The 71692-nt window shown below is 43.1% G+C and overlaps 1 protein-coding gene and 1 long non-coding RNA gene across 8 annotated transcripts; one reads left to right on the top strand and one right to left on the bottom strand.

Annotated features, from left to right (window-relative positions):
• The first annotated feature begins 33334 nt into the window (after nt 1-33334).
• On the top strand, nt 33335-55099 carry SLC28A2 (solute carrier family 28 member 2). Of its 7 annotated transcripts, XM_063640726.1 has the most exons (18): nt 33341-33427; nt 33564-33652; nt 36383-36392; nt 42176-42257; nt 43209-43392; nt 44021-44162; nt 44791-44904; nt 45225-45302; nt 45740-45820; nt 46237-46317; nt 47606-47731; nt 47817-47947; nt 48361-48529; nt 48736-48933; nt 49588-49669; nt 51633-51728; nt 52008-52122; nt 54765-55099. In XM_063640726.1, exons 1-18 carry the CDS (start codon nt 33347-33349, stop codon nt 54880-54882), a joined length of 1977 nt encoding a protein of 658 aa, XP_063496796.1. In that variant the 5' UTR covers nt 33341-33346; the 3' UTR covers nt 54883-55099. The 7 variants fall into 7 exon arrangements, with proteins under 7 accessions (XP_063496798.1, XP_063496796.1, XP_063496795.1 ...); XM_063640725.1 differs by lacking the exon at nt 36383-36392 and having other exon boundaries at nt 42166-42257; XM_063640727.1 differs by lacking the exons at nt 36383-36392; nt 51633-51728; nt 52008-52122 and having other exon boundaries at nt 42166-42257; nt 54765-54855.
• Nucleotides 33434-57625, bottom strand: LOC129482728 (uncharacterized). Its single transcript, XR_008657800.2, has 3 exons — nt 57590-57625; nt 35463-35500; nt 33434-33556 (listed from the first exon to the last, which is right to left on the bottom strand). It is a non-coding gene; the product is annotated as an uncharacterized lncRNA (long non-coding RNA).
• Between the last annotated feature and the right edge of the window lie 14067 nt (nt 57626-71692).

The raw sequence follows: 71692 nt of genomic DNA, 5'->3' as shown, positions 1-71692 counted from the left end.
CCCTTCACTTGCTCACTGATTCTTAAAAGTTCTTTAATACGGGGGTCCCCAAACCGTAGGCCATGGACCAGTACTGGTTAGGAATCGGCCACACAGCAGGTGGTGAGGGGCAGGTGAGTGAGTGAAGCTACATCCTTTTTGCTTGCTTTACCACCTGAGCTAAGCCTCTGGTCAGATCAGCAGCAGCATTAGATTTTCACAGGAGTGTGAACCCTATTGTGAACTGCACGTGAGAGGGATCTAGATCACGAGCTCCTTATGAGAATCTAATGCCTGATGATCTGTCACTGTCTCCCATCACCCCTAGATGGGATTGTTTAGTTCCAGGAAAACAAGCTTAGGGCTCCCAGTGATTCTACATTATGGTGAATTGTATAATTATTTCATTATATATGACAATGTGATAATAGAAATAAAGTGCACAATAAATATAATGTGCTTGAATCACCCCAAAACCATGCAAAAAAATTGTCTTCCAAAAAACCAACCTCTGGTGCCAAAAAGGTTGGGGACTGCTGCTTTTAACAGAGTACAGGACCCACATGGGCTACTTTCTGTTTTTTGTTGTTGTTGTTGTTGTTGTTCATTTTTGTTTGTTTGTTTTTTAAATGGAGGAGTCTTGCTCTGTTGCCCAGGCTGGAGTGCCGTGGCACAATCTCTGCTCACTGCAACCTCCACCTCCCAGGTTCAAGCAATTCTCCTGTCTCAGCCTCCTGAGTAGCTGGGACTACAGGTGCACACCACTACGCCCGGCTAATTTTTGTATTTTTAGTAGAGATGGGATTTCACCATGTTGGCCAGGCTGGTCTCGAACTCCTGACCTCAGGCGATCCGCCTGCCTTGGCCTCCCAAAGTACTGGTATTACAGGTGTGAGCCACCATGTCTGGCCCCCATGTGGGCTACTTTCCGACTTTAGTTTACAGTGAGGCAGCCGATTCAATTCTTATTTTTTTATTTTTTGGTGCTCCAGGTGAGGCTTGAATTAGGTTTCTTAAGGATAGGTTTTGATCAGGCTGGAGAGAGGAAAACTGGAGGACAGAGCCAAGGGAAAAGAGGTAGGGCTTTGGCTCTGAAGACGCTCTCTGTTGCCTTCCTATTCATCTGTGCTGTTCTCCCTCAGGACAGAGCCTGCCTCTATCATGGCCCCTCCTCCCCATGCCCCCATTTCACCAGGTTGGGCCCCATTCCCTCGTTCACTCTGGACAGTGATTTCCTGTGGAAAGGTTTGGGTTGAAACTGCTTGCTGAGGTGGAGGGGAAAAGAGTGAAGCAAGGAGGTGACTGTACCATTGCATTCCATCTTGCAGGCCGCCTTCCAGTTTTTAATGCCACAGTCAGCAGACCCGCCACTTGGAAAGGTTCTTGAGAACTCAGCCCGTGGACTGAATCCTGGGCGGATTCGGTAACTTCAAAGCTGGCGCCAGCCTGGCGGCCCTTCCCTGCTATTAGAGTTATCTTAATTTATTTCAGGAGAACTTCGAATTACAATACACTTGTCTTCATTGCAGCACTGTTAATGGAAGACATTTTCAGGAACTGGAGCAGCCTCTTGAGATGTGACTTTGGGGACTGACTCAGTCCCGCAGTTGCAATGCCTCTGCCAGTGTCTTCTGGGGTTTTAGGAGGGCCTGGGGCAAGTCTAGAACCTACCTACTTTATTGTGACCCTAATTGAGAAAATACCTGTCTGGATTCACATTAAGATTTCTACTCAACAGCAGTTGGGCAAGTTGCTTTACGTCTCTACGGCCCCATTTTTGTAAATAAGGTTTTTAAAAAGCCGTAACTACTTCACAGAGGTTTGAGAGGACTCAGTGAGATAATTCATGGAAGGCCCTTGGCTCAGAGATTGGCACTTAGTAAACTCTCAATAAAGGTTAACTGATATTAATAAAAACTGAGGCCAGGCATGGTAGCTCATGCCTGTAATCTCAGCACTTTGGGAGATCGAGGCAAGGAGGACCACTTCAGGCCAGGAGTTCGAGACCAGCCTGGCCAACATAGTGAGACCTTGTCTCTATTTGTTTATTTATTAACATTTTTTTTTGAGATGGGGTCTCACTCTGTCACCTAGGCTGGAGTGCAGTGGCATGATCTCAGCTCACTGCAACCTCTGCCTCCTGAGTTCAAACAATTCTCCCACTTCGGTCTCTCGAGTAGCTGGAACTACAAGTGTGCACCACCATGGATAATGTTTGTATTTTTAGTAGGGGTGGGGTTTCGCCATGTTGGCCAGGCTGGTCTCGAGCTCCTGAGCTCAAGTGACCCTCCTGCCTCAGCCACCCAAGTGCGGGGATTACAGGTGTGAGCCACCACTCCCAGCTGACCCCATCTCTATTAAAAGAAAAAAAAATTACCTGGGCATAGTGGTATGCACCTGTATTCCTAGCTACTCAGGAGGCTGAGGTGGGAGGATCGCTTGAGCCCAGGAGTTTGAGGCTGCAGTGAGCTATGATTGCACCACTGCACTCCAGCCTGGGTGACAGAGCAAGACCTTGTCTCAAAAAATAGTAATAATAATTGAGTTTTCTGATATTAGAGCATAGAGCGTATTAGAGCACAGTTTCTATGAGCATTTTCTCTCTCCCCTGTAAACCTTTGTCAAATTCCACTGACCCTATTCAGTGCTCTGACACAGAGCTTGACACCATCTCACTGATGCATCAGCATTCTTGGCTGGGCTCCATGGTGCCATGTTCCTGTGCTGGCCTCTCAGGCAGGTAGCATCCAGCTGGCCATGCACATATTTACAAAAATATTACTCCTCAGAGTACTATTTGTTTTTATTAATTTAATTTTATTTTAGATTCAGGGGGTACCTGTGCATGTTTGTTACATGGGTGTATTGCATACTAGTGGTGACTGGGCTTCTAGCATACCTATTGCCCAAATAGCGAACATAGTACCCAACAGGTAATTTTTCAACCCTCTTTCCCCTTCAGCCCTCCCCTCCAGAGTGCTATTCTTTGTCTAGTATTTCTTTCTTATCTCCAGCAGTGTTCCTAAAAGATGATAATAATAATAGTAGTAATAATATCTAACACTTATTAAGAGCTCCTACGTGCTGCAGACCTTTCTGAAGATAAGGGATACTGAAGTAGGGTGTGGTGGCTCACACCTATAATCCCAGCACTTTGGGAGGCGGAAGTAAGAGGATTACTTGAGGCCAAGAGTTTGAAACCAGTCTGGGCAACATAGTGAAATTTCCATCTCTACAAAAAATTTAAAAAATTAGCAAAGTGTGGCAGTGCGTGCCTGACTCCCAGCTACTCAGGAGGCTGAGGCAGGAGAATCGGTTGAGCCCAGGAGTTCAAGCCTGCAGTAAACTATGATCATGCCCCTGCACTCCAGTCTGGGCAACAGAGTAAGACCCTGTCTATAAAATAAATAAGTTAATTAATTAATTAAATATAGGTAAGAGATATTTAGAAGATCAATTAAAAAAAAGATAATACCTTAAATGGAGAAAATGTATTTATCATTTAATTTGGCTATATAATTATTAATGAATAAATTAATAATTTTTTTGTTGGGAGGCCAAGGCAGGCGGATCACAAGGTCAGGAGATTGAGACCATCTTGGCTAACACAGTGAAACCCCGTCTATACTAAAAATACAAAAATTAACCCCGGCGCGGTGGCAGGTGCCTGTAGTCCCCGCTACTCTGGAGGCTGAGGCAGGAGAATGGCGTGAATCCGGGAGGAGGAGCTTGCAGTGAGCCGAGATAGCGCCACTGCAGTCCGGCCTGGGCGAGAGAGCCAGACTCCATCTCAAAAATAAATAAATAAATAAAATAATTTTTTTGGTTTGAACTGTAGTTATTTGGCAAAAAGGCTTACTTACCTACTTATAGTCAGTAAATTTGCCTCCAACGACCCCTATTAACTTATTATGTAATATATAACTTATTGTATGCAATATACATATAACGTATTATATGCAATAGACCTGAACAGCAATTTTCCTTGGAAAATGGGCTATATCATCCTGTGAGTTTTGTTAATCACAAAGAGATCTCCTTTTGACAAAAAATTCAAACTTGGGACTTTTCATTTGGGAAAAGGGGCTCCTTCTAATTTCTCTTTATAAGACAATCAATGTCACAGACATCATGTTCATTTCCCTTGAGGAAAAAACAGCTCTTGACAAGAAGAAATATGGTATCAGCAAAGAACCTGCTGCTCCAAATTTGTTAAAAACCAGACTAAATATTCTGTTTCAATTTCTAAATCAAATACATAGGATACACTGGAATCTATAAATTCATGAGTCAAGTATCCTTGAGCCTTGTCTCAAGTAAATTTTGTGTTTTTTGTGAAGTATACATATATTTCACTTGCTTAGAAACAAAGTTGAGTTTCTAAAAGATCTTTCCTTTTTTTAACTTTTATTTTATTTTTTTTTAGACAAGGTACAACTCTGTTACCCAAGCTGGAGTGCAGCGATGTGATCTCAGCTCACTGCAACCTCCGCCTCCTGGGTTCAAGCGATTCTCATGCCTCAGTCTCCCGAGTAACTGGGATTACAGGTGCGCGCCACTATGCCTGGTTCATTTTTTAAAAATTTTTATTTTTAGTAGAGATGGTGTTTCACCATGTTGACCAGGCTGGTCTTGAACTCCTGACCTCAAATGATCCACCCGCCTAGGCCTCCCAAAATGCTGGGATTATAGGGGTGAGCCACCCTGCCCAGCCTTCCTTTTTTTAAATTTTATTTTAAGGTCAGGAGAACATGTGCAGGTTTGTTACATTAGTTATTTTTCGTGATCCTCTCCCTCCTCCCACCCTCCTACAGGCCCCAGTGTGTGTTGTTCTCCTCTATGTATCTATGTGTTTTCATCAGTTAGCTCCCATTTATAAGTGAGAACATGTGGTATTTAGTTTTCTGTTTCTGCCTTAGTTTGTTAAGGATAATGAATGGTCTCCAGCTCCATCCATGTCCCTGCAAAGGACATAATCTCATTCTTTTATTTATGACTGCATAGTATTCCATGGTGTATATGTACCACCTGATCTTTATCCAATCTGTCATTGATTCCATGTCTTTGCTATTGTGAGTAGTGCTGCAATGAACATACACATGCATGTGTCTTTTTTGTGTGTGTGTGAAACAGAGTTTTGCTCTGTCGCCCAGGCTGGAGTGCAGTGGCGTGGTCTTGGCTCACTGCAACCTCCATCCCCTGGGTTCAAGCAATTCTCCTGCCTCAACCTCCCTAGTAGCTGGGATTTACAGGGGTGCGCCATCATGCCCCGTTAATTTTTGTATTTTTAGTAGAGACAGAGTTTTGCTATGTTGGCCAGGCTGATCTCGACCTCCTGACCTCAAGTAATCCACCTGCCTCAGCCTCTCAAAATGCTGGGATTATAGGCGTGAGCCACCATGCCCTCGTGCATGTGTCTTTATTATAGAATGATTCATATTCCTTTGGTTACACACCCAGTAATGGGATTGCTGGTTCGAATGGTATTTTTGTCTTCAGATCTTGGAGGAATTGCCACACTGTCTTCCACAATGTTTGCACTAATTTACACTCCCACCAACAGTGTATAAGCATTCCTTTTTCTCCACAGACTCATCAGCTTCTGCTATTTTTTGACCTTTTAATAATAGCCATTCTGACTGGGGTAATATGGTAAAAAGATCTTTTTTTAATGGTCAAATTTGCACAGATTAAAGTAAAATAAAAACTGTGTTGTAGTTGCGAATTAAGTACTGAATATTTGCATCCCGTCAAAATACATATTTTGGAGCCCTAACCCCCAGTGTGATGGTATTTGGAGATGGGGGCCTTTCGGGGGTAATTAGGTTTAGATGAGGTCACCAGGGTGAGGTGTTAATGATGGGATTCTATGACCTTACCATATGGCTGGGCACCATGGCTCACACCTGTAATCCCAGCACTTTGGGAGGCTGAGGCAAGAGGATCAAGGCCAGGAGTTTGAGAACAGCCTGGCCAACATAGTGAGACTCCATTTCTATAAAAAAAATAAAAAAAGAAGAGAGATACCAGAAAGCTTACTCTTCCTCTCCACCATATGAGGACAGAGAGGAAGCACTGTCTAAAACCCAAAGAGAGCCCTTACCAGAACCTAACCATGGTGGCAGCCTGATCTTGGATTTCCAGCCTCCAGAACTGTGAGAAAAAATGTTTTGTTGTTTAAACCATTCAGTCTATGGTCTTTTGTTATGGCAGCTAATATACCAATAAACTTTCCAAACCAGGTTTCTCTTTTGTTGGATGTTTTCACATGCAATTAGTGTTCATGCTGAAACTCTATGACCTGGCTGCCCATTTGTTTCTGGCCTCTAGGACCTGAGAACAGATTTGACTTCACCAGTCTGGACCTCTGTTCTCATGCCTTAAATATGGCCTCGGGCAGGGGTGTCTAATTTTTTGGCTTCCCTGGGCCACATTACAAGAAGAATTGTCTTAGGCCATGTATAAAACACACTAACACTAATGACAGCTGATGAGCTAAAAAAAAAAAAAAAAAAAAAAAAAAATCACAAAAAAATCTCTTAATGTTTTAAGAAAATTTAGGAATTTGTGTTGGGCCACATTCAAAGCCGTCCTGGGCTGCAGGTGGCCTGTGGACACAGGTTGGATAAGCTTTGCCTAGGGGTTCCTGTCTGGCTCCCTCAGCCCAAACTCAACCCCAGCCAGCCCCTGGTCCCACCCTGATGAGCTTACCTCTGGCCTCCAGGTAAAGGATCAGAAGATGAGATTGCATCAGGAACCTAGAAGTTACAAAGAAACAAGGAACACGGCATGGTAGGATAAACATTGAATCTAAATTTAGGAAAAGAAAAAGAGGGGAGAGCCACAGGAAGGAGGAGAGACAAGAGAGAAAGAATATTTATTTATTTATTTATTTATTTATTTATTTATTTTTCCGAGACAGACTCCCAGGCTGGAGTGCTGTGGTGTGATCTCGGCTCACTGCAACCTCCGCCTCCCAGGTTCAAGTGATTCTTCTGCTTCAGCCTCCCAAGTAGGGGTGATTACAGGCACCCACCACCATGCCCGGATAATTTTTGTATTTTTAGTAGACACGGGGTTTCACCATGTTGGCTAGGCTGGTCTCGAACTCCCGACCTTGTGATCCACCCACCTCGACCTCCCAAAGTGCTGGGATTACAGGCTTGAGCTACCATGCCCTGCCAGAAAGAACTTTTATTAAACATGCACCAGACAGTGTGTCAAAGGCTTTCATTTAATTATTTTATTTAATGAATGACTTAATTTCATTTAGTTCCACAGCTCTGTGAAAATGCCATTGTCATTTTCCTTTTAAATGTTAAACAGTTTGTCCAAAGGTTTTGCCCTAGGTGGTAAATTTGAGATTCCTTGGGGTAAAACAAACACCTCCGTGGGGCTACAGAAGACGTGGACATGGCAAGCTAGATTTCACCTTGATGATGAAGAACTTGTGTATCCAGGTTCTTTCCACTGCCCCAGGCTGCCGTGGCTCATCGTTAGCTCTGCAGCCTGGGGAACAGGACTTCACCACCCTGAGGCTGCATTTCTATATCTTGAAAATGAGGGAATTGCTGGATATTGTGGCTCATGCCTGTAATCTCAGCACTTTTGGAGGCTGAGGTGGGAGGATTGCTTGAGCCCAGGAGTTTGAGACCAGCCTGGGCAGCAAAGTGGGATCCTGCCTCTACAAAAGCGATAAAAAGTCTGTCAAGTGTGGTGGCACATGCCTGTAGTCCCAGCTACACAGAGGCTGATATGGGAGAATCCCTTGAGCCAGAGAGGTTGAGGTTGCAGTGAGCTGAGATTGTGCCACTGCACTCCAGCCTGGGCAACAAAATGAGACCTTGTCTCAAAAAAAAAAAAAAAAAGAAAAGAAAAGAAGAAAGAAGGCTGGGCGTGGTGGCTCCCACCTGTAATCCTAGCACTTTGGGAGGCCAAGGCGGGCGGATCACGAGGTCAAGAGATCGAGACCATCCTGGCCAACATAGTGAAACCCCGTCTCAACTAAAAATACAAAAATTAGCTGGGTGTGGTGGCACACGCCTGTAGTCCCAGCTACTCAGGAGGCTGAGGCAGGAGAATCACTTGAACTCGGGAGGCGGAGGTTGCAGTGAGCTGAGATTGTGCCACTGCACTCTAGCCTTGCAACAGAGTGAGACTTTGTCAAAAAAAAAAACAAAGAAAGAAAAGAAAATGGAGGAACACAAAAATATTTGCCACACTACTTCAGAAGGCTAGTGTGAAGATCTGCTGTGTCAGTGTAAAGGAATGAAATGCATGGGAGGCAAAAAAAACCCATACAGATTCACTTCAACATCTGGTCATACTTTCCATTCCAGCGAGGTTGCCGTACAGCTTGGGGAACATAACATAAATCAAGTGATAAGAATACATATGTGACTGAGGTATTAGCCATCTGGATGTGACCAAATTCCTCTGGCCTTCTGGGGGTACCTCATCCTTCAATATTTAAATAAAATCATTTTGAACTCACATATCCTGTATGAGAAAAATCACCATCACTCCCAGTATTTCTGAGAATTCTTTATCTTTTCAGTAAATAACCTTTACACACTTTTGGTGTGCTAGGTCCTAGGGTCTCTGCTGTCATGGAGCTTCATAGCCAAAGAACCAATCAAGGTAATTTGCTAAACACAATTCTCGATGAGGAATTCTACTGTCACTTTTTTTTTTTTTTTTTGAGACGGAGTTTGGCTCTTGTTGCCCAGGCTGGAGTGCAATGGCTCAATCTTGACTCACTGCAACCTCTGCCTCCCAGGTTCAAGTGATTCTCCTGCCTCAGCCTCCCAAGTAGCTGGGATTACGGGTGTGTGCCGCCACACCCGGCTAATTTTGTGTTTTTAGTAGAGACCACATTTCGCCATGTTGGCTAGGCTGGTCTCGAACTCCTGACCTCAGGGGATCCACCCGCCTTGGCCTCCCAAAGTGCTGGGATTACAGGCGTGAGCCACTGCGCCTGGCCCTCTACTGTCACCTTTATACACACTTCCCCCACACCAGGCTACTTTAAAAGACAGCAGTATGACAAACAGTAATATTAGAGAGGAATACAGAAGATGCCATATCATTGACACATGAATAGCTCAAGCAATAAAAGAGGACAGTGAGTTCACAGGGGGGTTGAACTGGAGTCCAGAGGCTTTCAGGAAAAGGAAGGTCCTGAGTTGAATTTTAAAGGATGAGTGGTACAGAAACAGGAATAGAGGGGGAAGGCACAGGAGGCTGGGGGAGGAGTAGTAAAGAGTCATGATTAACAGCAAGGACTTTGGACACAAACCCAGCTCTGTCACTTGCTCACTTGGTATTTTAGCAAATCACTTCATTTCTCTAAGCCTGACTTTCCTTATCTGGAAAACAGACAGTAATGGTACCTACCTTAAAAGTTTGTGGTCAAAGTTAAATGAGAAAATGCATGTAAAAGTGCCTGAAATAGAAGAGAACAATCTAGCTTAAGGGAAAATAAGAAGTGAAGGATCTATATTAGGATCATTACACTTTAATTAGTAATATATATATATATATATTTCTTTGAGACAGGGTCTCGCTCCATCACCCAAGCTGGAGTGCAGTGGCAGGATTTCGGCTTACTGCAACCTCTGCCCCCGGGCTTAAGCAATCCTCCTACCTCAGCCTCCCGAGTAGCTGGGACTACAGACATGCACCAACACACCCAGCTATTTTTTTGTATTTTTAGTAGAGATAGGGTCTTACCATGTTGCTCAGGCTGGTCTCGAACTCCTGAGCTCAAGTGATCTGCCCGCCTCAGCCTCCCAAGGTGCTGAGATTACAGGCATGAGCCACCATGCCCAGCCATTAGCTAATTATTAAAATAATACTTTTGGATCACCTGATACAAGCTACTTTTTCCCTGTACTTTTGTTCTAGTTTAACGTTTCCACCAATATTGTAGGCAGATATGATGATCATAAATAAAATCATTTTGAATGCACGTCTTCTGTATAATGAGAAAAATCATTCTCACCCCTAATATTTCTGAGAATTTTTTTTTTTTTTTTGAGACGGAGTTGCTGCTCTTGTTGCCCAGGCTGGGGTGCAATGGTGCCTCTCAGCTCACGGCAACTTCTGCCTCCCAGGTTCAAGTGATTTTCCTGTCTCGGCCTCCTGAGTACCTGCGATTACAGGCACCTGCCACCACACCCAGCTAATTTTTGTATTTTTAATAGAGATGGGGTTTCACCATGTTGGCCAGGCTGGTCTTGAACTCCTGACCTCAAGTGATCCACCCACCTCGGCCTCCCAAAGTGCTAGGATTACAGGCCTGAGCCACTGCGCCCGGCCGCTCTAGAATTCTTTATCTTTTCCACTTACCATCTTGCCTTCTTATACCTTGCAGGGCCCTCCCTGACAAGCTGTGCCACAGGGACCTCTGGGAGGAAAGACCGCCTCCAGAACACCTGTAAGGCCACCTCAGTCCTTGCTGAGCTAAACTGGTGACCCAGACAGCACTATGGGCAGAGAGCACTGGTCATGTGCTCAGTTCTAGAGCTTCAGTATCAACAACAAACTCCTACAATTGTAGCCTTACCAGTCTGTGGAGCTGAATCTTCATTCTCTATTTACTGAACTTCCTGGGAGGCTTCTGCGAAAGGCAGATGACAACTCCTTTTGCAGAAGTGAAAATTGAGGCTCAAGGGAACTAAGTACTTCCCCAAAGTCTCTAGGTCCCTTTGCCCACAGAACCTCTGACTCCAAGTTTTTCCACTCCTTCTGTAAAACTAAAACAAAACAAAACAAAAAACTCCAAGAGGGATTAAACCCTGAAATGCTTAATAACAAATAGTTTGGTGGTGGGTTACTTCCTTATAACTTGTTTTCCAAACAAGGGTAGACCTTCACCAGTGGGATAGAATGAGAGTGTCTAGAGGGAGGATCAGGAGTGGGAGACCAACACCAGCTTCCTTAGACTTTGTCCACTTCACATTTAGCCGTGGAAAATAATTAGCCAACTATAAATCAATAAAGAATACTAGATGCCAGACTTTTCTAATCAGAACCCAACCCAAAAGTCTCCGAGGAAGTTCAGCAAATAGAGAATGAAGAGTCAGCTCCACAGACTGATAAGGCTATAATTGTAGGAGGTCATTGTTGATACTGAAGCTCTAGAACTGAGGACATGACCAGTGCTCTCTGCCCTTAGTGCTGTCTGGGTCATCAGTTCAGCTCAGCGAGGACTGAGGTGGCCTCACAGGTGTTCTGGAGGTGGTCTCTCCTCCCAGAGATCCCTGTGGCACAGCTTGTCAGGGAGGGTTCTGCAAGGTATAAGAAAGAGAGATGGTAAGTAGAAAGAGATGAAGGAAGGCCAGGTGCGGTGGCTCACGCCTGTAATCCCAGCACTTTGGGAGGCCAAGGCAGGTGGATTACCTGAGGTCAGGAGTTTGAGACCAGCCTGGCCAACATGATGAAACCTCGTCTCTACTAAAAATACAAAAATTAGCTGGGCATGGTGGCAGGCGCCTGTAATGCCAGCTACTTGGGAGACTAAGGCAGGAGAATCACTTGAACCTGGGAGGTGGAGGTTGCAGTGAGTCGAGATCGCACCATCGCACTCCAGCCTGGGCAACAAGAGCAAAACTCAGTCTCAAAAAAAAAAAGAAAAGAAAAGAAAGAGAAGAAGTAGAGTGAGGGAGAGACAGAGAGGAGAGAGGGAAGGAAGGAGGTGGAGAAAAGGAGAATCAGATAGAGAAAGAAATTAGTAGCAGGATACAAAAGCAAAGGACAGGGCTGATGTGGTAGCATGCCCCTGTAATCCCAGCGAATCAGGAGGCTAAAGTGGGAGGATATGGAGGATGGCTTGAGCTTGAGAGTTTAAGGCTGCAGTGAGCTATGGTTCTACCGCTGCACTCCAGCCTGAGCAACAGAACAAGATCCTATCTCTAATAAATAAATAAATAAATAAATAAATAAATAACAATAAAAAAGTAAACAGAGGGCAGGAAAGAAAATAGAATCCCCAATACCAGGACAGAGCACTTGTAGCTCCTTAGGATTTGCCATATTCTCTCTCATTTTGCTTTCTGTGGCTAGATAAATTATATTTAGTTGATCTTTCAGTGAGGTGTCTACAAATGCTTTGCTGAAAAAGCAGGCTCTCTAGCACCTGATGGTGGAATTGGCCAAGACCAGTGCTGCAGTGTTGCGGGCTATTTATAACTTCCCTCCTCTGTTTCCAGACCCTTCATTCAGTGTCATCTCTCGGAAAGGAGCCTGCTATGGGAGACAAAGCTAGAGAGAAAAATATCTTACTTTTCTTTTTTTTTTTTTTTGAGACGGAGTCTCACTTTTTCACCCACGCCAGACTGCAGTGGCGCAGTCTTGGCTCACTGCAAGCTCCGCCTCCCGGGTTCACGCCATTCTCCTGCCTCAGCCTCTCCGAGTAGCTGGGACTACAGGCGCCCACCACCACGCCCGGCTAATTTTTTGTATTTTTAGTAGAGACGGGGTTTCACCGTGGTCTCGATCTCCTGACCTCGTGATCCGCCTGCCTCGGCCTCCCAAAGTGCTGGGATTACAAGCGTGAACCACCACGCCCAGCCAATATCTTACTTTTCACAGGCAAATGTCAAAAAGCACAGAATTCCATGAGAAATGAGAAGCATTTCAAAAAAATAAACTATAATTGGAAATATGACATTAATATAAAAATAAATAATAGGGTCCCTTGGAAAACACTTGTTATCACCATCCCTTTAAACCTACTGTTTTAACTGCCCCCAGTAATTCAGATGGCCTGGTATTCAAGGCCACCTCTATCCAAAATTGTGAAGTTGAAGAAATGTGTTTTTTTTTTTTTTTTTTTTGACAGGGTCTTGCTCTGTTGCCCAGGCTGGAGCCTGATGGCACAATCAGAGCTCACTGCAGCCTTGACCTCCCGGGCTCAAACAATCCTTCCACCTCAGCCTCTGTAGTAGCTGGGACCACAGGTGTGTGCCACTATGCCCAGCTGATTTTTCCTTTTTTGTAGAGACAGGGTCTCACTATGTTGCCCAGCCTACACAGTTGAATCTTGAACTCCTGGACTCAAGTGATCCTCTTGCCTTGGCCTCCCAAAGTGCTAGAAGGATTACAGATATGACCCACTGCAGGGGGCAGAAATGTGTCTGAAAATGCTTCCTGTCACATGCTACTCCATGCTTCTTTCTTTCCTTCACAAGCTCCTCCCTGAAGGAACCTCCTCTCTGGTGAGAGGGCACAAAGGCTCAATACCTAGCTAACACAAGAACAGAGAATGAAAGGGTTAGTAGGAAACAGAAGTGTAGGGAATGCTTTACTCAGCCTGGAGGTGAAGGAAGGGGATTTGGGCAGAGGTGACCTCTGAGATGGCCTCTGAGAAGATAATAGTAGTTTGAGTTTAGGACAAATTGACTCTGAGATATCAGTGGATCCTCCAGGCAGAAATAACCTTCAGGTTTTTGCAGACAGGAGTGTGGGTGAGAGGTTAGGATTGGAGAGAGGGACTGGGTGTCCTCTCCATGAAGTGGGAAGTGTGTGATGGGCTGTCATCTTCACTGAAGCCCGAGTGCATGACAAGCCGAGCAGAGGGTCCCCATTATGACATGCCCCCCAGGCAGTTCCTGCAGCTTCATGCAGCCAATGCAGTTGGGGTTAGTGGGGAGATCCTAAGGTCCGTTGTGCTATAAGAATCTAAATGATTTGAAGAGGTAACCTTCTCCACACCTCTAGATAACAGCTATTTTTTTACCCTGGCTGGCTCCAAGGCCAGATGGAACTGAACAAGGAAGGGGCAGGTGGACCTCCAAGTAACTCCTTCATTCTTTGATTTCTTCAATCATCCTCTTGGAAGCAGGACAATTTCCAAGTCTATTCTCTTCCTTAGCTGATAACAAAATAATTCATCCTCTTAACAGTAGCTCAATGAAAAGAAACTTGGAATTTTCAATTCGTTGGTTCTCTCCCTTTCCTCTAAATATAATTCCTCCATTTTAAATAAATTTTCTGGATTTTCTCCAAAGGTCACTAAATGACAGTATAGCAGTGCATTAACGTGGGCTGACCTAAACTTAGAGATAAAGAAGGGGTCACCCATGTGGGACAATCTCAGGGGTACTAGGAAGGTCCTGATGTTCAAAGCTATCTATCTAGCTCCTTTCCTTAGGTTACAGCATTATTCCTTCTGTTTTATTATTTATTATCCAACAAGTATTTATTAATAGTTGCTATGCCTGCTTTGAAGGAGCCTAGGAAGGACTGTACACTTGAGCTGTTGGCGATGAGTTTTTTAATTGGTTGGTTTGTTGTTGGTAGAAACTTTTTTTTTTTTTTAGACACGAAGTCTCACTTTGCTGTTGTTGTTGTTGTTGTTTGTTTTTTGAGATGGAGTCTTGCTCTGTCACCCAGGCTGGAGTGCAGTAGTGTGATCTCAGCTCACTGCAATCTCTGCCTCCCAGGTTCAAGCAATCCTCCTGCCTCAGCCTCCTCAGTAGCTGGGATTACAAGCACCCGCCACCATGCCTGGCTAATTTTTGTATTTTTAGTAGAAACGGGGGTTTCACCATATTGGTCAGGCTGGTCTCTGTTGGGGAAACCAGCCCCACACCACTCAGTGGGTAGCCCAAGTCTGGCAGAGACAAAGGAGTCAGAAAGAGACAGAATAAGCGTTTAAAAGGCGGGTCCAGGGAACCGGAGCATCGGAGGCTTGCTCACGGCCCAGAGCTCTTGGGCTTCACCCAATTTATTGGTTTACAAGCCCTTTGTTCTTAGGGTAGATGGGAGGGGGAGGAAGGGATGAGGAAAAGGATTAATTAGTGAAGGAGAACTCATGAGTCATTCGATAAGATGTATAGCAGTGGTGGTTTCTGTGAATTTCCTTGAACAAAGGTGTGTGTCTAAACTACTTAAGATCTTGAACTTACTGGGACTGAAACAGGTGGTAGCAGGTTTCAGGAGGAGCCAAGATGTTTGATACTCTACTGCTTCAAGGGAGTGTTACCTCCCTGAGCAACCTGTGGAATGCTGCTGAGCGGTTATACTCTCAGGGCATAAAGATGTGAAGGCAATAAGGAGACTTTTCTCCTCAGAGGCCACCCATGGCTTCCCATGGGAGTCACACACAGGGGAGACCAACTCAACTGGCACCCCACAAACTCTCTTTCCCACATGTCCCCCTTTTTGTCTTTATTAATTTTTTTTTTTATTAATAACCACCATTGCTATCATGGCTCATTCACGGTGTCTGGCTTCTCTCCCAAGGTGCTGTCCACATCTGTAGACTAAAAACAAACAGCATAAACAGACACAAACCAAAATAAAATCTGCAATTGTTGATCCACCTATGGTTTTAATCCACTTTAAAGGATTGGTATTAGAAAGGCCATCAGCAGCTCCAGCAAGAATATCAGCTCCAGGCAACATGGTGAGCTGAGCCTGAGATGACTCAAAAACTTGTTTTTTCAGTTTAATTTAATATTGTCTTCTTTTCCTTGTGGGTGCCATCTAATCATCTCCCAATGGTGTTCAGTGGCATTATAAGAGCTAGGAGTAATATAAAAATCAGCAGTATTCCAATCACGTTGCATATGAATTCTATGCTCCAAGCTTATAATCTGATCTCCCATCCAAATTGCTGTTTGATGGAGATCATTAATTTGATTTGCCAGTTTTTGATCTACTTGGCTTTGGGAATTCCAAAGCTTAGAAGAATTTTCCTGCCAATTATCCACAAAGCCCACAGTTTGAATAGAAAAGTACAAAGCAACACCAGCAGGAGCAGCAGTAGCTATGACAGCTATAAGTCCCATGATCACAGCTATTGAAGTATGAATCTCTTTGATTTATTAAGTATTCCTTTTAGTACTTCAGTGATAATACGTATGGAGGGAGAGGCCTCCCAAGGTCTATTGAGGGAAACAGGTATCCAAACTCCTTCTTGGGCCCTAACCAGTAAAACACTATTATCTTTATTAAAGGTAGAATTAATGCAGGTAAAAAGATGAGAGTTGAGGCATGATATGATTTAAGAGTCGGGTAGGATATTAATTTTTCCCACTGCCAACATAAAAGGAGGTCTAACACAACTCTGCAATGGGACCGACTGATTAGAGGTCATGGCTACAACAAATCGAAGTTTTTTACTGTGGGTCTCTGTTTTATATTCTCCTTTCCAAATCCAAATTGGGGTTTGAGCCATCATTAATTTCTACAATTCTAGATGTTCTGGACTTATAATTGGATCAATCATGTTTGGGCTTGGAGGAGCCATACCGTTTTCCTTCCACTTAATAGGGTAATTTGTTTCAATTATTCTATATAATTTTGGTGCATTATCTGGGTAGTCGTTTGCAAAAGGAGTCTCTCTACAACCTTCATGCTGTCCAGTACAATTTACTGCAAAGTGTCCCCTAGGGGCCCAATCAATGATGATTCCATAGGAATTATTCTGCAGTACAGCAGCGCTGTTTGCAATACAATCTTCCCAGGTTAGCACCTTTAGCTTTCCAGACCATTTAGTGGCCTGCCTAGGGCAGAGCTTCTTATTAGGTTTAAATTTATTAATCTGGTGATGTGTCAAAACATAGCCATGCTCAAGGTATTTAATAGTGTCCAAAGATTGAAATGTTCTTCCACTGATTGCATGAATAGAGGCTTTTGATCCATTATGTGCAGGCACATAAACCATCCAAATTTGTTTATCATAATTTAAACATCCTGCTGCCGGCCCCAGGCAGATGGGAGGAAAGTGATAACCAATGGAAATGTTCATTAACTTTCCTTCCTCCTCTGGATGAGTAGGAACTCAGTTATCTGTTGGTCCACGCATCCAGACACTTCATTAATATAAATCTCCACCAGGGGGTCTAAACATGTAACAGGCCTAATCAGTGGGGGAATGGAATGTAGGCCCAATAAATGTAATTTTGATCTGCCTCAGCTACGGGGAGACTCACCACCATGGAGATTACTGCCATCATAGCTACCATTATGTTACTGGTGGTCAGCAGCTTGTTCTGAGACCTCAGGTTCTCGTCTGCAATGTGAGCTAGTCTCTTCATCTGCTCCCAGGTCCGTGGAGTTGCTTGGCGAGTTTTACTGGTTTCCATCTGCTCAACAGAGATGTTCATCTGAGACATCTGATGAACTAGGGGTGCAGGGACGTTCCGAGGTCTTTTCCTCTTCCTTGGATTTTGGCTCATGGCACAGCTTAAGATGTCTTGTGGGTACCCAGACAGGAAGCTGATTCTCTCCTGGTGAGATACAAGCAAACCCTCGACCCCATGTAATGATTTTGCCCTTTTCCCAAGTTTGGTTCTGACGTCCTTCCACTACACGTTTTCCTTCATGAGGATTTATTTTTGCCCTGTCAAATGCTGCTCTGCTGCTGTTGTAACCTGATCTCTAGACAAATTCAAAAAAATTTAAAGTGATAAGAGCCAATCATAGCTGCATATGCGGAGTAGAGTATTCTCTGGTTCCCCCCTCTGTCTTTTGTTTTTGTAAGTGAGATTTTAAGGTTCGATTAGCCTGTTCAACAATGTCTTGGCCTTCAGAATTATAGGGTATTCCAGTACTGTGCTCAATGTGCCATTGTTGAAGAAATGCTTGTGAAGATTTACTACAGTAGCCTGGGCCACTGTCTGTTTTAATCTTTTGTGGGATGTCCATGGCAGTGAAACAAGAAAGTAAATGTCTTTTAATATGAGCAGCTGCCTCACCTGTTTGGCAAGCTGCCCATACAAAATGAGAAAAGGTATCTATAGTAACATGGACGTATGAAAGTTTCCTGAATGAAGGGACATGGGTTATGTCCATTTGCCACAACGTATTGGGGGTTAATCCCCATGGGTTAACACCAGTCCCTTCATGTGGCAGTTGTAGTACCTGGCACTGAGGGCAATGTTGCACAATGTCCTTTGCCTGTCTCCAAGTAATCTGATATTTTTGTTTAAGTCCTGCTGCATTAACACGTGTTAGGGAGTGAAAATCTTGGGCATTAGTAAGCACAGTGGAAACTAGCAAATCAGCTTGATAGTTAGCCCTTACAAGTGGCCCTGGAAGATTAAAGTGTCCTCGAATGTGCGTAATACAGAAAGGAAAACAGCAATCATGCACGGCCTTTTGTAAAGAAGAAAACAGCTGATAGAGTTGTTCATCCACAAGATATTTAATGAGCACAGTTTCTACGTATTGAGTGGCTTGAACAACATAAGCTGAATCAGAGACAATATTTACAGGTTGCTTAAAGTCTTCTAACACAGCTATAACTGCCTGTAATTCAGTCCTCTTTGCTGATTGAAAGTCAGTTTGAATAATTCTGTTTTTAGGTCCAACATAAGCTGCTTTTCCATTGCTAGAGCCATCTGTAAAAACAGTCACTGCTCCTTTCAATGGAGCACTACGGGTACTTTTTGGAAGGACCCATGTTGTTAGCTTTAAAAACTGACAAACTTTGTTTTTTGGATAATGATTGTCAAGAACTTCAGTGAAGCCAGCTAAATTTATTTGCCAATTGACTGAATTAACAAAGGCTTGCCAAATCTGATTTTTATTCATTGAAACTACATAATCTTATCTGGATCTGAGCCACAAAGTTTAACAATTCTAAGGCAAGCTTGCCCAATCAAGATTGCAATCTGGTCCAAGTATACTGTGAGTGTTCTAACAGTATTGTGAGGCAGAAAAGAACATTCAACTAAGTCCTCACTCTGAACTATAACCCCTGTAGGAGAATGGAGAGTAGGGAACACAATGAACTGTAATGGTAAACTTGAGTCTATTCTATTAACCTGGGCCTGTTGTATTTTTTCTTCAATCATTTGTAATTCTTTGGCAGCCTCAGGAGTCAGTTCTTGTTTACTATTGAGAGCAGGGTCTCCTCTTAAAATAGAGAACAGATTAGACATAGCATAGGTAGGGATTCCCAAAGTAGGTCGAATCCAATTGATATCCCCTAATAATTTTTGAAAATCATTTAAAGTCTTCAGAGAGTCTTTTCGAATTTGAACCTTTTGGGGTTTAATTGCCCTTTCCTGAACCTGCATTCCCAAATATTGGAAAGGAGTGACCATTTGAATTTTATCTGGTGCTATGAACAATCCAGCATTGGCTACCACCTCCTGTAAATATGAATAACACTGGATAAGTTGGTCTTGATTTTCAGCTGCACACAATATGTCATCCATATAATGAATGATATGCAAATCAGGAAACTGATCTCTCACAGGTTGAACAGCCTTCCCCACAAAAGTTTGACAAATAGTAGGACTATTCAACATACCCTGCAGCAGGACTTTCCAATGATATCTGGCTGCTGGTTCCTTGTTGTTTGTTCATAGCAGGAATAGTAAAAGCAAATTTCTTAAAATTAGACTCTGCTAGAGGAATATTAAAAAAGCAATACTTCAAATCTATAATTATTAATGGCCAGTCTCTAGGAATCATGGTGAAGGATGGAAGCCCTGGCTGCAGGGCCCCCATTGGCTAGATGACTGCACTGACCACTTGTAAGTCGGTTAGCATGTGGCATCTGCTGGATTTTTTTCTTTATAACAAACACTGGTGAATTCCATGGAGAAAATGTGGGCTCAATGTTTCCTTTGTTTAATTGCTCTTTGACTAATTCCTGTAAGGCCCCCAATTCTTCCTGAGAAAGCAGCCACTGCTCGACCCAAACAGGATTTTGGGTCTTCCATTTTAAGGGAATATGATTTGGAGGCTCAACAGTGACTGCCCCTAAAAATGGTAACCTAATCCTGTTCAGTCATTTTTTACAGTAACCTGTATGGGTTCAATAATGCCCATCTCCTGTTTTCCTAGGCCTTTTCTGGGAACACAGCCCATGTTTGACATTATTTTTTGACTAGCTTGACCATACTGGGGAGAAGGGATTGAAATTTCTTTGCCCCATTTGTGAAGCAGATCTCTCCCCTATAAGTTAACAGGAATGGATGTAATTAGAGGTTGTATTGTGCCTTCCTGTTCTTCTGGACCAAGACATAGTAAGATAAAAGTACTCTGGAAAACTTCTGAAGCAGTTCTGACTCCAACAAGACCCACTGGGGCCTTTTGTTTGGGCCAGCTTTTTGGCCATTAATAAAGAGCTATGATCGACACATCTGCTCCTGTGTCGACCAGACCCTCAAATTGTTTTCCTTGAATAGTGACCATACAAATAGGACTATTGTCAGAGACTTGATTTACCCAATAGGCAGCCTTGCCTGCTGAATTTGTGCTTCCAAATCCTCCTGTTCTTTTTTTCTGAGCTTTCTCCTAACTTAATATATGGTAAAAGCAACAGTTGAGCTATTCTGTCACCTGGATTAGCACTCCAGGGAACAGTGGAGGAGATGATAATTTGAATTTCTCCCTGGCAATCAGAGTCCACTACCCCAATATGTACTTGAATTCCCTTTAAGCTGGAGCTTCCCAGTATAAGTCCCACTGTGCCATTTGGCGATGGGCCATAAACTCCTGTTGAGACCTTCCTAGGAGGCTCCCCAGGAAGGAGGGATACAGCTTCAGTACAGCATAAATCTACTGCCCTGCTTTTAGCTGTGGAGGGGGACAATTGCTGTACATTTGTACAGGGATAGACTGGGCCAGGAACACTCTGTTTGGAGTCAGGGATGTCCCATCCTGAATTGGGAATGCCCCATTTTGAATCGGGGCCCGGGGCTGGCCCCTCTTGTCTGTTTCCTGGCAAGGGCTGTCCTCTGTTATCAAACTTTGAATGACATTGATTAGCCCAGTTTTCCTTTTTACATCTAGGACAGGTACCTGGTTCCCTGCTTTTTCCTCCTGAGTTTTGCCTTTTTTGGCTCTTTGTACATTCTCTTTTTGTATGTCCTATCTGTCCACAATTATAGCAAGATCCAGGGAACACTCATGTGTTTTTTGTTACCCTTAGTCCAGCCATTGCCTGAGCAAGGAGGATGGCCTTATATAAGTGCTCCCTAATGCCACTGCAGGCTTTAATGTATTCACTTAAAGTTTTTTCCTCATTTAGATCTGCCTTTCCCTTAATAGGTCTAATTGCTGCCTGACATTCTGTATTAGCATTTTCATAAGCAAGCAGTTGAACTTTCCTGGCATGAGAATCCAAAACAGCCTTTGAGCTGTGTCTTGCAAACAGGTGATAAAATCTGGATAAGGCTCCCTTGGACCCTGTTGAACTGAGTTAAAAGAAGGATAAGTAGTACCAGGGTCATGAATTTCTTCCCAGGCTCTTAGGCATATACTTTTGAGCTGATCAACAGCCTCATCACCCATTACCATCTGTTGATTTATAGTACCTCATGCCTGTCCCATTCCAAGCAATTGATCAGATGTGATATTAACGGGAGGTTGAGCTTAAGCATTTCTGCATGCCTGATTTGTTGCTTCATCTGTCCACCGGGGTTTAAATTGGAGAAATTGAGAGGGGGACAGGGTGGATTGGACTAATGACTCCCAATCCATAGGTATTAAACACCTGTTATAAGCCACAGATTGTAAAAAGGAATGAACATAAGGAGAATTTGGTCCATATTGTCCTAATGCTTGCTTTAAGTCTTTTAATATTTTAAAAGGAAATGGCTCCTAGGATGCTTGAGCATGTTCTCTGGGCCCCTCAGCTGGCGAAATAATTACCGGAAACTGCCAAGCATCCAAATCCCCGATTTCTTATGCCTGGCGAATGGATGCCTGGATTGTCCCTGTGCCATAATTTGTATTTGGGCTGGCTTGCAGCATTCCTCTACTATAATTAACAGGTGGACAAGCCTGGATCATTCCCTCACTATAATTGGCTGTTGGGCCAGCCTGAAGCTTCCCTTTGCCATAGTTAATGGTGAGGCATCCAACAATGGGAGCGGCAAGCCACGTCTCAGGCTCTCATTTCAAAAATTCATAAGGCTGAGGCGGGAGTGGCCATTCCAGACCTTCCCCTAAAGGCGCAGTAGGTGGCACTATTTCTGCAGTAGGTGGAACTGTTTCTTTCGTAAGTTTTTGGAGGTTAGCATATATAGCTTCCCGTTTCTCCTCCTTTTTAAAACTACACTGTGATGGTTCACTTTGCTGATCATCAGACTCCTGATTATTAAACTTTTCTATGTCATCCTGAAACTCCTCCTCCTCCTCCTCAATGTGGACGGGCTCTAGTGCTGTTTTAATTGCTGACCACACAGACCAAGCGAAGAAAGGAATATGGTGGCCCTCTTGTTGTGCTCGTTTTAAGTCTGATCCGACCTTGTCCCAATCTTTTACATTCATGGTTCCATATTCCAGGAACCAAGGAGAAAACTTTTCTACGAGATGGAATAAAGATGTGAGATGTTGGGTACTCACAATTACCCCCCACCGCAGCGCAATAACTGCCGCACCAGGCTTAAGTAATTAACAAACTTACCTTCAGCCTGACCCATATTTTCCTGAGGTTACCCTGGAATTCTCCAAGTGCCCTACTTACCCATAGAGCCCGAAGTAAAAACGTACTCAGGCATCCTTCATCAGTCGTCCCCCACTTTCCACACTCTGGCGTTTCTTCACTGGATTATTTGTAGAGATTATGGGGAGCCCCACATTGGGTGCCAGATGTTGGGGAAACCAGCCCCACACCACCCAGCAGGTACCCCAAGTCTGGAGGAAACAAAGGAGTTATAAAGAGACAGAATAAGCGTTTAAAAGGTGGGTCCAGGGGACCGGAGCATCGGAGGCTTGCTCACAGACCAGAGCTTTCGGGCTCTGCCCCAATTTATTGGTTTACAAGCTCTTTGTTCTTAGGGCAGATGGGAAGGGGAGGAAGGGATGAGGAAAAGGATTAATCAGTGAAGGAGAACTCATGAGTCATTCAATAAGATGTATAGCAGTGGCAGTTTCCTTAAGATCTTTAACTTATCGGGACTGAAATGGGTTGGAGCGGGTTTCAGGAGGAGCCAAGATGTTTGATTATACTCCACTGCTTCAAGGGAGTGTTATCTCCCTGAGCAACCTGTGGAATGCCACTGAGCAGTTATGCTCTTGGGACATAAAGACATGAAGGCAATAAGGAGACTTTTCTCCTCAGAGGCCGCCCATGGCTTCCAATGGGTGTCTCACACAGGGGAGACCAACTCAACTGGCACCCCAGAAACTCTCTTTCTCACAGGTCTCAAACTCTTGACCTCAGGTGATCCACCTTCCTTGGCCTCCCAAAGTGTTGGGATTACAGGCGTGAGCCACCGCGCCCAGCTAAAACAGGTATTTTAATACATCCCTTATACATTAAATTATGTTAAAGAAGGTAGAGGAAGTAATGAGCTTGATGCAGAGATAAATGAAAGACATAAAAAGAGATTTGAAATAGAACTCTGGGCCGGGCGTGGTGGCTCACACCTACAATTCTAGCACTTTGAGAGGCTGAGGTGCATGGATTGTCTCAGCTCAGGAGTCCGAGTCCAGCCTGGGCAACAGAGTGAAACCCCATCTCTAAAAATACAAAAAATTAGCTGGTCGTGGCAGTGTGTGCCTGTAATCCTAGCTACTTGGGAGGCTGAGACAAGAGAATCACTTGAATCCGCGGGCAAAGGTTGCAGTGAGCCGAGATCATGCCATTACACTCTAGCCTGGCCAATAGAGTGAGACTCCACCTCAAAAAGAAAGAAAGGAAAGAAAGAAAGAAAGAAAGAGAGAGAAAGAGAGAGAGAGAGAGAAAGAAAGAAAGAAAGAAAGAAAGAAAGAAAGAAAGAAAGAAAGAAAGAAATAGAACCTCTGAATATGAAAAATACAACATCTGAAATGAAAAGTACACTGGATAGGATTAATAGCAGCTTAGACACTGTAGAAGAAAAGATTAGTGAACTTGAAGACATAGCAATAGAAACTATCAAACTGAAAGATACAGAGAAAAAAAGACTGGAAGAAAAAGAGAGAACACCATATTAGAGATTCATGAAATATCATTAAGTGGCCTGGTGTACATTTACTTTGAGTCCCAGAAAGAAGAGATAAAAGGGGAAGATAGAACTCCTAGGGTCAAGCAATCCTCCCACCTCAGCCTCCCAAGTAGCTGAGAATATAGATGTGCACCATGACACTAGGATTTGACTTGTTTTTAAGTTCACTGATTCTCTTCTTAGTTAAACTGAGTCTACCAATGAGCCTGTCAGAGCCATTCTTCATATCTGTTACCATGTTTTTTTATTTTTAGCACTTTCATTTGGTCCTTTCTTATAGTTTTCTTCTCTCCTGACAGTCTTTTTTTTTTTTTTTTTTGAGATGGAGTCTCACTGTGTTGCCCAGGCTGGAGTGCAGTGGCACAATCCCGACTCACTGCAACCTCCACCTCCCAGGTTCAAGTGATTCTCCTGCCTCAGCCTCTTGAGTAGCTGAGGCTATAGGTACATGCCACCATGCCTGGCTAATTTTTGTGTAGTTTTAGTAGAGGTGAGCTTTCACCATGTTGGCCAGGCTGATCTCAAACTCCTGACCTCTAGTGATCTGCCTGCCTCAGCCTCCTAAAGTATTGGGATTACAGGCATGAGCCATGTCACCCAGTCAGTTCTCATCTCTTTATGCACGTTTTCCTCCTTTTCCACTAGAGCCTTTAACATGTTAATTTTAATTATTTTAAATTCTCCATATAATAAGTGGATTATTTTAAAGGTCTTCATCCTCACTGTCTTCATATCAAATAGGCTGAGGAGGAGAAGGAAGGGGAGGGGTTGGTCTTGCTATCTGAGGAGCGGCAAAGGCAGAAGAAAAACTGCATGTAAGCAGACCCACACAATTCAAATCTGTGCTGTTTAAGGGTCAACTGTAGTTGGAAGCTATGATGATGGTTTTAGTGTATACTTTTAGTAGAATCATGTAGTTAATTTTGTATAATTAACTGCATTTGTGAGTCTTTAAACTTAAAAATGATAAGGAAAACTATCTCCTTAGTTCTAAAGTTGCCTTAACAGGCGGGGCAAGGTGGCTTACACCTGCAATCCCAGCACTTTGGGAGGCCAAGGTGGGTGTTCAGGAGTTCAAGACCAGCCTTGAGGTCAGGAGTTCAAGAGCAGCCTGGCCAACATGGCGAAACCCCATCTCTACTAAAAATACAAAAATTAGCTGGGTGTGGTGGTGGGTGCCTATAATCCCAGCTACTGGGAGGCTGAGGCAGGAGAATCACTTGAACCTGGGAGGCAGAGGTTGCAGTGAGCCAAGGCTGCACCACTGCATTCCAGCCTGGATGAGAGAGCGAGATGCCATCTCAAAATAAATAAATAAAAATAAATAAATAAAGTTGCTTTAACAGTTTATAAAAATAAAAAACACCTACTTTTTCAGTTAAAAATAAATAATCATAACATATGGATTATATCTGATTCTGGTTGGTCATTGCATTATCTCTTGATAGTGTGGTTTTTTGTTTGTTTTTCCTTTTTTGTCATAAGTATTTTGGTTGTAGGCCAGACATCTTGTGTAGAACAGTACAGACTGGGATAAATTGCTTTTATGCCTGAAAATGGGCATGTGCTTTTGTGTTAGTCCATTCTTGCATTGCTATGGAGAAATACGAGAGTGGGTAATTTATAAAGAGAAGAGGTTTAATTGGCTTATGGTTCCAAAGCTTGTACAGGAAGCATGATGTTAGCCATCTGCTCAGCTTCTAAGGAGGCCTCAGGAAACTTACAATCATGGCAGAAGGCAAAGGGGAAGCAGGCTCATCTTACATGGCCAGAGCAGGAGAAAGAGAGAGAGGGGGAGGTGCCACATACCAGATCGCATGAGAATTCACTCACATACAGTACCAAGGGAAGATGGTGCTAAACCATTCATGAGAACTCTGTCCTCACGAGCCAATCACCCCCAACCAGGCCCCACCTCTAGCTTTGAGGATTATATATATATTTTTTGAGACAGAGTTTCACTCTGTCACCCAGGCTGGAGTTCAGTGGCTCAATCTTGGCTTACTGCAACCTCTGCCTCCTGGGTTCAAGCAATTCTCCTGCCTCAGCCACCATGCCCAGCTAATTTTTGTATTTTTAGTAGAGATGGGTTTTGCTATGTTGGCCAGACTGGTCTCGAACTCCTGACCTCAAGTGATCCTCCCACCTCAGCCTCCCAAAGTGTTGGGATTACAGGTGTGAGCCACTGAGCCTGGCCTGGGGATAACATTTCCACGTGAGATTTGGGTGGGGACACAGATCGAAATCATATCTTTTTTTTTTTTTTTTTAGACAGGGTCTTGCTCTGTCACCCAGTCTGGAATGCAGTGGTACAATCCTGGCTCACTGCAGCCTGGAATTCCTGGGCTCAAAGGATCTTCCTGCTTCAACCTCCTGAGTAGCTAGTACTACAGGCATATGGCACCATGCCTGGCAAATGTTAGCTTTTTTTTTTTTTTTTTTTTTTTTTTTTGTAGAAACAGGGTCTCACTATATTGCCCAGGTTGGTCTCAAACTCCTGCCCTCGAGTGATACTCCTGCCTCAGTTTCCCAAAGCACTAAGATCACAGGTTTGAGCTACCATGCTCAGCTAGGCGTGTGCTTTCTTTAGCTAAATCCTTAGTGTTTGGGATTGAGTCGATCTAGTGAAAAGTTGAGCTGGATTTGTTGAATTGAGTTGGTGGCTTGTATGAAGATTTTTCTCAATAACTGCTTGAGCTTCAGCTTTAAGTCTTTTCTTTGCACCTATGCCTTAGAGAAGGCCCTCTCCACACATTCCCCCGCCTGCTTTACAGAAATAAATGCCTGTTACTTTCCACTCAACTCTTGCTATCCTGGTGTGGAGAAGGAGAGTGCCCTCTGTTTTACAGGCTCATCCTCAATCTTACACAGGTATTATGTCCCTGGGTCTTGAAGGTGGGGCATTATCAGCAATCTTCCCTCCATCAGCAATAGGAAATCTCTAATGGCCTTGGTCCAGGACAGTTTTCTGCCTCTCTTTCAGAGGTAGAAATTGTTTTTCTGGTCACTTCTCTCAGCAATGAGTCTTCACCTGTGGCCCAAGGGTGGCAAGTTTTTTCCCCTCTCCCAGTGATTCAAGGCAGTTTTGCAGGGGAGATAGATGAGAACAATCCAGGTAGAGCTTTGTGTCTTTCCTGCAGTGATAGCTGCTCACCTTTCCCAGGCCTGCACCATGAGGGGAACTTTCCCAAGTCTCATATTTTGCCCATGGTCTTTCTTCTTCTTTTCTTTTTTTTTTTCAACTTGCATTGTCTCTGACCCAAGTCAGTAGCAACCTTTATTACTTATAATGATTTTTAAACATTTCCATTGTATTTATAACACAAATTTCAGGCAACACACTCCTATGAGTGTGATGGTTTTAATGGTTAATACCTATCCAAGTAAAAAAATTATGCTTTAATGTGGAAAGAATTTTAGCCTGGGCAACAAACATAGTGAGACCCCATCTCTGCTAAAAAAAAAAAAAATTAAAAAATTAGCCAGGCATGGTGGCACACACCTGTAGTCTCACCTACTTGGGAGGCTGAGGTGGGAGGATTGCTTGAGCCCAGAAGATCGAGGCTGCAGTGAGCCAAGATTGTGCACTGTACTCCAGCCTGGGCAACAGAGTGAGACCCTGTCTCAAAAAAAAAAACAAAGAATAAGGTAGAGGGATTTGAGAGGTGTGTATTTCTGTATTCTGGCTTTTTTTTTTTATTTTTGAGACAAGGTCTCACTCTGTCACCCATGCTGGAGTGCAGTGGCACAGTTTTGGCTCACTGCAACCTCCACCTCCTGGGTTCAAGTGATTCTCCTGCCTCAGCCTCCCGAGTAGCTGGGATTACAAGCATGCACCACTGTGCCCAGCTAATTTTGTATTTTTAGTAGAGACAAGGTTTTGCCATGTTGGCCAGGCTGGTCTTTAACCCCTGACCTCAGGTGATCCGCCTGCCTCGGCCTCCCAAAGTGCTGGGATTATAGGCATGAGCCACTGCGCCTGGCCCGTCTTTTGTTGTTGTTGTTGTTTTTAATTCTTTTTTTTTTTTTTTTTGGAGACAGAGTCTCGCTCTGTTGCCCAGGCTGGAGTGCAGTGGCATGATCTCAACTCACTGCAACCTCTGCCTCCCGGGTTCAAGTGATCCTCCCACCCCAGCCTCCCAAGTAGTTGGGACTACAGGTGTGCATCACCACAGCTGGCTAATTTTTTTGTATTTTTAGTAGAGGTGGGGTTTCACCATGTTGGCCAGGCTGGTCTTGAACTCCTGACCTCAGGTGATCCACCCACCTCGGCCTCTCAAACTTCTGGGAGTACAGGCATGAGCCACCACACCCAGCTCGTGGGTCTTTTCTTTTTATTATTCTCCCAAAAAGTGCAGCCATTTTGGCTGTCCCAAATATTATTTGTCTGCATTCTGATTTGAAAAATAAAATGTCCTCCAAATAGGAGCTAGGATGAATGTGGAGCTGGAGCACAGATCCTTTTTTTTTTTTTTTTGACAGGGTCTCCCTCTGTTGCCAAGGCTGGAGTGCAGTGGCATGATCACAACTCACTGCAGCCTTGAACTCCTGGGCTCAAGCGAGCCTCCTGCCTCAGCCTCCTGAGTAGCTGGGACTACAGGCATGCACCACCACCCCCAGCCATGTTTCCCAGGCTGGTCTCAAATTCCTGGACTCAAGAAATCCTTGTGCCTCGGCCTCCCAAAATGCTGGGGTTACAGGCTTGAGCCAACCCTACCAGAGCTCAACTCTCTTGGCCTTCTCTCAAGGATTGTAGACTTCTCAAGTCCTGCTGCTATTGGTTGCTCTGCAATGCCTTCAAACTGTTATTTTGTATATTTTGTCCAGTCTTTTTAGTTGTTTTCAACAGGAGGGTGAGTTAAATGCCAGCTACTCTATTAAGACCAAAATTTTAAGTCCCTATACTCTCCCTAGTTCTGCCTGCTTCTACCAGTAATTGAAGGAGATATAAAAGCAGAAAGGATAAAACCATCTATTACTTACATCGTATTTATTTCCCAGATGGCTTTTGGCAGGCCACCTCGTTTTCCAGGAGTAACCTCTAGGCTTTAGGAGAGTTACAACCTTTAGGACAGTTATAAGTTTCAACTTCCACAGAAATGACCAGAGCTAGCCCCTCATCCTGGCTCTCCCCTAACTAACTGTATGACTTTAGGCAAATTCCTCATCTTCTTTGAGTCTATTTTTTTTTCTTTTGATCTAAAATAGGATTAGCAGCTGACTTGCTTACCTTACAGGAATATTACAAGGATAGTGAAAGTATAGAAAAATCTTTTGAAAGACTATAAAATGCTGTAGAAACAGAGGATCTCTTATTTATGTTTAATCCTGCAGCCCAGAAATAGCTTAGAACTGGGAGTAAGGGACTCAGGATATAGAATTGGCTTAGTCACTAACTAGCTTTTGACTCTGGGTAAATCACTTTATTCTTCCTGATCTGTAATATGAGAAAGTTTATCCATCAAACTATATGTGATAAGGCAAAAAACAAACAATGGGGCCCAAGTCAGTTAATCAAGGGGAGGTACCTGCTAGGTTAAATCTCTTCCTCTTGGCAGTTGGGTTATGCCAATATCTGTGTTTAAAAGAAATGTGGATCCCTCGGGAAAGTGAGAGGAGTACTATGGCCTGCGCTTAGAAGATGAAGACATGGGTTTTTACATCTTCTATAAGGAAAGAAAAAGGGAAGAGAGAGGGTGAGAGAAGACAGAGGTGTGATCGCTGGCATCATTTCACCTGAACAGAATACCAGGATCTGTGCCTATCATTATGCTTGGACTTAGCCCTGGAAGTGGCAATTATTTAAGGTAAAAACTGTTGGGGCGTGGTGGCTGGAGCCTGTATCCCAACACTTTGGGAGGCCAAGGTGGGAAGATTGCTTGAGGCCAGGAGTTCGAAACCAGCCTGGGCAACATAGTGAGAATCCTGGGTCTACTGAATAAAAATTTAAAAATTAGCTGGACGTGGTGGCACACACCTATAGTCCTAGCTCCTCAGGAGGCTGAGGCGGAAGGATCACTTGAGCCCAGGAGGTTAAGGCTGCAGTAAGCTATGATCTCACCACTGAACTCCGGCCTGGATGACAAAGCAAGACTCTGTCTTTAAAATAAATACATACATATGTACACAAATAAGGTAAAAATAAGAAAAGATATAAGATATATATCCTTTTGTAATCTTATGTATTTTTGTATACATTCTATCTTATACATATATCTTATATATATAAGATTTACATGTATATATGTATTTAAAATATACAAAAAGATAAAGATATATGTATAAGATAGAATGAGCAAGAGACACTTCACGGTCATATTGACATATAGGAGAATAGCTTGAAAATATCTATAAGCAGGTTTACTTTCAACACTGGCGTCTTATTTTCCTGAATTAATATAAGATCTTACAACAGTGCTCCACAATTGCAAAGTCATGTAATATTTTTCCAAGTTCTTTCTTCTGTATTAAATTACTTAATTTTCATGATAATCTTATGAGATAGGATTAGGCAGGGTGGGAAAGACTGAAGAGGCCCAGAGAGGTAAAGTGAGTTGCTTTCGATCCAGAATACAACACATATCTACTCTGTGAGGGATTCTGTGTACGTGTGTGCACACATACACACGCAGAACTGGGGAAATAGAAATGTGTCCTTACTTTAGTGACTGGAATCCGCATCTACATACCAAATAATCTAAGCCAGAATCTGTGGTGGTGATGTTGTTTTCACATATTTTACAAATATTTATTGATTGCCTAATAATATTGTGGCGGGCCTTGAGCCTGGGGATACAGTGAAGAACAAGATAGAGAACCTGGCCAGCAGCAGTGGCTCACACCCATAATCCCAGTACTTTGGGAGGCCAAGGCAGGAGGATGGCTTGAGCCCAGGAGTTTGAGACCAGACTGGGCAACATATTGAGACCTCTATCCCCACAGAAAATTTAAAAAAGGCTTAGCCAGGTGTGGTGGTACACACCTGTGGTCCCAGCTACTCCAGAGGCTGAGATGGGAGGATCACTTGAGCCCAGAAGTTAGAGGCTGCAATGAGCCATGATAGTGCCATTGCACTCTAGTCTGGGTGACAGAGCAAGACCTTGTCTAAGGAAAAAAAAAAAAAAGAGAGCTTGTGCTTGAGGAGATCACCGTCTAGTAGGAGATGGTATGTGCTCTACAGGGTTCAGCAACAACATGGTGCAATCAGAGTGCAGGGAGGGGTCCTAAGTCTTATCCAGAGGAGGTCATAGAAAGCTTTCTTTCTTCCTTTCTTTCCAGGCCAGGATAAGTGTTACCGGCTCTGCAAAGCCTTTCTCTCCCTCTCTCTCTCTTTTTTTTTTTTTTTTTTGAGATGGAATCTCGCTTACCCAGGCTGGAGTGCAGTGGCATGATCATGGCTCACTGCAACCTCTGCCTCCTGGGTTCAAATGATTCTCCTGCCTCAGCCTCCTGAGTAGCTGAGATTACAAGCCTGCACCACCATGCCCGGATAATTTTTGTATTTTTAGTAGAGATGGAGTTTCGCCATGTTGGCCAGGGTGGTCTCGAACTCCTGACCTCAAGTTATCTGCCCGCCTTGGCCTCCCAGTGTGCTGGGATTACAAGCGTGATCCACCGCACTCGGCCTGCAAAGCCTTTCTTGACACATCTGTCTTTCCTCACTGATCTGTTCGTTTTTTGATGGCAGAGACCTTGTCTCACTCATTTTTGTGTCTTCACATGGAAAACTGTGGCTGGCTAATAGTGGTTACTCAATAAATATTTGTTGAATGGATTAATAAAATAATTCCTAGCGGTCATTTGGCATCCAATCATGTACAGTCGTGCTGTCTATTGTTTTCTAGGGCATGTCTTTCCAGCACAAAATGATAGTAAATTTTCTGGGTGCAGAGACGGCTCTTACTGTATTTTACAGGCTACCCAGTGCCTAGTCCAGTGGTGGATAATGCTTACAGGGATGTACCTGTTAGGTGTTCTTGCAGAATTCTTTTGTTTTGTTTTGTTTTCTGACAGGGTCTCACTCTGTCGCCCACGCTGGAGTGCAGTGGCGCAATCACAGCTCACTGCAACCTCTATCTCCAGAGGCTCAAGGGATCCTTCCACCTCCGCCTCCTGAGTAACTGGGACCACAGTCGTGTGCCACCGCGCCCAGCTAATTTTTGTATTTGTTGTAGAGATGGGGTTTCGCCATGTTGCCCTGGCTGGTCTCAAACTCCTGGGCTCAAGCGATCCGCCCGTCTCGGCCTCCCGAAGTGCTGGGATTACGGGCGGGCGCCACCTCTGCAGAAGTCTTAGGCCTGCAAAACAGTCTTAAAAACATATAATATTTAACTTGAGAGGTGCAGTCCTCCTCTACAGTGAGGGCAGGCTCAGCGAAGGAGGGCCCAAGACATAAAACTAACCAATGGCAGGAAAGCCCCCATGCCCCACCCAAGCTGCCCCTCCTCCCTCGCAGCTGAGCTTTTCTTTCAGTCCTTCACTGAGGAGCCAGAGGGTATCAGTTCCACAAGCTGGGGTAAGCAAAGGTGTTTGGGGAGGGCAGGTGCCTAATTTACAAATTTTAAAAGAGATCATATTTAAACTAAATGCAGGTGGTTTTGTGCCTAGTCAGGAAGGCCCTAATTTACACAATATAAGTTGGTTATGTGTGTTTAATGTGTGTTTAATGAAATTATACTTCAAATGCTTGAAGAGATCACATTTTTAAAAGCAATTCCATGGGGAAGGGAATTTTCTGCAAAGTAAAGAAATATCTCAGGATGAACTTATATTCTAATTGTGAATGTCCATGTATTAAATTTGCTTATTTTGAGGCCCAAATGTTTGCATATTTTGTTTAAAAACTTTACTTGAGATCATTAACATTCATACTAATTATTTTAAATGTAAGTTTTGTTAACTTCACTGATGAGGCGTTCTCTCTGGGGCATAAAAAACAATTCTTATGCTACATTATAGTCAGGAATTTGAAGGCTTGTTAATTGTTGTCTGTTCAGCAATACTTTAGGGTCTGGGTCTTCCCAACTGCCTTCCTACCTGTTTCCTTCTTACTCAGCAAGCTCAGTGGGGCCTCCCCAGGGCTAAAAGGAGTAGTTACCCTATGACTCTTCCTTTGAGGGTCCAAGTAGGAACTTTTACAGCCCAGATCCTGGGGCCCTGGGCGGCCCACTGATTCATTTCAATTCCACTGCCTTTCATTTCTCTTCTCCTATCTTACTGCCCCTTCTTTGGCTATTCACAAGAGGAAATAGGATTTTATTTTTCATTATTTATTATATAAAAATTACACATCCAATCTTCTCAATTCTCAGTTCTTAAAGAAATCAACTAAGCCTTCAAAGACTTTTAGTTTTGCGTTTTCCATGGGTAACTGGTCCTAAAAATTCTCCCCATCCCCACAGGACAGAATAACCAATCTTTTAGGCTTGGCCCTGAATTTGTTTTTCAGTTGAGGAGAACAGGAGATGGAGAAAGCAAGTGGAAGACAGTCCATTGCTCTGTCAACAGTGGAGACTGGCACAGAGAACCCGGGGCTGGAGCTCACGGTAATTCACCAGTTTAGTTTCTCTCTGCAGAGCTGTGGGCTGCTGCATGGCCTCCTGTAGGGTATTTGGCTGCTCTCAATCCCCATCATCCCTGGCAGGGCTCCGTGACTGATCCCAACGCTCCCTGTGCTTGTAGGAAAAAGAAGTAGAGCCTGAGGGAAGCAAGAGGACTGACGCACAAGGACACAGCCTGGGGGATGGACTGGGCCCTTCCCCTCACCAGAGGTACTGGTGTTTTGGAATCTTGTTCAGTTAGGAAAGGACCTAGGGTGGGCTGCCCCTTCAGGCAGCTTGTGGTCTTATCACAACCGCTCCACCTTACCATGTGTACATATATGTATGTATCTTACATAATTAATTAACTTAAACATGTGCCATAAACAACAGGAGTTCAGCAGTATCACTGTTGGTTGGACTGAAAATAAAAATAATAACAATGATAATAATAATGGCTAACAGATTTTGAGTGTATACTTACTATTTTGCAGATTGCTTTATGTTATACATTTATTTTCATAACAATAGGTAGGTATTCATTTTAATCCCTTTAGAAATTAATTTACCATATCACTATAAAAAAAATAGCTCTTCTGGAATACTCAGATTTGGGAATGGTGGAGAGGAAGGGAAACCTGGGGGAGAAAACACAGAAGGACTTATTATAAGGATAATAAAGAAAGTAAAAAAGGTCTTAGAAGTCAAAAGAGAAGAGTCTCAAGAATGAAGAAGGTACAGTCCACAGTGCTATGTGTACAAGGGTCTAGGAAGGAGGAGTGAGAAAAATCTTTGAATTTGTTCATGGATCTGGTCCCAGAAGTAATGTCAAAGAAAATTGTTTGAGTAAAATGGATCATATGGAAGGAAGCAATGTTCCATGGTCTGGAAGAGAGTGGGTATTTATAAAAGAGTGCAGAAGTCATACACTAAAAGCTGAGAAGAGGATATTGGATAGCTTCTAAAGGGAATATGGTCATGAGCCACATAACAATATTTCAGTCAATGATGAACCACATTATACAATGGTGTATAATCATGTATATCAACAGTGTATATCATTACACAATGGTGGTCCCATAAAATTATAATACTGTATTTTTACTGTACCTTTTCTATGTTTAGATATGTTTAGATACACAAATACTTACCATTGTGCTATAGTTGCCTACAGTATTAAGTACAGAAACATGATGAACAGATTTGCAGCCTAAGAATAATAGGATCCACCATGTAGCCTGGATGTGTCGTAAGCTATACCATCGAGGTTTGCATAAGTACACTCTAAAATGTTTGCATAGTTATGAAATTGACTAATGGTGAATTTATCAGAATGTATCCCTGTTGTTAAGTAACACTTGACTATATATGGAGATGATTCAGAGCAGCTTCCAAACAAAAGGTTATTTTTATTTGTTTTCTTCTCTTTATTTTTCAAAGTTACCTCAGTGACTTCTTAAAATTTTTAATTGTTTTATTCACAATTTGCTTCTAAAAATTTTTATATTATCATGTTTTATATATACTGAATTGACAGTAAACTCTTTGTAAGTTTTTCATGCTTACATGATATTTCATATTTTACGTAGCAGTGTGGTCGTTAATCATGTGAGTCACACTGCTTGGGTCTATATTTGAACAGTGGTATGCTAGTAAATGTTTAAGAATTGACTCTCCACCAGGCTAGTGGCTCATGCCTGTAATCCCAGCACTTCGTGAGGCTGAGGTGAGAGGATCACTTGGGCCCAGGAATTCAAGACCAGCCTGAGCAACATAGTTAGACCTGCCTCTACAAAAATTTTAAAAAATTAGCAGGGCGTGGTGGTGCATGCCTGTAGTCCCAGCTACTCCAGGAGGCTGAGGTGGGAGGCTCACTTGAGCCCAGGAGGTTAAGGCTGCAGTGAGCCATGATCGTGCCACTGTACTCCAGCCTAGGGTACAGAGTGAGACCCTGTCTTGAAAAAAAAAACAAAAAAAAGAAGAAAGAACCGGCTCTCCAGGTGTAGCTTTGCAATGAATGTTGGTTAACATTTTTGCTCACCTTAATGATGAGTAAGATCAGGGGGTGGCAAACTTTTCCTGTAAAAGACAAGGTAGTAAATATTATTGGTTTTGTGGTTGATGTGGTCTCTGTTGCAATTATTAAACTCTACCATTTTCATAGGAAAGCAGCCACAGGTGATACTAAACAAATGAGCATGGCTGTGTTTTGATAAAACTTAATTTTTAAAAAGAAGGTGAGATGAACTTGGCCCACAGACCACAGCTTGCTAATCTTTAGTCTAGATGAAATAATAAATTAAGACCTTATTTATAGTATTTGCCTATAATGTAAAAACTCTCAACATGGCTGATTTCAAGTAACCAACGGGTTACTTGAACAAGGAGTTGGGAAGAGATGTATCAGAGCACATCATTATATAAAATTTCTACCATACACATACAGCAGACATGAATAACTTCATGAGCTCACATAACAGAAAAATGTAGCAAAATAATTAGAAAATGATGAGTTTTTAGTGTTTATTATCTTTGTCTTTAATGTAATTTAATTATACGTTTTTATAGTTTTAATTTTTAGTAATGGCTTGCATAATTCCTGAAAATGTTAACAATCACTTCTCTCAAGCCAGCGCAGGCCAGCTTCCCCTGCACCACTGACTCTAGCAGTTACCAGATTTTGGGCAAGTTATTTACCCTCTCTAAGCCTCAGTTTTCACCCTGTAAAACAAGAATAATATTAGTACTTAGCTGAAAGGATCTTGGTATTTTTTTTTTTTTTTTGCCAGACTGTTGCTGGCACCTTAAACTGCTCTGATACATAACATGTCCAGTTCCCTTCAAGTCTCATCGACTTTATATTTATATTTTCTCATATAAACCATGTTAACTAGTTACATAGATATAAAATCATGCCTTAAAGTTCTAACTTGCAATTATTTTTATTTTTTGAGAAATGAGGTCTTACTTCGTTACCCAGGCTGGTCTTGAATTCCTGGACCCAAACAATCCTCACATCTCAGCCTCCCAAAGTGCTGAGATTACCGGTGTGAACCAGGTGCCTGACCTTAACTTGCATTTCTTTAAATTCTTGTAAAGCTACACATTCTCCTCCATTTGCCTTACTTTCCATATTTCTATGTGTGATTTTCTTTTCTTTTGGAAGCAGAGTCTCACTCTGTCATCCAGGCTGGAGTGCAGTGGTGTGATCACTGCAACCTCCACCTCCCGGGTTCAAGCGATTCTCCTGTCTCAGCCTCCCGAGTAGCTGGGATTACACGTGCTACCACACCCAGCTAATTTTTTTTTATATTTTTAGTAGAGATGGTGTTTCACCATGTTGGCCAGGCTGGTCTTGAACTCTTGACCTCAGGTGATCTGCCCACCTTGGCCTCCCAAAGTGCTGGGATTATAGGTGTGAACCACTGTGGCCGGCCTACTTTTCTTTATCAACTAAGGTAAGTTCTGGATTTTGAACCTCATTTCTTTTCTCCTGACCAACTCTAATAGAAGTACACAGATTTCTTGTTTCCAGTTCTCCCCACCTCCTGCCAATCTATCCTATATAGCTTCTACCAAAACTACCTAAAGTATGTCTGAACTCCCTTATATCACAACCCTCTGTAGCTCCCCAGTTGCTCCTGAACAAAGCCAAACTCCACAGCCTAGTATTCAATTCTCCCCAAAACCTCTTCCCCACAACCAGGATCTGTATCCAACTTGACTTTCCAACATTAACTCTTGCAATTCCCTTTCTAATACCACCCTATGCTCTAGTGAAAGTCAACTATCAACCGTCCCTTATATGTAATCCCCAATTTCCTGCCTCCATGTCATGCATGTCATTACATCATTGCTTCTGAGTGTACTGTCTTCATTTTATGTCTTTGTGCCCAAATACAACACATATTTTAAGGCTCAACTCAAGAGCAATGATGTCCATGAAACTTTCCCTGATGCTGCCTCTCCTCACCTCAACCTCACTGGCCCCAGTCCTAACAGGTCCCTTCTTTCTCCAAACTTCCATAACATTCTATCTGACCCTCTCTTATAACACTTTAAGCTTTTGACATTTCGTTATAGACTTACATGTACATTATATCCCCTATACTGGACTGTAAATACATTGAGGGCAAGATCAATGTCTATTTCATCCTTTTGTCTCCTATAACACTGGGAACAATGCTTTACCCATAGTTTATACTTAAAATTCCAAAACATTCAAAATTCAATAAATATATGTCAATAAGTTATGTATATAATCTAGATAATAGACTTTGTAATTTCTTCATGTGTACATTTTTCAATTCTGTTTTGTTTCTGTATTGATTTTTAAGTATTTATTTCTTTTTCTTCTTGTTCTTTTGTTTAATTAACTCTGATGATCTGGGATTCTTTGTAGGTAGCCATCTGGCATGCAGCTTTAAGTTGATGCTTTTCCATACTGATACCCACTTTTCCAGCAATAGTTATTAAATTGTGAGTTCTTTCTCTATTCTGATGTTGCTTCGACTTTATTAAGTTAATGTGATGATTTGGATTTGTTTTTAAATCTTTTGTTTCATTGACACAGTTCTGAGTACTTAATACAATATCATTGTTTACAATGTACATTAAAACTTGATGGCTCATGTATTTGCATTAGTTTTTCCTTTAAAAAGTATTCCTTGGGGCTGGGCATGGTGGCTCATGCCTGTAATCCCAGCATTTTGGGAGGCCAAGGCAGGCGGATCACTTGAGGTCAGGAGTTTGAGACCAGCCTGGACAACATGGTGAAACCCAGTCTCTACTAAAAATACAAAAATCATGGTGGTGGGCACCTGTTCTCCCAGCTACTCGGGAGGCTGAGGCAGGAGAATTTCTTGAACCTGGGAGGCGGAGGTTGCAATGAGCCAAGATCATGTCATTGCACTCCAGCCTGGGCAACAGTGAGACTCCGTCTCAAAAATATATATACTATATATATATTTTTTGTCAAGTTTTATTTTATTATTATTATTAATTTATTTTTTGGGGACTGCATGCCATAGTTTAACTGGTACAGTTTTTTTTTTTGCCTTTTTAGTGTAATGTTTAATAAAGCATAGCATGCATACAGAAAAATAAACATAAGCCTTAATGAATTTTCACAAAGTGAATACACCCATATGACCATCATCCAGATGAAGAACCAAAACATTATCAGTACCCAAAGAACCATTTTATGTTTCCTTTCAGTCAGCGTCCCTAAGGGTAATCATTATCCTGACTTTTAGCATCATAGATTAATTTTGCCTGTGTTTAGACTTTATATGGGAAGTCTAATTTATACTTTAAATGAAAATATACCATATATATACTCTTGTGTTTGGCTTCTTTTGCTTTACATTGTGTTTTGGAGATTCTTCCATATTATTGCATATATTGTACTTTGTACATTTTTAATTGCTGTATAGTATTTCATTGTAAGAATCTACCACAGTTTATCTGCTCATTTTACTGTGGGTCTGAATTTTAGTAGTTTCTATGCTTTTGCTATTATAGTGCAGCTGTGAACATTTTTGTGCATGTCTTTTAGTAAAGATAAATACACCTTTCTATTGGGTATATACTTTGGAGTGGAATTGCCATGCTATAGGGTATGTGTAGGTTTATGTAGCTTTAACAGATGCTAAACATATTTTTACCAAATTTCACTCCCCTGGCAGTGTTATGAGAGTGTGTCTTTTTTCATTGCCTCCATTGTATGTGTGTAGTATTATCACATTGTAGCTTTGCTTTGTATTTCCCTAATGGCTAAGGAACTTGTGCACTTTTTCAGCTTTTTCTGGCCACTGAATATTCTCTTTTGTGAAGTGCCTGTCCAGGTCTTTAATTGGCAATGTTTTTCTTTCTTAGTGTATAGAAATAGTAGTACATTTTATAAATGATGAAATACAAACGAGTACATTTTAAGTACTTGCCATTAAAAAAATTGGTATGTAAGGTAATGCATGTGTTAATTAGCTTGATGTAGCCATTCCACAATGTATATATATTTTAAGGCATCATGTTGTATACCATAAACATATACAATTTTTGTCAATTTTATTTTATTTTAATTTTTTTTTAGAGATGGGGTCTCACAATATTGCCCATGCTGATCTTGAACTACTGGGCTCAAGTGATCCTCCCTCCTTGACCTCCCAAAGTGCTAGGATTACAGGTGTGAGCCACTGCACCCAGCCAATTTTCGTCAATTTTAAAAAGAAGTACAAAATCAATACCCTGAATGATGTTGCTACCACTGTAAATGATATTCTTTCATACTTTCTAGCTATCTGTCACAAGTATATAGGCAAATCATTTTTGTGAGTTTATCTATCTACCTATTCTTTTATTCAGCAAACACTTCTTGAACATCTATTATGGGCCGGGCACTTGTTAGCGACCTAAAGCAATAATAGTATGTGCTAGGTACTAACTTAGGCACCAAGAATACAAAGATAAAAACAGCAATGCACCTTTCCTTGATATGCTCACAACCTAAGAAAGGTAAACAGAAAAGTGACAATATCATGCTATATGGTAAGTGCTATATGGTAAGTGAGTTGTGGTAAGGAGGTGATGGAAGAAATCTTTTCTAGGCATGCAATTTATATCTACTCTTGGACTAGTCCATGCCCGCCTCTTATTTTGCAGGAGTCTTACTCAACTGGCATTTGACTGTATATAATTTTAAACTAGCTTTATCTAGTACATCGGTTTAGGTCCCAACAGGAAATAGATGGCATACTTAAATTAAGATAATTATAGGAGAATTTATTTACAAAGAGACCATTACAAAGATATGTATGAGGTATGGCAACACCATAAGAAAGGATAATTGAAGAAGCAAAAGTCTTGAAGCAGTGAGCAGTTACTATTCATAGGCCTGAAGGAATAAGTTGTAAGAGCACCTGGCAGGAAAGTCAGATAAAAAGACCTCCTTAACACACTGACCTGTCTTTTCATACACTCTGATCTTCTGTGGAGGTCTCAGTAGCAGAACCCAACCTGATAAGCCAGAGGACATGGGAGTACATTGAAGTAGTTTACATGAGTTAAATTCCCAGGGCACAGAGTGGGGTGGAGAGTGGTGCTGGAGGAGCACACCAAAGATATCTGGCACACATGGGAAGGCCAGGATTGAAATTAAATTCATTCCTTGATATACTTTGCAAATAATGTTCCAAAGATAATGATGTCCTCAGGTATGCTGCCCCTTTTACTCACTACTTTCTCTATTAAGCATGGAAAAATGAGGAAGGATCACTTGAGCCCAGGAGTTTGAGACCAGCCTGGGGAACTAGCAAGACCTCATCTCTACAAAAATTTAAAAAAGAAAATTAGCTGGGCGTGGTGGTGCACACCTGTAGTCCCAGCTACTCGGGAGGCTGAGGCAGGAGGATCACTTGAGCCTGGGAGTTCAAGGTTGCAGTGAGCCACGATCACGCCATGCCACTGCACTCTAGCCTAGGCAAGAGAGTGAGACCTTGTCTCTTAAAGAGAAGCAAAGCAAAGCAAAGCAGAGTTCTTGAGATCCTAAAGAATTATCTTGAGTTGACCCAGTCAGATGGTGACAAGCATTGTTTTCTCCTTTCTCAGCTTACCTGTATCTCATAGTATACACTCTGCTCAGCTAACACAGCGTTGGGCTCCCTGCAGAAGGGGCAGGAGGGGATGGGGGCAGGAATGAAAAGGAAGACTAGGAACTGGGAGTGTGTTAGATGGGAGGGGCAGCCATGGAACTCTATGGGCCAAAGGCCCAGGGCATTAGGAGTTAATGGCTGATCCTAACCCTGGCTAAGCTGCCCTGCCTCAGCATGACTGCCAGACTGGGACCTTCTTGCTGGGATCACCTTCTTTGGAGCTTCCAAGATTTTGGAAATTAGAGCTTTTGGCTCAGATGGCTGCAGCATGCTGAGCATACTTAGGAGTGGCAAAGACAGGCAACCCTGGAATCTAGGGAAGACGTGGCATAGAATGATGGTTAAGAGCTCAGATGCTGAAGCCAGAGTGTATATTCTGTGTTTGCTCCTTACAGCCTCTATGACTTTGGGAAAGTTATTTAACTTCTCTGTTTTTCAGTTCCCACATCTGTAAAATGGGAATGCTAATAGTAACAGCTCCAGGGGTCTTAAGAGGAGTCAATGAGTTAGTATTTGCTAAGTTCTTAGAAAGAGCTCTGCATAGAGAAAGCACTACATACATGTTTGTTAAATCAAACTTGAATATCCCTACTTGCTGGGCCTCTTTTCTCAGGCCTGCCCATCCAGAGCAATTCTTGAGGTTGGTAAGATTTTCCTTCCTGTCTGCCAATGCACATTTGGCTGACTGTTCAAGGCCATAGGTTTGTTTGGTTTTTAGGGAGGGATGGCAAAATTGCCTCTAAGAAGAATAGGCCCTCTTGTGAATATGGAAGCTTAGCAATCCCGTCCTTTCAGGATGGGAAAGGAAAGTAGTAGACCCCTGACATGAGCAGTACCCACTTCTATGGCAGGAGACTACCAAGGATATTGCTAGTTCAGGCTGAGTAGGGTATTCTGACCTGCTGCCCACCAGCAAGGTTTGATTTGCCCTTTTTGGCATTGCAGGACACTACCTAACTTCCTCCTGGCTGAAGAATATTCTTCATTGACTAAGAGCTAAGTCTGCCTTGTGTTAGGTAAACTGAATTCTGAGAGTTGAATTAATAGAAATGGGATGGAGTAATTCTCGTATCTTAACTTTTGGGTTCTTATTAGGAGGAGTCAGTGGCCTTTCGGCAAAGCAAGAAGTTTCTGCAAAACACACGCCGGCTTGTTCAAGAAGATCCTGTTGGGCCTGTTGTGTTTGGGTGAGATATTGAGAATTCATGAAAGTGAGAAACACAGTTATTTTAGAAATTTGCCTTGTGTCAAGGTAATTACCAGGTGGAAGGCATTTTTATTCAAAACTGATCTAAAAAGCTATTTGATGTATCAATCTTAACTACTTGTAGGTGAACCATAATGTATTGAATTGCACTTGTAGGAAAAAGTGAAATCTGAGAATAAACTATTTTTCAAAAGTGTACTATTTGATGGATTTAAAATATTTCAGAGAATGGGGGCCTATCCTTTTTTTAGTGGCTTGATTTGGTGGAGTGCATGATTCTTACAGCCTTTATGACAGAAGCCTGTATTATACCTTACTTATTTGCTGTTTTACTAGTAAGATCAATGATATAAAATATTCTTAAAAGACAGCAGAGCTCTGTTTAAAACATACTATCAGTGGTATATGGGGCTTTGATGTCAAAATAAGAGGCAGCTGCGATGGTGGGAGCAAAAATCGTATTTTGGGATGAGTAAGAGAGCCACGGGATGAGGTCCACATGGCTGCACTTCCTAGTGGTAGCTTTGTTTACATAGTTTGTTCCAGAGGCAAGGTTAAAGTGACTGGGGTAATAAAGTTTCAAGGGGAGATGACTGACATTTGAAGAGTCTAATGGTGAACACTGATCAAATCTACTCCAAGGGACAGAGAGAGGATATTAGATAAAATAGAAGGGAATGAGATTTCATTAGGGACCAGTGAAAATACGCAGTCTTCGCATTAAGTCAGACTGTCCTTGGGAATCCTCAAGAAGAGGACAGTTAGACATCTATCCTGGCCTCAAGAAGTGCAGCGTCTGACAGTAGAGCTGGGTGGCAAGGTCTCTGGAGGGCTTTTCTTGCTGTAAGTCCCAGGCATTCATGACTGGAGTTTCATTTGCCCATTGGAAGCACTGCGTTGCTGATCGTTAGTCTGCTTCTTCTCTTTTTAGCCTATGCTGCCTATTTCCTGGCAGCTTGCATCTTGAATTTCCAGAGGGCACTGGCCTTGTTTGTCATCACCGGGTTGGTGATCTTTGTCCTGGTTCACTCCTTTCTGAAAAAGCTCCTGGGCAAAAAATTAACAAGATGTCTGAAGCCCTTTGAAAACTCCCGCCTGAGGCTTTGGATGAAATGGTAAGATAAGAATCTCAATACCTGGCCTCACAGCTTATCCCAGTCCACCTCCTTTTTTCTCTTTTGATAGTTGCTGAGCAGTCTCTCAGACCCGCACATATGCTTTTCAGAACCAAAGCACAGAGAAAAATAACAACAGGCCCCTGAGCACAGGACCTCAGTCCAGATTCTTGTACCCTTGGGTCTCAACATTGCTGGGGGGCAGGAGGAGTTTAGTTTCAGAGAAGAGTTTTAGTCTGATTGTCATCAAGGCCAGTGTCAGAAATGAGAAAAATCATACTCCTCTTCAGTGAAGTAATCAGAACATAGAGCCTTGCAGCTGCATTAAGCGATCAAATTGATTTGGTGGTCATTGGTGTCTCCCTTAGTTCCCTGATACTTTTTATGCTTTTTCCTCTCTGGTCTCCTAGACTTCCTGCACCCACTGGTGCCTTTTAAAATTCCTTAAAGAGAAAACTTACAGTTGTGTATATTCTGAACTGGAGTCTACAGCAGCCACAGCTCTAAATGGCACGTGCATGGTCTTTGATCACAGGCCAGGAGTAAGAGAATAACTTTCAGACTCTCTATAAGTTATTTGTTTTTCATTCACTGGGTTGATGACATGGTCTTGGCATTCCTTCTTCAGGGTGTTTGCAGGAGTCTCCTTGGTTGGCCTTATACTGTGGTTGGCTTTAGACACAGCCCAAAGGCCAGAGCAGCTGATCCCCTTTGCAGGAATCTGCATGTTCATCCTCATCCTCTTTGCCTGCTCCAAACACCACAGTGCAGTGAGTTTTGGGTATTTGAGTTGGGTATAGCAACACATGGCCAAGGGCCAAGTGCTAATCATTAAGCGTATGCATCAAGTATTAATTACAAGGGTATAGAACTAAGTTTGTAACAACCCCTAGAATTTGCGTCTTTGATAATTTTGTTTCTAAGTTTAAAAAATTCTCAGAGGCCCTAGACCACTTATTTTCAAACTATAGATTGTGATCCATTAATGAATCTTGATACCAATTTTGTGAATCTAGACCAGTGTTAAAGAAAGAACAAAAGAAAAAAAATAAGGAAGGAAAGAAAAATATAATGCAGTAGAAAATCAGTTCGCATTGCAGATAGTACTGTTAAAATATTGATTTATAAAACTTTTATTTGTATGTATGCATGCATATATGTGTGTATAAGTGTCATCTAACCTCTAGACACATTTTTTAAAAACCTTATGAACATATGTGGCTTTTTATATATTACTGCCCTGTTTCTCCCTACCATTGCCCCTGCTCCCTATGCCATCAGACCCTAGACTTACTGTTAATATTCTAGGTTGGTTCCACCCAGAGTACATGTTTAAAACTCCAACCAGGTAATGGACTAGCAGAACTCACATTGGAATAATTTTCTTATTGATCCTAGGTGTCCTGGAGGACAGTGTTTTGGGGCCTAGGTCTTCAGTTCGTCTTTGGGATCTTGGTCATCAGAACTGATCTTGGATATAGTGCATTTCAGTGGCTGGGACAGCAGGTCCAGGTATGAGAAATTAAATGCGAGGGCTTTTCTCTTTTAGAACCCTAGAGAAAGGAGATTTGAGGGGAGCATGAGAAGATTAGGCTGTATCTTGTTAATGATGTGGTGGAAGATCTGGTTGGGAAAGGAGAGAGTGTGCTAGGATACAGCTAAGAATATGAATAAAGAGCTCATGGGGACATAGCCTGCCCCTGGGCTGTCAAAGGGAGGCCAACCTCAGTAGCAACAGTAAGTCCTCAGGACACATGGGGCTGGTCTTGTCTTCATGTGTGTCCTTTTGGGTTTCATTCTTATTCTCTGTCTTTTTCTTTTTTTCCCTTCAGATTTTCCTGAACTACACTGTGGCCGGCTCCAGTTTTGTCTTTGGGGATACACTGGTCAAGGATGTCTTCGCTTTTCAGGTGATACCTATTTTATGGGCAGGAATGATGGTCTATGGAGGGGTAGAGGAATAAAGCAGAGGATGAAAGTGTGTGTCCAAGAGATCAGCCCCCCTGTATACCAATTTGACCCTAAGAAGAGGGTTTAACCCCATCAGTAAAGGAAATGGCATCTATCTCCTTCCCTTTGGTCATTGCCATCATAAAATTAGATGAAATGAGAATTGGGGGAAAAGGGTCAGAAAACAGCTTGTGGTTTAGTACTGGTGGGACAATGGATTTAATACATTTTAAATGTATCCCTAAACTAGTTTGTGTAGGTACTGAATACCTACACTGTATGAGATACCCTTGGAATGCTAAGAGCTTAACTTAGAAGCCTAAAACACAGTCCATTTACAGCCTACCCAGAGTATGCAAATGTAACATCTCACCGCCTGCTACCATTCTCATTACAGTCCTTACCAATCATCATTTTCTTTGGATGTGTGATGTCCATTCTCTACTACCTGGGCCTTGTGCAATGGGTAGTTCAGAAGGTGAGTTGTTCTCTTACACCAGTCAGGAGACAGGCCTTCATGTTGTCATCGTCAGCTTTGGAAAAATGCCCGTAGCTAGGGTCTAGAGTGTTAGAAACAATGGGAAAAGGCAGGCCCTCTCAAGCATGCCTGATAGCAAACTGTCAGCCCAGACCCTAGGTAGGCTGAGGGCAGAGCAGAGAGAAGATGAGCTGGACTGCCTTTGATACTGAGTTTTAATGTACTTGTTCTAAAGGCAACGAGTCCTGAGTTCTGGTCAAGGCTCTGTTTGTAAGTTGGTTTTTGGCCCTGGGCTTGCTGCTCTACTTCTCTAGGCCTCAATTTCGTTATCGGTAAAGTGGAGGAGGAGGAGTTTTGCCAGACATTCTCCAAGATTCCTGCTAACATTAGTGGTTTAGGTTTCTGTATTCTCCTAGGTCGCCTGGTTTTTACAAATCACTATGGGCACCACCGCTACAGAGACCCTGGCTGTGGCAGGAAACATCTTTGTGGGTATGGTAAGCACCTTGAGGCCTTTTGGTCTTCTTCCCTCTGAGGAACTGAGAATTTGGCACAAAACAAGAGTATGCTTTCCTTCTGAAAAGTCAAATAAATGAAGACTGTGGGGCAGCCAATCTCGGATGAGAGATAACTCAGCAGCTCAAAGAAGACTCTGCTCATTGCGTTCACCCTTTGCACCTAATAATACTTCCCTGGTAATACTTAATCTGGAGGGATAGCCTTCACCACTTCTAATGAACACTTCCTATATAGGAATGTAGGGAATGTCCTGGTCCAATCTGTATCCCCTTTCGGAGGCTATGAAGGGTGTTTGATCCTCATTCTGGTTTCTCCCTGTGACTCCCTGCAGTACTTGCTTTCCAGGGTCTCTAAGGAGGAAATCACTTGTCTTGTTCATGGCTAATGCCCAGGCTCTTCCCCATAATTCTTGCTTGGTACATTCATCTGTATGGAGTAGGTGCTCCATATGTGCTACTGACTGATCAGCTCAATGTTGGGGACAATGACTTTTCACATTCGCAGGGAGTTAGTACTGACGTCTTTCTCTCCCAAGGCTCTAGGCTGCTTCTGAAATGTTCTCAGAGTACTTCTGGATACTTTACCATAGCACTCCACATTTTGCTGAAATTATCCATAATCAGCCTAGTTTCCTATGTGAGACTATAAGCTTCTAAGAGTAAGGACTTTGCCTTATTTAATGTCCTTAGCATCTAGTATAGTGCTAGGCACATAGTTGGCACTTGTTAAATAATAGATACCATTATCTTAGGTCAGTGCTGGATATGGCTTACATAGATGGCCCTTCATAATTTCATAACATTTTCACAAACATTATTTCTTTTGATCCATAAACAGGGGGTTTGGATCATCTATTTGTATTTCATTTAATGAGTACTGTTTAAGCATCTAATATGTTCTCATTAAGTGCACTGCATTCCATAAGCTCAGTAAGTGTGTGGTTTTAGACATTGAGAATATACAAACAAAATATACCATTTCTCTTCTCTAACATTTTAACATGTCAATAGATGAAACAAGCATGTATAGAAACAGGTGAGAACTATGCCAGCCAGGACATGATTGGGTGCCAGAGGAAGTAAGGCAGAAGCTGGATGGGCCTGACAGCCAGGCTCCGTGCTCACTAAGTGAAGCTGTGGCTCACCGAACAGTGCTCACACTGGACGGATGTGTGTCTAGTGGGTCCAGCCCCTGGGGCTGGGGTGGGCACTCTGGCATGGGGAGTTGCACCTTCTTGGAATCTGACTGTTTTCTCCGTGTTTGTAGACAGAGGCACCTCTGCTCATCCGTCCCTACCTTGGGGACATGACACTCTCTGAAATCCATGCGGTGATGACTGGAGGGTTTGCCACCATTTCTGGCACTGTGCTGGGAGCCTTCATATCCTTTGGGGTAGGCATAGTCTGCTTGATCACTCCTGGGTGAGCTTGAGTTGGGTTTGATAGAAACACTGATGCCTAAGTCTGGCACCTCACAGGTTGATGCATCATCCCTGATTTCCGCCTCTGTGATGGCCGCCCCTTGTGCTCTCGCCTTATCAAAGCTAGCATATCCAGAAGTGGAGGAGTCCAAGTTCGAGAGTGAGGAGGGGGTAAAGCTGCCCCGTGGGTGAGTCCAAGGAGGCATATACTTTGGGAGATGGTGAGCTGTAGTTAAGAGTGGCACTGTGGTGGCAGAGATTTCAAGTCTCCCTGAGGGGGAATATTGTGATTCCATATTCCTTCTTGCCTATCTCTGCTGCTTGCTAATCATGCTGGTTTTCTTCATTTAACCCTCCCACCTGGTACTAGCTTCTGCATGCCAGTACCCTCTGTCCTTGCCATCCATGCAATTACATGACAATTATATCTGATATTGCTTCAGAGTAATTTCCACTAATAGGGTCACTGAGGAACCCCTGTCACCTTCTACATTGGCCTTGCACCCACCTCCCGCATGATAGGGACAGTGGGATTTCTTTTCTCTGAGGGGCTGAGACTGCTGTAGACACCCTACTCTTGCCCTCTGCCCAATAACCACAGGAAGGAGAGGAATGTCCTGGAAGCTGCCAGCAACGGAGCCACAGATGCCATAAGCCTTGCTACTAATGTAGCAGCCAACCTGATTGCCTTTTTGGCTGTGTTGGCCTTCATCAATGCTGCCCTCTCCTGGCTGGGGGAATTGGTGGACATACAGGGGCTCACCTTCCAGGTAAAGGATTACATTTGTTGGGCTGTCCCTCTGGGATGTGGTTAGGTAGCCCTTCAACCATGCATATCCTTCTGACCCACAGTAAGCCAAGAGAGAGCATGAATAGAAGGGTGGAGGAGATTGGGCCAAGGCTCCAGAGAAGGTCCTTGGCACCTGACCTTTGTTATTAGTCCTTCCTTTTCCTGCGATATCTCTCTTTCACTCAGGTCATCTGCTCCTATCTCCTAAGGCCCATGGTTTTCATGATGGGTGTAGAGTGGACAGATTGTCCAATGGTGGCTGAGATGGTGGGAATCAAGTTCTTCATAAATGAGTTTGTGGCTTATCAGCAACTGTCTCAATACAAGAACAAACGTCTCTCTGGAGTGGAGGAGTGGATTGAGGGAGAGAAACAGTGGATTTCTGTAAGTGACAATCCAAAAAGCACAAACACCATGAGGTCTCAGCCATGGTTATCTGAGGGTAGACAGAAAGTGCCAAACAGGTTTGTTGCAGACCTGCACATGCCTTTCTGGGGTCGCAGGCCTAACTACAAAGCAAGCAGAACAGCATACCTAGCAGCCTCATCTGCAGTGCCTGAGCTATTACGGGTCTGCATGCTATTTTCCCCCTCCCACCCCCACCACTGCCCCAACTCTGACCCGACTTCTCTCTATAATGTAATTGCTGGGTCTTTACAGCTGGGGCAGTCCAGGGCAGAAACTATCTTCCAATGGTCTAAGGTCCTCTTCTCCATTTATAAGTTTAAATTGCTCCAAATTAATATCCTTTTTCTTTCCCTTTGCCTCTCTCCTCCTCCTTCACAATCCTTCTCATTCCCAGGCCTTCTCCTTATTCATAGCCTTCAACAAGTGTTGGGCAATGAGGCCCATGGTGGTTTCTATGTCATTATCCCTATAGTAACTCAGGGAACAGTTGTTTTCTGAGCATCCTTTCATGTTCCTTGGGAAACCATGGAAAAGATTGGGGGCCGTCAGTACTCTGGAACTTCTATTGTGATTATAACACCGCACACATGGGACTGAATTTATTTGCTTATTTATTTTTGTTTTCCCTAGGTGAGAGCTGAAATCATTACAACATTTTCACTCTGTGGATTTGCCAATCTTAGTTCCATAGGAATCACACTTGGAGGCTTGAGTGAGTTCATCCATTTTCCCAGCTCCCCAGTAAGACAGCCAGATCCCAGCTTCTGTAGTGGGCAGTCCTGGTGCTTCATTACAAGCTGGGATCAGATAGAGAAGCCATTGTGAAATGGGCCCATTTCTTAGGCTGCAGTTAACTTGGACCTAAAGCAGTCATGCCCACCTGGGTATGCATAGAGCCCTTTATAATCTCAATTTCAGTTACTTTTTTTCCTTTGGATTGGAGGCCCCAAAAACTAATTTTATTTTAATTTTCTCTATGAGGGAGAAAATACGATATTATTTCAATTTTGCCATTAAATTGGAGTAGCGCATATATAAATAAAGATATTTATTTAATTAATTTTTTTTTGAAACAGAGTCTCACTCTGTTGCGCAGGCTGGAGTGCAGTGGTGTGATCTCAGCTCACTTAAACCTCCACCTCCTGGGTTTAAGCGATTCTCATGCCTCAGCCTCCCGAGCTGGGACTACAAGTGTGTTCCACTATGCCCATTAATTTTTTTTGTTTTGTTTTTTTGTATTTTTAGAAGAGACGGGGTTTCACCATGTTGGCCAAGCTGGTCTTGAATTCCCGGCCTCAAGTGATCTGCTGCCTTGGCCTCTCAAAATGTTGGGATAACAGGCGTGAGCCACCGTGCCTGGTCTTGTATTTTATTCAGTAGTGAAGACACTTTTTGAAATTAGGCTGCTCACTAGTCGTCCTCATGGAAACACAAAGAATTAAAACAAATAAAAGCAGCAGGCACATAAGGCAGATAGACAGTAAGAGAGAGTGGTGTAAAGTGTTGGATTTAAATCTGCAAGTACCAAATGTTAAAGGAGTGGGTCTTTGAAGCAGACACAGATATATTCAGACTGTTGGAGATACTGCTGCATGGGGGTGATGGCTGGAGGAATAATATGAGGAAAGTGGAATTGTCTTTGAGTGCAGGGGCACAGGGATGACTAGCAGATCCCAAGTTTGGAAGATCCAACTTAGAAATGGATCTTAGGCCTTTGGAAGGCCAAGGCAGGAAGATTGCTTGCTATAGGAGTTTGAGAGCAGCCTGGGGCAACATGGTGATATTCTGTCTCTACGAAGAATTTGAAAGTTAGCTGGGCATATTTGCACATATGCCTGTAGTCCTAGCTACTCGGGAGGCTGAGGTGGGAGGATTGCATGAACTCAGATCGAGGCTCTAGTAAGCTGTGATTGCACCACTGCACTCCGGCATGGGTGACACATGGAGGTCTTGTAGAAAGAAAAAAAGAGAAGGAAGGAAGGAAGGAAGGAAGGAAGGAATCTTAGAAGGAGTAGATTATAATAAGAAATATAGCTCAGTGTGTCCCTTTTTAAAGGCAATTATATTCTGGGGTAGAGTCATTTAATTCATGTATTTGGTAGCCAATTTAATTGAAAGGTGAAATAATTCCCTTTCAGTTTACCTTTTCCCCTTCTGTTAAACACCTGACTGTATTGTGCTAGTCTTGATGCCTGATTACTGTCCGATTATGAGATTGCCCTCTAGTAGTGGGATATGCATTGTGTGGCTAAGTCTTAGGCCACACAATGAGTGTTGCTTTCCTTAGCCCTCTGTCTCAAAATAGTCCATCTAATTCTGGTCCAGGCTTAAGAGTGCATATCTCAAGCAGTGAACACCAGGCATTTGTACCTGTCTGGAGAAACTCAGAGCCTTGCTTGATCCAGATACATCTTGGGTATGTTCACAGCACCATTAAAGTGAAGGTCAGACACTCAATCCTTGATCTGAGGAGAGTCTAAGTTAGTGATCCCTCAGGACTAATGTATACACACACTTCTTAGGGCAACACTGACCAGTCTCAGGTGGATGGTAATAAGGACGCTCTTCATTGGCTGTGTTTTGTTTCTCTGCGTTCTTCTAAGTGGGGGCTCATGGGATATACCTGATTGCCTTGGTGGGGAAAAGGTGAAGTTATTTTATTTTGTTGTCTGCAGCATCAATAGTACCTCACCGGAAGAGTGACTTGTCCAAGGTTGTGGTCAGGGCCCTCTTCACAGGGGCCTGTGTATCCCTTATCAGTGCCTGTATGGCAGGTAGGTGCCTCAGTTCTGATGGAGATACTGCTGCATGAGGGTGATGGTTGGAGGAATAATATGAGGAAGGTAGAACTGTCCTTGAGTACAGGGGCAACAGAGATTACTTCCCTAGATCATGACAGGATGTCTTTCAGAATATTGATTTACCCATCCATTCCACAGATACATGGCAAAGGCACCTAATCAACAGTGTCCACAATTTGTGCCAGAAGAATAAAGAGCCTTGAGAAGCATGTGTCAGATCTTCCCTTTAGTACCTCTGTCTCCTTTATCCGGGAATCCTCTATGTCCCCAGGGGAGCTGAAGCTGACTGTGTCTCCTTCCTAAACACAAGTTTCACCAATAGAACCTATGAGACCTACATGTGCTGCAGACGGCTCTTTCAGAGGTGAGCACCAGGACCCCATTCCCTTCTCTCACACACGGCCCTCAGGTCTCCAGGGTAATGCTGTTGAGGTTGAATAGAGTGTATGAGAAGGGCTGTGAGTATTAGTAATGGCCTAGATCAGTGTTCTTTTCTCTTACTGGGTGCATCTTCATTATTAGCTTAGTATGCTCCAGCGACAGGGTCTACCTGTGTTAGTGGGCTACTGTGAAGTAGAGCAGCAAGGGAAGAAGAAAAATGGTTTCCCTGATAAGAAATTACTCTACTGGCTGGGCACGGTGGCTCACACCCACAATCCCACACTTTGGGAGGCCAAAGCGGGAGGATGGCTTGAGCCCAGGAGTTCGAGACAAGCCTGGGCAACATAGCGAGACCCTGTCTCTATTTTATATTAATTTAAAAAAAGAAATTACTCTACTTATTGTGACTGGAATACAGGTAGGTTATAGGTAGACTTAGCAATGGTTATAAGTGGCTAAAATATTATAGGCTTCTTCAGACAGAAATGAAGAAAACTGAGAGATGATAAAGTTGAATTTATAAAATCATGATGAGTTCAGGTAGTGTAAAAATGAACCTGTTTACCAAAATCTAGAATATGAAAAGAAGAGGATATGTCATTAAGCTAAAAGAACTAGTTTTGGAACACACAAAAGGAAAGATTTGAGGAACTAGAATGTTTGGTGCCTTCAAATCAAAAGGTGTGTGTGTATTGGTGATGATATATGCGTGAGTGAAGGGAGTTGTGGGAAAAAAGGCTGAGAGATCATAAGAAGCCTTGTATGAAATACTAAAGAATTTAGGTTTTGACCTGCTGAATTCTGAACACTGGCATGATCAACTATGCTGTTTCAAAATATCATTTCGGTAGCCATTTGGATGGCAAGGAGACTAACAAACACCCTGCTGTAATAGTTCTAGTGAGATATGGTAAGAATTGATACTAAGTGGTTGTGAGGTTGGAGATACACTAGATCCAGTAGAATCAATGGGATTGATCATTGGCTAGATAGGAGAAAGAGGTGGGGTGAAGAAGAGGAAGGAGTCTCAAATGACTGTCTCTTTTCTGGCATAAGCAAGTGGGTCTAAGGAGTGCCATTCATTCACAGAAGAGGAGGACTAGTTTCAGGAATGGGAGTAAAAGGGAGAGATTATGGCTTAATTCAGTTTTTGTTTTTTATATTTATTGATTTATTGTATTGAGATGGGGTCTCACTATGTTGCTCAGGCTGGTCTTGAACTCCTGGACTCAAGGGATCCTCCCATCTTGGCTTCCCAAAATGCTGGAATTACAGGCCTCAGCCACCATGCCCAGCCTTAATTCAGTTTTTGATGTGTTAACTTGGAGGTAGTTGCAGGACCACCCTGTGAAGGTACTCAAAAGCCACCTCAGGTCTGGGCTTCAAGAGAGAAATCAGAGCTGGAGATAGATTTAAAAGTTATGGGCTAGACACAGTGGCTCACACCTGTAATCCCAGCACTTTGGGAGGCCAAGGCAGGAAGATCGCTTGAGCTCGGAGTTCAAGACCAGCCTGGGCAACATGGCGAAACCCCATCTCTACTAGAACAAAACAAAATAAAAAAAAACTAGCCAGGCATGGTGGTGTGTGCCTGTAGTCCCAGCTACCTGGGGAGGCTGAGGTGGCAGGATCACTTCAGCCCCGGAATTAGAGACTGCAGTGAGCCGTGATCCATACCACTGCAGTCCAGTCTGGGTGACAGGGTGAGACCCTGTCTCAAACAAACAAACAAACAAACAAAGATTTGGAAGTTATTAAGTGGTCTGTCCACTATATAGGTAGATATTCAGGTGCTGGCTGCTTAACAGGTTACTGGGCCAAGTTAATGAATGTTGCCCCTCCTGTGTTTGGAGGTTATCATCAGAGAAGGCAACTAACATATTTTTAAAAAAATTCTTTTGATGCACTATTAAAGATGAGGTATGAGCTGGATTCATCATTGCTCTGGCATCATTTTGATTTTTTTTTTTTTTTTTTGAGACACAGGCTCACTCTGTTGCCCCGGCTGGAGTGCAGTGGCACAATCTTGGCCCAGGCTCAAGCAATCCTCTTACCTCAGCCTCCTGAGTAGCTGGGACCACAGGCCAGGCATGTGTCACCATGCCTGGTTAATTTTTACTTTTTGTAGACACGGGCGTTCATCATGTTGCCTGATTCTTATGTTCTTGTGGCATTTTGGTGGATTTTCTAAAGCCACATACTAAAGATCATTAGCATCTAGAATATGAAAGACAACGTTTTTGTCCAATAAATTTATACTAATTAAGTGTAAGCTGTTTTCAAGAGGAAGGTGGCCTTGGAATACCACCTTACTTTTCAGAATCAATTCAATACTAAATCATTATAAGCCATACATTTTGACTCACGGATATCTGGAAATTTCCAAATGGACTATGGTTAGGAGTTGGACAAAGGAGCAGACGCACATAGTTTATGGTTTCTTGCTAGTATTATCTTGGGAATGAATGAGAAAAGAAATATAATTGGGTTCTATTTGGTCATGGCTGATGGATCAATTTACAGGTTTTTGTTTTTGTTTTCAGCTGCTTAGTATAACTTATTGATATGTTTTGTTGCTTTATTCCTGTCTGACCCCTTATGTACCTCCCTGGTTTTTCATTGCAGTACTTCTCTGAATGGCATCAACCCTCCTTCTTTTTCTGGTCCCTGGGAAGACAAGGAGTTCAGTGCTATGGCCCTTACTAACTGCTGTGGATTCTACAACAATACCATCTGTGCCTAAGGCTGCTTGATCTATTTCCATAACAGTTTTGATCTTAACAACTTTGTGATTGCAAAGGTGTTTATGTACTCAGGGTGCCCACAACTCACTCACCAAGATCTTTAACAGTAAATAACAGTAAATGTAAAAGATTCATTTTGGGCCGGGCTCGGTGGCTCATGGCTGTAATCCCAGCACTTTGGGAGGCTGAGGCGGGCGGATCACAAGGTCAGGAGATTGAGACCATCCTAACACAGTGAAACCCCGTCTCTACTAAAAATACAAAAAATTAGCCGGGCGTGGTGTCGGGCGACTGTAGTCCCAGCTACTCGCGAGGCTGAGGCAGGAGAATGGCGTGAATCCGAGAGGCGGAGCTTGCAGCGAGCCAAGATCGCGCCACTGCACTCCAGCCTGAGTGACAGAGCGAGACTCCCTCTCAGAAAAAAAAAAAAAAAAAAGATTCATTTTGGTTTGCTGTATCCCAATAATGAAAAATAGCTTTTGTTTTTCCATTATTTGGCTGAACCAAAAAATGACATTCCTCATGGGCCCTGCCCGAACTTTTATTTGAAAAAATAAGTATTACTATGTCAAAAAAGTCTTACAAATCATGCTTCTAGTTGCCATCTTTTTTTTTTTTGAGATGGAGTCTTGCTCTGTCGCCCAGGGTGGAGTGCAGTGGCAGGATCTCGGCTCACTGCAAGCTCCGCCTCCCGGGTTCACGCCATTCTCCTGCCTCAGCCTCCCCGAGTAGCTGAGACTACAGGCGCCCGCCACCACGCCCGGCTAATTTTTTGTATTTTTAGTAGAGACGGGGTTTCACCTGGTCTCGATCTCCTGACCTCGTGATCCCCCCGCCTCGGCCTCCCAAAGTGCTGGGATTACAAGCGTGAGCCACCGCGCCCGGCCCTAGTTGCCATCTTAAAAATTATGTGATGCAGTGTGCTATAAATGTGATTTAGTATGTAATTTGCCTGGGACGGGGGAGAAGCTATATTTATTGGCGTTGTGGATGAAATGGATTTATATTACTGATGTTACCTTTGAAAGGTATATGAATATTTAATGATAAGATTTTTCTGGTTGTCAAGCATTTGTAAATCTGCAAACTTCTTAACAACATCACACAGTAAACAAAAAATACTTCCTGTATACTAAGGAAGACTTCTAAGAAATATCCATTTCTTAAAGGCCATTACTTTGTTGTAGTATTCTGCTTTAGTGCTAGCCACATTTGCTCCAAGTTTATGGGGAAGCCTTTAAAACAGTAATTTTCAGTGAGAAGGGGGCCAATTTTGCTTTTCAGAGGACATCTGACAGTGTCTCCAGACATTATTGGTGATTAAAGTGGGAGGATGCTACTGACATCTAGTGAGTAGAGGCCAATATTGCTACTAAAATTCCTATAACCAAAGGTCAGTTCTTCCACAACGAAGAATTACCTGGTCCCAAACGTCAATTGTGCTGAGACTCAGAAACTCTGATTCAAAATATTTTAGATATTTATTATATCTAATATTATTTATTATATTAATATTATAGCCTTAAGGAAGGGTTTCAAAAGGATACAGGAGTTCCTCAAAAAGTTAAACACAGAATTACCATAGAGCCCCACAATTCCACTCCTACATATATATTCAAAAGAATCGAAACTAAGTTCTCAAACAAGTACATGTACATGCATGTTCACAGTAGCACTATTCACAATAGCCAAAAATTGGAAACAGTCTAAATGTCCATCAATGGATAAATTGTGTTACGTACACACAATGGAATTTTATTCACCCATTAAAAAAAGTACTGATTTATGCTACGTAGAGGAACCCCGAAAACATGCTAAGCGAAAGAAGCTAGACACAAAAGTCTTATTATTGTATGATTCCATTTAGATGAAATATTCAGAATACATAAATCCACAGAGACAGAAGGGAGATTGGTGGTTGCCAGGGCCTGGGGAAGGAGGGATTAGAGAATGACTCCTTAACGAGTTTGGGGTTTTCCTTTGGGGTGATGGGAATGTTTTGGAACTAGATAGAGGTGGTGGTTGTGGGACTCTGCGGAGTGCAGGGGCAGTATAGGGCATCGCATGGTGAGGGGGCTCAGTGTGCCAGCTGAGGTCTCCTCTTCTTATAAAGCCACCAGTCCCTCTCCGTGATAACCCATTAACTCATGAATGGACTGGTCCATTCGGGACGGCAGAGCCCTCATGACCCAATCACCTTTTCAAGATCCCATTCTCAATATTGCCACAACGGGGATTAGGTTTCAACATGAGTTTCCGAGGCGGCATTCAAACTACAGCAGGGAACAAAACAGTGACTGCTCGCTCCAAGTCTAATGTAAGGTTAGCTATTACTATTAGCTGTTACTAATAGCTATTACTATACTTACTATAATACCATAGTAATAGTATTACAGATTATAGTAGTAATAATACCATTACTACTGTTTAGGAACCTGAGTTCATGGCTATCGATTTGTTGAGTAATGTATGAAATTCAGTTCACACAAGGAAGCATGAGAGAAGGGGGCTCTTTATCTCCCTCCAGGGCGGGGGCCAACTTTTTAATTCGGTTTTTAATTCTCAGGTTCCTACTTAAAGTAAACCTGGCCTAAACTCTCCCTCTTAGAGGGCTTCGCTGTAAATGCGGGAAGCACGCCAATCTCAACACCAGTGTCTGCAGAACACTGTCAAACGCGGGAGGGAACAGGAAAAACAAGAACTCACCGTATCCTCGGTAAACGCGACCGGGCAAGAGGCGCTCCCAGGCGAGGGCGGAAATGATGTACGCGGGTGTGGACCGCCCTGGTTGGGTGGAAGGGCCAGTCAATCCTGGGAGGCCCAAAACGGGGACCAATCGCTCTTGGGCTCCGCCCTGGAGGCGGGGAAAACACGCCCGCCACGCGTTCTGGGCGGTGCCACGGCGCACGCGCATTCCTCCCACAGCTAGTCTACCCGGGTCCTCAGGATCCGGGACCCTGAGAGGAAGAGCTGTTGGAGCGGGAGAGTCCTGAGAGAAAAAGACGGAAAATCGTGGAAAGGCGCTGTGTTGGGGGAGAAGTAGTGTGGAAAGGAGACCGCGGGGATGAGGAGAGGAGAGAGGCAGGCTGCATCACCGAATGGGCAGTCTGTCTTACAGTACACTGTCTTAAGGTACACCGTAAAGCCTCTCTTGTGCCTGTTGTTTAGAGCCTGCCCTTTTTGCTTAATGTGTATGGACAGCTTTCTAGGCCAGTACTTATAGAGCTACCTCATTCATTTTATTTATTTATTTGTTTGTTTGTTTGAAACAGGGTCTGGCTCTATTGCCTAGGCTGGGGTGCAGTAGCGCGATCTGGGTTCACTGCAGCCTCCACATCCCAGGCTCAAGCAATCCCCCTGCCTTAGCCTCCCGAGTTGCTGGGACCACAGACATGTGCTAATTTTTTTATGTTTTGTAGAGACAGGGTCTCGCTATGAACGTTTGTGTCTCCTGAAATTCATATGTTGAAATTCTACTCCCCCAGGGAGATATTAGGAGGCGGAACAAGAGGGTGAAGCTCTTATGGGAGGGATTAGGTTATTAGGGTGAAACCCTCATGAGTGGAATTAGTGCTCTTATTAAAAAGGCCTGAGAGAGGTCCCTTGCCCCTTCTGCCATGTGAGGTTACAGTGAGATGATGGCTGTGAGATGATGATGAGGAACTGGCCCTCATCAAACACCAGATTTTCTTGTGCCTTGATCTTGGACTTCCTATATCCACAACTGTGAGAAATGAATTTCTTTTGTTTAAAAGACGCCTAGTCAAAGGTATTTTATCACAGTAGCCTGTGCAGACTAAAACAAATAGTTTCTCCATATCTCTACCATAAATTTCTTATATTTCTTTTTAGTGGCACCTGGCTCCATGTCCTGTGTATGTCTGACTCCTAGAGGCCAGAGGTAGGCTCAGAAGGGTGGGGTTAGGGGATGGGTTAGGTCCAGCTGGTAGTTGATGAGGGTGGCCTGAGGGATCCAGACAGGAAGCTTCATGCCATGTTTCTGGTATAAGGCCAACAATCAGAACTGATGGAGCCAAATCTGTTCTCAGGTAATGAGAGTGAGGTAAATCCAGGAACGGGGGGAACTAGGTAATCAAATCGTTTTGTTTTTGTTTTTGAGATGGGGTCTCACTCTGTCACCCAGGCTGGAGTGCAGTGATGCCATCTCAGCTCACTGCAACCTCCACCTTCCAGGCTCAAGTGATCCTCCCACCTCAGCCTCCTGAGTAGCTGGGACCACAGGCGCATGCCACCATGCCTGGCTAATTTTTGTATTTTTGGTAGAGATGGAATTTCGCCATGTTGCCCAGGCTGGTCTTGAACTCCTGAGCTCAAGCGATCCATCTGCCTTGGCCTTCCAAGGCCACCGCGCCTGGCCAGGTCATCAAATAGTTTCAACACAGTTGCCAGACACTCATGATAAATATCTGTCATCAACAGGAAAGCATAGTTTAGGAAATTGATTCAAAATTACATAAATAAGATGTTAACCGCTTATATTTTCATTAGACTGATTAACTTTGATCAGTTTCTATTTTTAAAAACTCAGCTCTTGCTTCCAGACAAGCAAATGGTGTATTTCTTTAAAGCCCCAAATTTACTTTGTCACTGTCTGAAGGTTCATGCCTCTCACATTCATCAGTAGATTTCCCTTGACTATAAAAATCCTTTCCATAAATTCGAAGCAGGAATCAAAACATAATATTGAAGCAGTTTAACAAATATAGAGTGGAAACTTTTTTTGCTGAAATCATATTTCCACTTGTCAAGAGCTGTTGTTCCCTGAAGGGAGGTAAACATTACAACTGTGGCATTGAGTGCCTCATTAAGAAAAATGGGAGGAGAGAGCCCTGTTTTCCATGGCGACAAGACTCAGATTTGAATTATTCATTAAATGAAGAATATTTCTTTATGATTAACCAAACTCAGAGGACAGTGTCACAGATTTCTCACAGAAAAGATATTCTTCAGACACTTGATAGTTGAGGGCTCCTGTATTCATGGTTTCGGAAGCAAATGTATGACTCTGTGAATAGGCAAACTGTCTTTGAACTATGTGACTATAATTTATAGAACAAAAACCAGTATCAGTTTATTTCCTTGGTAGATTTCAGAGACAAGCTAAATATTTAAAAGAATGTTTTAGGGTGGCTAGAGAATGGAAGACATTATCACTAGTCATATTTTTATAAAAGCAAAACACTCCGTTGCATAACTCTTTGCTGCCTAGATGGTGGTTGCCATTCTTGTGGACTAACTGCAAAGCCATTTGCTGCCTGGCTGCCCCATGCTACTGCAGACCACAACTCATGGCACTGTTGAGCCGCTTAGATTTGGCTGACTGTGTCAGCGTGTGCGACTGAGCACATGGCGCTTAACAAAGGCTTAGAAGGGGTGGGCAACATGCTCCTACCAGCCATATCGTGTAAGAATCACGCACAAAAAAATTCACTCAATTACTGTTCATAATAATAGCTAACATTTAGTTAGTGAGTGCCTACTAACTGCCAGGCATTGGATATTACTTGACCAAATTCTCACAAAAACTCTATGAGGTATCTCACAGTCATAAAGCCACAGCCACAGCCCCTGGTGCTAACATGCCCCCATACACCAAGGGGCCCCCATGTGGTACTGACTCAGGAGGAAAGACTGAAGCACATTGGCCAAAATGGGCTGCAGAGGCTCTGTCTTCCTGAGAAGCTGGCTGGAGGAGTGGGTACTACCACCCAGAAGTGTGAGAGACTTCATGTCTAGGGTAGGGTAAACCTTGACCACTGAGAGACAGGAGACAAAAAGAAGCCAGCATTGTTCACCCTTCCTCCCGTGAGAGGCAGTGGCTTCATATGTACTCCGTGGAGATGCCTTGGAAGGCCAGGCAAACATTTCTGTTTGCAATGAAGCTATGGCCATCTTGGTAGCACATCTCTTTGTTTTTACATCTTCCCTACCTCACTTCTTTTTTCTCATCATACTTTCCTCCCTGCAATTTCACCAATCAATAAAGCATCCATCACAAAATGTGCATACTTTTGCTTTAAGCTCTTCTTGAGACTGTAGGCTCAAAAATGCTAGTACCAGGAGTAGTTTTTAAAAGCAGACCCTTAAAAGTGGGATTTTAGAGACTAGCCCACCTATCTAAAGGCAATCAGAACTGTTTCCCCAGTGGTAAACAGGATAGTATAACCCTGCCATGCAGGGGCATGCATGACAATTACTAAAGCTTTCACTTCCAGTTGACTGGGATGAGGTGCAGATAGAAGATAAGGAATTAGGATATTATGTGGCTGCTGTATTTGATCAGTATGGGAGCAATAATAATGGCACAGAGTGGGGAATAGACTGGCTGCTCTTGAGAGCATTGGAAGTCTTGGAAAAAGAAAATGATAGTTCAAAGCAGCATATTGCCAATTAAGTAACAATATGAAAGCCAGAGGAGTTCTACGGCAGCCATGAAGGAGACTCATCTCTTGCAGCAGTAGGTTAGACACTGTTGAAAACAATGAGAACACTTGGACACAGGTTGGGGAACATCACACACCGGGGCCTGTAGTGGGGTTGGGGGAGGGGGGAGGATAGCATTAGGAGATATACCTAATATAAATGATGAGTTAATGGGTGCAGCACACCAATATGGCATGTGTATGCATATGTAACAAACCTGCACATTGTGCACATGTACCCTAGAACTTAAAGTGTAATTTAAAAAAATTTAAAAAAATTAGGTTCAGGGCTGGGTGCAGTGGCTCACACCTGTAATCCCAGCACTTTGGGAGGCCGAGGTGGGTGGATCACCTGAGGTCAGGAGTTTAAGAGCAACCTGGCCAACATGGCAAAACCCTGTCTCTACTAAAAATACAAAACTAGCTGACCCATGGTGGTGCACACCTGTAATCCCAGCTGTTCGGGAGGCTGAGGCAGGAGAATCACCTGAACCGGGAGGCAGAGGTTGCAGTGAGCCAAGATCGTGCCATTGCACCCCAGCCTGGGCTACAAGAGGGAAACTCTGACTAAAAAAAAATAAATAAATAAAAAGAAAAAAGAAAAGAAAAGAAATTAGGTTCAGGATCCGGAATGGCAAAGCTGCTAAAGGTATTGAATACATAGCTTCAACAGCTTTCCCATGTGACGGTATTTTCCAGAAAGGAAAAATGTGGGGCGTTAAGACCTGAATAAGAAATATGTGAGCAGATGAGCCTCAAAATCTTGAGCTCCTAATTGTCCCTAAATCTTCCTGGCCAGCAGAAGCAGTCCCTTTTCTCTCTTATTTATTTATAATGCTGTCAGCAAAACCCTTGTCTCTTGACTAAGGAAAACAGCCTCCCCTTGCCCATCTGAAATAGGTCATTGCAGAATAACTTTCGTTCTCCCCAAGATAAGCCTCCATTCTCTGCCTTTTTTGCCTCCAGTCTGGTAATCTGTGCCAGAGCTCAGCACAGCCTGAGCAGGGAAGTACAGGTCCTGCTCCAGAAGGAGTTAGCCTGCATTCCAAAGGAGCTGTAGGACCTGGAGAATATGTAAGAACTGAGGACTAAACTCTAATGTTTTTATCTGCCCAAATTCCTACCTAAGGGGTCTAGGGAGTCATGTCCTACAAACCATAAATTCTCATCAGATGGGTTTTATTTGACCCTATATATCGTGACTTACTTTTCAATCACTCTGGCATAACATTGAGACAAGGAAGAAATATTTATCCCCAAAATATATTTCCTTATTATACCTTGAAATTGCCCTACAAAGTCTCTTGTGGGAAAAATACGTATCTTGTAGAGAATCCCCTTCCCCCTTTGTTTTCCTTCCTTTCTTTCCAGATCCAGGAGATAATCAACTAAGAGCCAGACACCCTTTTAGGTCTAATAAGAAACATTTTATAACCTGCTGTCTCTCTGAAGTCTGCTATCTGCACAATAAAACTTGGTCTCTCCATAATCCTCTTTCTTAACCTGAACATTCCTTTCTGTTGATCCCAGGTCTTCAGATAAACTCAACCAATTGTCAACCAGAAAATGTTTAAATCTACCTATACCCTGAAGCCCCTGGTTTGAGTTGTCCCACCTTTCTGAACCAAACCAATGTATTTTATTTTATTTTCCTTCTTTCTTTCTATTTTTTTTTTTTTTTTTTTTTTTTTTGAGATGGAGTTTTGCTCTGTCACCCAGACTGGAGTGCAGTAGCATGATCACGGCTCACTGCAACCTCTGCCTCCTGGGTTCAAGCGATTCTCCTGCCTCAGCCTCCCGAGTAGCTGGGATTACAGGTGCACACCACCAAGCCTGGCTAATTTTTGTATATTTAGTAGAGATGGGGTTTTGCCATGTTGGTCAGGCTGGTCTCGAACTCCTGACCTCAGGTGTTCTGCCTGCCTCAGCCTCCCATAGTGCTGGGATTACAGGCATGAGCCACCATGCCCGGCCCAATATATTTCTTAAATGTATTTGATTGATGTATCATGCCCCCGTAAAACTATATAAAACCAAGCTGTACCCCACCTTGGGTATGTGTTCTTAGGACCTCCTGAGGGCTGTGTCACAGGCCATGATCACTCATATTTGGCTCAGAATAAATCTCTTAAAATATTTTACAGAGTTTGACTCTTTTTGTCAACAGAATCAGGGTAATGCAGGTAGGAGTAGATCTTGAAAATGTAAGACTGGGGAGAGAGAGAGAGTGAGTGCATAAAATAAGGTTTTATAAGAGAGAATTCATTACATGAGGGCATACACTCATGAGTGGTTATCCAGTGTTTTGGCAAGAGCACTTGAGGTCACTATAAATAGTTTGTTGTGCTGTTTCCTTGAAGCTTGGACACACCAGAAATAATCTTGGCATTGTACTGGAGAAGGGATCAAAAGTCATAGGAAAGTGAGAACATTAGAATATATTTACTATGTATTAAGACCTGCTAACCCGCCACCTGTCTATATGCTCCAAGAGCCCAGGGAACTTCCTTATACTAAGGAATAAGAAATACATTGGTGAAAGGAGCCCTGTCAAGGCCAAGAGTGGGGGATACTGCCATGGAACATGGATCTCTAGTATCAAAAGGGATGATGGAATTCCAGAATACCAGAAGCCAAATAATAACAACTAACAGAGCAAAGGTAAATACAATCACCATAATGGGCAGCAATGCCAGTATGACAATCAAGGTGCCTTGACCCATAAATATTTTTGGCAACAATTAGTAGATTTGAGTATTCCTAGGGTTGAGACAGATGGACAGCCATGTAGGATATTACTTAATTTATAAAATAAATGCACGAATTGGTAAGCAGAAGGCTGACATCAGCCATCACAATGGAACATTGGTTTCCCTCCGCTAGTTTCCAAATCTAAGTCAGTTTACAAACCCAGAGCCCATTGATTGAAGGGGAGGCTGAGTCCCCTTGAGAAGGAAACTCCAAAACTACCATAAGGATATACATTAATATTTTTAGAATCCCTCTCTAAAAGGACAAGTGACATTTTCCAAAGACAACTATACTGGGTAAAGGAGAATACCTAGATGTTCTGAGAGCTGGTATTGGGGACCTGAAATGTTATCATGCCCTGTAGTTAGATTGGTGGTTTCCTGAGTCCAGGTGATGAATAGACCCCCTGGCTCAAGATTATATCACAATGTATCCAGAGGTTTTGCAAACTGGCCTTAAGTGTATGTCCCTGGTTTCTGAAAGTATAATTGAGACAGATATACTTAGAATCTGGAAAATTGTCACTTTGGTTTTCTGACCTGTGAAATAAACTTCTTTATGGTAGGAAAGGCCAAATAGAAGCCCCCAAGCCACCTCCTGCCTCTGGTTAAGATACTAAATCAGAAGTATTACCATATCCCAAGAGGAAGTGCAGGGATTAGCACCAACATCAAAGACTTAAAGTGGGCTCATGGCTGTAATCCTAGCACTTTGGGAGGCCAAGGTGGGAGGAGTGCTTGAGCCCAGGGGTTCGAGACCAACGTGGACAACATAGGGAGACCTCATCTCTACAAAAATTAAAAAATTAATCAGGCGTGATGGCACGCACCTGTGGTCCCAGCTACTTGGGAGGCTGAGGTGGAAGGATCACTTGAGCCCAGGAGGTTGAGGCTGCAGTAAGCCGTGATTATGCCACTGAACCCCAGCCTGGACAACAGAATGAGACCCTGTCAAAAAAAAAAAAAAAAAAAAGACATAGAAGTGTCCAGTGTTCATCTTCCAGTCACATTCCCATTCAGTTAAGATACACAGTGCAGCGGAAGTGTGCTGGGCACAGATTCCCATTCAATTCAATTATTTTTAAAAGCACAGATAAATAATGGAGGATGATAACAGACTACCATAAACTTAACTGAGTCATTGCCTCAGTTGCAGTTCCTATAATATCTTTATTAGAGCACATCAACACACCTTCTGGTATTTGATATGTGGCTGTTGATTTGATAAATGCTTTATTTTCAATCATGGGTTGGCTAACTTTTCCTATAAAAGGCAAGACAGTAAATATTTTAGGCTTTGCATGCCATCTGATCTCTGTTGCACCTACTCAATTTAGCTTGATTTTGTGTCAAAGCAGCAATATACAACATGTAAATGAATGAGCATGGCTGTGTTCCAGTAAAATTTTATTTACAGAAACAGTTGGAGTGTCATATTTGGCCTGGAGGTTGTAGTTTGCCAGTCCCTGTTAGAGAGCCCCATCAATTGGGAGAAGCAAAAGCATTACTTGACAAGAAGAGCAGTACACTTGACTGTCTTGCCTACGGCCTATGTTAACTCTCCTGATCTCTGTCAAAGTATAGTTGATGGGGATTTTGATCATCTTGGTAGCTCACAGCACAATATGGTAGTTTCATCATTCTGATTACATTATGCTAATTGGATCTGAGAAGCAAGATGTATCAAGCACTTTACATGCTTCTGACACATTTGCTTCTGAGGTTGTGGTTGTGTTTTCTTCTCTGCTTTTTTTTTTTTTTTTTTTTTTTTTTTTTGAGACATAGTCTCACTCTGTTGCCCAGGCTGGAGTGCAGTGGTGCATTCTCAGCTCACTGCAACTTCCACCTCCTGAGTTAAAACGATTCTCCTGCGTCAGCCTCCTGAGTAGCTGGGATTACAGGCGCATGTCACAATGCCTGGCTAATTTTTGTATTTTTAGTAGAGATGGGTTTCACCATGTTGGCCAGGCTGGTCTCAAACTCCTGATCTCAAGTGATCCACCTGCCTCGGCCTCCCAAAGCGCTGAGATTACAGGTGTGAGCCACTGTGCCCAGCCTCTTCTCTGCTTTCAATTGCTAAAAATGACAATTTTGTACTGACAGGGATAGGAATTAGAAGTTACAACTTTTATAGCCAATTACTGCTTTAGCTTTAACTCTCAGCCAAAATTCCTTAGAAAACAAGGCCTGCAGCAAATGCTTATGTGCTAATGCTTTATGAGGAGTACCATGCCAGAGAAGCAAGGGAAAATAGAAGTATGGCAAGGAAGCAGGGAAAACAAAAAGTGTCAGATCCCGTGTACACACACTTACCAGTCCTTATTTCATCTGGCATCTCTGCAGCATGACCCTTCCTGCAACCCCTTCCTTCTTGAAATGTATGTCTGTTTCCTTTACACACACTTTCTTACCTCTCACCTCTCTGGCTGCCTGTTTTCTGCTTGCTTCATTAGCTCATTTTTCTCCACTTGCTCCTTACATGCTGAGTATTTACAGGGATTTTGTCCATGGCCTTTTCTCACAGTAGAGAAACCCCATCTCTACTAAAAATACAAAACTTAGCTGGTCTTGATTCACAAAGAAACTCAGAAGGCTTACATTGTTCTCTTAAGCTCCTGACCCATAGTTCCAATAGTTTACTAAACATTTCCACCTGCATGTTCCAGTGATATTTCAAACTAAGTGTGTCCATAATCAAATTCAAATAAACATACACTGAGCACTAGTCTATGCTATCAGCTGTAAGTTATGTTGGAGGAATACAAAGACAAATAACTTCACACTTCCTCCCCAGAGATGTTCCTCCTTCTGCATGCCCTGTGTTTTTTGTTTCTTTGTTTTCAGAGACAGGTCTCCTTCTGTCACCAGGCTGGAGTGCAGTGGAAAGACTGAAGATCACTGTAGCCTCAAACTCAAGCAATTCTCCTGATGCTGCTTCCCACCACGCTGGCCAATTTTTTCTTTATCATATGTAGAGACGGGGTCCTACTACATTGCCTAGGATTGGCCTTACACAATCCTTCCACCTTGGCCTCCCAGTGTGGGTGTGGGCCACTGTCCCAGCATACCCTATGTTTTGTAAATATTATCAGCATTCCCAGTGACCCTGGAAAAGTACTTTTGATCATCCCACCTCTCTTTTTCCCCTGGAATCCTATTGATTTTTTCTCTTAACATCTATTCCCTCCGCCTCCTCTCCTCATCCTTTTGCCCCTGGATCATCACAGGTGCTTCCTAATTGGCCTTCAGTCCATGTCTCACACCACGGCCACCAGCTTGACCCTTCTAAGAACAAATCTGGTTATCTCAATGCCTTGCTTAAAACTCTTCAATGACATCCCATTGCCTATAGGATAATTCTAATCTCTTAGGCTTGACAGATAAGGTTCTTTATGACATGGCATCTGTAGATCTTTCCGGGACTTCCTTTTACCATCCCTATATTCTCCCTGCTTTCTAAAAACATTGTGTTATGCTACTGTGTTCAAAATGCTAGGCTGTTTCCTTTGCCAGAGATGCTCTGAAGCTCTCTGCCATTCTTCTCTCACATGTCTTCTTAGCAAACTTTTCCTCCTTTTCAGCTCCCTCGTCTCAGCTCGCAGGAGTCACAGCTCCAGCCACAACTTGTCTGGAGTTCTGGTTCTAGTTCTTTACTTGGAGACAGTGTGGAATAGTGGAAAGAAGCCCTGACTTTAATCTGGTGGCATGGGACTTAAAATCCTAACCCTGCCACCAGTCTGGTGGCCTTACTTTTCTCCATTAGAAAACTGTGCTGATGGCCTGGTGTGGTGGGTCACACCTGTAATCCCAGCACTCTGGGAGGCCGAGGTGGGTGGATGACGAGGTCAAGAGATGCAGACCATCCCGGCCAATATGGTGAAACCCCATCTCTACTAAAAATACAAAAATTAGCTGGGTGTGGTGGTGCGCACCTGTAGTCCCAGCTACTCGGGAGGCTGAGGCAGGAGAATCGCTTGAACCTGGTAGGTGGAGGTTGCAGTGAGCCGAGATCATGCCACTGCACTTCAGCCTGGCAATAGAGCAAGACTCCATCTCAAAAAAAAAGAAAAGAAAAGGAAAGAAAACTGGTGGTAACACTTGCCTGGCAGGGAGGCTGTGAGGATGAGTAGCATCCTATGGTGAAGCTCCTGGTAGAAGGTGCTGTAGAAAAAGTAACTTTTTTTTTTCTGTTGTGAAACTCACTTAGACTTGTGAGCATCATCTCAAAGTCAATTTTTCTTTCTTCCCAAAGCAATTTCTCCTCTAGACATGTCTCTTTCCATCAGTAGCTCTGTCATTCTTTCAGCCATCCCTGCTGAAAACCTGCCATATTGGATTCTTTTTTAACCAGCTAGATCCTTTCCTTTTTCTTTCCTTTTGCCACCCTCTAATCTTTTTTTTTTTTGAGACGGGCTTTCTCTCTTGTTGCCCAGGCTGGCGTGCAATGCTGCTATCTCGGCTAACTGCAATCTCCACCTCCTGGGTTCAAGCAATTCTCCTGCCTCAGCCTCCTGAGTAGCTGGAACAACAGGCATGCACCACCCTGCCTGGGTAATTTTTGCATTTTTAGTAGAGATGGGGTTTCACCATGTTGGCCAGGCTGGTCTTGAACTCCTGACTTCAGGTGATCCACCCCCCTCAGCCTCCCAAAGTGCTGGGATTACAGATGTGAGCCACCATGCCTGGCCCACCACTCTAGTCTTATTTTTCAGAATGTGTGTGTGTGTGTGTGTGTGTGTGTGTGTGTGTGTGTGTGTATGTGTGATGGAGTTTCGCTCTTGTTGCCCAGGCTGGAGTGCAATGGCACTATGTCGGCTCACCGCAATCTCTTCCTCGCAGGTTCAAGCAATTCTCCTGCCTCAGCCTCCCAAGTAGTTGGGATTACAGGCATGCACCACCACACCCAGCTAACTTTTTGTATTTTTAGTAGAGACGGGGTTTCTCCATGTTGGTCGAGCTGGTCTCAAACTCCCAACCTCAGGTGATCCGCCCTCCTCGGCCTCCCAAAGTGCTGGGATTACAGGTGTGAGCCACTGTGCCCAGCCTTTTCAGAATTTTATACGGGACAATTGCCAGTGTCTTCTGGCTAGTCTGAAACACCATTTTATTAATGTCACTCCCTTGTGCCAAAATCCTCAATGAGTCCTTATTAACCATGGAATAAAGTCTAAATTCCTTAGCATATGTTAAAAACCTCCACAATCCACAACCTACAGTAGCCAGATTTAGCAAATAAAAATACAGAATTTCCAGTTAATTTTGAATTTTAGATAAAGAAATACATAGTTTTTAGTATGTTACATGCAATATTTGGGACATACTTAAACTAATACATTATTTGCTGTTTATCTGAAATTCAAATTTAACTGGGCATCCTGTATTTCATCTGGCAAACCCATTTGACATTAACCTCTCTCTCTGGTCCTATAACTCAATACTCTCCATGGACCTCAGCTACTCTTGGTCTATCCTGAGGTCTCATGTTTCTTGTTGCATGTATTTTTGCTGCGGGTGCCCAAGGAGAAAAAGCACAGCCTTTGGGAACAGAAAGATCTGAGTTTGAACCTCAGCTCTCTAGCTTACTAACCCTATGACTTGGGCAAGTAATTTAACTCTTCTTATCTCGGTTTTCTCTTCTGTAAAATGTGAACCCTGACATAACTGACATAAGAGACATAAGAGAAAGTGGTTGTGAGGATCAGATGAGCTATTCAAAACCCAGGACTGTTGAGGTCTAGTGTATATATTCAACATGTGAGTTCACTGTCATCATCGCTAGCATTTTTGAAAAGCAGACCTATGTCACCTCTTTCAGTCCTTGGTGATACAGTTGACCGTGATTTGCCAAGAAGCAATGTGGTCTGGGTTAAATTTAGAAGTCCTGAAGGCTGGAATGGAGGTCATCTCTCCTGGGTGTGCTAGCCTTACCAGGTCAAGCTTTCTGGCAGCAGGAGTGAAACAAGCTGTGCAGCGGGGAGGATCCAGGAACAAGCAGCCAAGGGGGTCTCCCAACACTGGGAGCCATCCTGCCTCCACTGGCCAAGGTTCCTCTACCCTACAAAACCTTTTCTCTTTACCTAACTCCTCTCAAGCCATAGCCCCTTACTCTCTTTGTTTGCTTAAGGCCAAATGTCTTTAGAAAGTGGTCACACCCTTGCTGTTTCCATTTCTACATGTGAAGCTCAGTTTACGCCCCAGTAACTCTTTGAAACCGTGCTTTCAACCATCTTTAGTCACCTCCTGGTTTTCCGATTCAGTGTATTCTTTACTGATGTAGTTGGAAATGCTGACTGCCCATCTTCATATGTAGACCTTATGGCATTGTCCTCTTCTGGTTCTCCTCCTACTTCTCCGACTGCTCCTTTTAAGTGTCTTCTGGCTGCCCCTTCCATATGACTCTCCTGAGCAGGATGGTCGTAGAGTATGGAAGCCTAGCTCCTCTTGCCCGAAAGTCCATTGAAATAATGAATAAAATACACATATAGAGGAAAATAATTTATTGCTACAGGAAACCAAGGTTGAAATCATATATAAACTAGAAATCTGGGGGGCATTTCTTCAAGCAGTAATGATGGGCCAGGATTGAAAAGAGCCAGTGAGGGCTGTGTACCACCCTCTTTCTTGAGCAAGGACAATTTATCTAGAAAGTAAGTGGCAAAACTCCCTGGCCGACCCCACTGCCACTCTAACCACAGAGAGGCAAAGACAGTGTTACTCTGGCAGAGAGGAGGGTGAGGTGTGTTGAGGGGCCTGCTGAGAGGCCCACCACCAGAAGTACCTTCTGGTCTTTGTCTTATACTATTATACTATTATAAGACACTGCTAGCTTGCAGACTAAAGTATGCTATAATTTGAAACAGGCATTAAGCTGATAGCTGAGTGCTGTGTGTATGTGTGTAGAGGCCCGGGAGTTCTTCTGCAGAGAATCAGAGTGGTACACAGACAAAACTCCCTGCTGCAGCTGTACTCAGCACTCAGAGCTCCTGGCTGGTGGCCTCAGCACTCATTACCTCTAGCTTCCCTCCTCTTCCCTTCCCTCCCCAAGCCATTCCTCATCCACCCTTGCTGAGGCAGGGAGGCAGGAAGGGCTGAGCTGCACAGGGGTGATTTGGAAGCTTGAGGTTTGGAGTCCCATCCAAAACTCACGTTGAAATTTGATTCCTAATTTGGCAGTGTTGGGAGATGGGGCTTTGTGAGAGGTGTCTGGGTCATGCGGGCCGATCCCTCATAAATAGATTAACGCCTTCTCTCCAGAGTGAGTTCTCTCTCCAGGGACTGGATTAGTTACTGCGAGAGTAGATTGTTTGGTCTCTGCACAAGCCCTCTTCCCCCTCTGCTTTCTATCATCAGTTAAAGCAAGCTGCTTGATCTTGGACTTTCTAGTCACCAGAATGTGAGCCAAATAAACTTATTTTCTTTGTAAATTGCCCAGTCTTTGGTATTCTGTTAGGGCAGCAGAAAACAAAGTCCCAGCTATACCCAAGGACAGAGAACGCAGAACACTAAAGTGGAGAGGAAGGAGCCGTGCAGAAGCACACTGCTGTTGCCCACTGGTGCCTGAGAACACAGAGATGGCATACATAGGTGTTGGACAGAGGATGCCACCAACAGGGCAA

Source organism: Symphalangus syndactylus, chromosome 5 (assembly GCF_028878055.3).
Source record: "Symphalangus syndactylus isolate Jambi chromosome 5, NHGRI_mSymSyn1-v2.1_pri, whole genome shotgun sequence".
NCBI classification, from domain to species: domain Eukaryota; kingdom Metazoa; phylum Chordata; class Mammalia; order Primates; family Hylobatidae; genus Symphalangus; species Symphalangus syndactylus.
This window is presented reverse-complemented; position numbering and strand designations above follow the sequence as displayed.

Excerpts from the sequence above, each read along its gene's own strand:
- SLC28A2 (XM_063640724.1), top strand. The coding sequence starts at position 33,347 with ATGGAGAAAGCAAGTGGAAGACAGTCCATTGCTCTGTCAACAGTGGAG. Across the intron at positions 46,318-47,605 it reads GAAACATCTTTGTGGGTATG|ACAGAGGCACCTCTGCTCAT; the intron begins GTAAGCACCTTG and ends CCGTGTTTGTAG. Across the intron at positions 48,530-48,735 it reads TACAGGGGCTCACCTTCCAG|GTCATCTGCTCCTATCTCCT; the intron begins GTAAAGGATTAC and ends TCTTTCACTCAG.